Below are 70,227 nucleotides of genomic sequence, written 5' to 3'. Positions count from 1 at the left end.
CTTGTCATAAACTCAAAGTGTGGCCCGTTTGAAAGCTGACATTTTCAAGCTAGTGGGTGTAGTCTGCATAACGGGACAAGCTAACCGAGGTTTGCCTCCCTCATGCTTGTGAAGTTTCAACGCCTCGACAATGTTCATTAGTTCGCCACCAAAAAAAAAAAAAAAAAAAAAAAAGAGGAAACATGCAAAGGAATTGTGATTTATTCCTACACAATGCAGATAAAGGTGCGTTTAGGGGTCACAACTTGTTACAAGTCGACCCTTCAATGAAATATGAATCGGTCGAACACGAGGATATCCGCTATTGCATCAAACTTGTAGAGAAGCTCATCTTTTAGGGAGAGGCAACTCACCGGGGTACGATGTGTGTCTTTTAAATGGATACGAGCGCCCGGTATCTTCGGAGATAACAAAAAATATTCACGCTGAAAAATCCCTTCTGGTTCCCGGTCCTTGTCTATGGGTGCATTTACCGAAACAAATTCCCGCAAACATGGGAAAACGCGTTCAAGTCTTAACACGCATAAGGCGCTTTGGGGTGCCGAGTGTCGAGTCAGCCGGAATAAGACACCACGACTTCCGGGTTCAACTTTAAAAATAAAAGCTTCAAGAAAGCGTGGGGCGGAAAATTACACCGAGGACATCAGTAGACAACAGTAACTACACTAAGATAAAGTCATGCAAAAATAAGTGCGTTAATAACAGGCTGCCTTGAGTGGCAGTTTCACTCCAACCGTGAACTTTAATTACATAGTTCCTGCCTTTTATTTTTAAGAGATTTGCCTGACTTCCGGCCTTGCCTCCAATTTCTAACTCAAACTTGACACAGCTAATGTAGAGATGTTCAATATGGCTGTCAGCAGCCGAGGTGTGGATGGGAGGTATGCGTGGGGCATGCACCGTGCCATGAGGCGCTAGAAAAGATGATTTTTTTTTTTTTAACAAATGTGACTCAACATGTAGGCTGCTCTGCAGTGGATGCAGCAGTTACATGCACCAGTGAATCTGATACAGCAAAGCATTATTTACAGAGCTACTCTAGTTGAAAAGGCTAGATTTGTAGTAGAGCTCCCCACTGAGGAAGAAAGCGTCTTTACAGTATTGGAGAAGTTTCCACGCGTACAACCCAAATACACAGATGCCCATTCATGAATATTAAGCAATGCAACATTAGCTACGTTACACATGTCCACATTCCCATTTGCATACCATGTTTTATTTTTCAATAAACGTGCTGCAATATAGACAGTGGAATTTGTGGCTTCCCCACTTTTGATTAGATATATTTTGATTTACTGTTAATGCACTTTATTGCAGAAAGAATGATTATTGGTTAATAGACGTCGGTCATGCATCACTAGTGCCTCCTAGTGGTTTTAAGGGGCACATGCAATTTAAGGCTGTAAAAGTTGGTTCAAGCCGAACCTCAGTAAAAAGTAGTCCGAATTTTTCATTTGTCATGTAATTTTCACTGTCAAATTAATGTTATTATTATTGCATATTTGTCCCTGGACCGACTTTTAATAAAATGCTTACTAAATGTGTAATAGTTAAGATTAATTAAGTCCTGTATTTGTAAATAACAAATATGAGAACAGGAGGCTGCACTGAACTGGGACCACCTGATTGGCTGAGTGTAGGCGGAGCTGTTGGCTTGTGGAAAACGTGCAGGTAAGAGCACAGTTAATCTGGAGGAACATTTTTAAAATTCTCAGTGCAGTGACTTAATAAGACGCACGAAGGCAGCGCAGCTCTGTCGGTACGCATTCCTTTACCTTTACAGTTAGTTACGAAGACGTTTGCACGCCAAACTATTGTTCATCAGAAAGCTAATTGCTTGCATATGGGCAACGAAAAAGTGCGCACCCCTGCATGATGCACTTCCTGTTAATTCTTAGTCAGTACATTTATGTTGACAATTCAACATAGTACTTTTTGTGAAATGTATATCAAATAAGGGTTTTATTGAAAAATGCACATGGGTGAGATGAAACCTGATCATATGAAGTAATATCTATTCCCCAAAGGTGTGATTTCTGTTTTGCATTTGTTGTATTTAACCAGGTTTATAAATTATGATGCTGAAACAGGGTTTTGGAAGGATTTGTAAAATAAGATGACATTAGTGAACTGTCATTCTGTCAAAAGTGTTATTCTAAATGGATACACGACTTTCTGTATATCCACGGTGCAAACACTCTTTCTATCATGTGTATGCTTTTCGTTTCTTTTTCTCTGCAGATGTACAGTTTGTCCGTCAGACTTTCTGTTCTCCTTTCTCTGGACAGATACTTGTGACTGTGCCGAAAAAGCGAAAGTGAGCTTGTCCGTTTTCTTTGGAAAACACTTGAAATCTGTTGACTCCTTTGTTTCCATGAGCTCCGGACATCCCCTGGTGCTGCCTCGGTTAACTCGGCTGTTAGAAGTGTCACATTGTGTTGCATGTGGGACTCGCCGTGATCTTTATTTAGCCTGGCATATCACCACGTCACAAGATCTTAGTCCATATGACTAAGGGCATGCTGCTCTATTGTCAAGTCAGTGAAAGGAGCCACTGTCAGGGGACGGGTAATTGGAAGGGGAATTGGACAAATTTGCTTTGATTGTTCTACCAGAAGTCATCAGGTGTGTGTGAAAGAGGCCCAATTCAGTTTTGATGCATGCATGTTTACAATTCAGAGCTATTTGGATCAGAATTTAACTTGAAATCATGTTGACAAGGATGAAAAATACACACGCACACAAAAACTGTAGGAGAATAATACCTGTAATGTATTTGATTGAATATCTACCAATATGCGTTGTGAGTTTTAACACTTAATAGATGCTTGCACAGGTAGGTCACAGGCTTATCCGTCATAAATCAACACAAACATTGAGGAGCAAACTGATAAACTGCTGCCTGCTTTAATAGCAAGATAAAATTAGTGTCTGTGATTTTGTTAACACCACAGATGAGACAAGTTTGTGTTTTGGTACACAGAGGCGTGTTGTTGTGTGTTATGCAATTGCAGAACTGCCGTCAGTGGTGGCCTGTGCACGCCTTCCTTCCTCCCCTCCCTCTCCGTGTACCGCTGACCAAATTAAATGGACAGAGCATCAGCCTCTGTTCTTATTATTCCTGCTGTGTTCACATGTTCACTCATGATTCACTCTCATAGCCGATCCGCCGCTTGTTGCTGAGTTTTAGCACTTGTGCTCTTTCAGAGGTTCATGTGAAGAGGAAAGTCTGCTGAGCTTTCGTGTCCTTGGGGCGAGGATGGGACAACAGATGTCTGTGCAGGAAGACGTGGATGAAACGCCGGAGGTGCTGTCCACAATCAGCGGTAAGGAGCCCTGCAGTATCTGTCATGCTGTCACCGCACAGGTTGTCCTTTGTGTGTAAATCATATCTCACGTCTCATCTACTCATCTACTTCCTGGTTGAGGATTTATTATAAAAATCTATAAAAGGGTTTGGCTGAAATGTGGTTTCCATATACTTAATTACATTTGAATGATAATCTCCAAGTACCACCATTAACTGGAGGAAATTTGACATTTACAATCTGGTTTATAATACTTTGAATATTGGGGTCACTAATACTCAGCATTAATGAACTCTTAACAGCAGGTGCTTGAGTCAGAAAACTGGGACATCAACTTGCACAGAGATTACAACTGGCCCCAGTGTCTTCTCTACCAAATATGTCACTCGTGAATGGCAGATACATTTGAGCTCGACCAAGTCCACGTCCATGTTCGTGCAGCACGAACACCGTTTCATTTGATTAGTCAGATGTGTCAAAATTAATACAAGTCACATGCTGCATTTTTTTTAAAGGGGGAACAAAATTCAGTTTCAGTAAAACAAGGAGTAATTTGAACTGGTGAGACTATATTCCAGAAGTAATAGCAGACCTGAAGACCAAAATACAAACAAAGCAATTTTACAGAATACAATGTCATGTATGTATATTTAATAAGCTGGGTAAGGTTACTGAACAAAAGCTGATCAAAAACTTGCAACATAGTGAAATAATGCAAATGCATGACTTGATTTATTGTCACCCATCACTTATATTTGGTTGCACAGTCTGTGCATGTGTATTTACAGTAGAAGCGTCTAGCACTTTCCTGCGCCTGGTTTCTGAAACTCTGAAACTGCTCTTCTCTTTTGAGCGCGCAACAGTCCTTTTGGTCGACTTTTTCTGCTCTTCTTTTGCGCCATCGGAGTTGTGCTTTGGTTCGTCCCGTTGAAAGACCCAAGCCCGTTTTCTGCCCATGGAGCAGTTCTCGTTTCAGTGTGCAGTTAAAGGTAAAGGCTGAAACCAACTCTACGCGTCAGATGTGTTTCGTTTTTAGTGTATTTAGTTCTCTTCCTCTTTTCTCGTTTCTGTTCAGCAGCACTTCTTCACGGTTTTAAGACTGTGAAAGATCTTCATAACATTGTAAACTGTTGAAACAGAGATTGGATTTTTTTTTAGATAATAAAATGATAGTTTCTGATAGCCGTCCTTTCTTCGCCATCATGGAAGTATTAGGCTACTTTTATGTTGTAAACCCAGTATTCATTGGTTAAATCGCTCTAAAAAATAAGCACAGGTTAATCCTATTTGTTTTATCCAAGGAACTAATTTTAATGCATCAAAAGGACGTCAGTAATTGTTTACTTGTAACTAAATATAATGTTCTTGAGGCGTTGCACGGAAGGAAGGGTTGTCATAATTAATTTTAGACCTGCAACCTGTTGCATGCTAGTTCCCTTGTTCCTTTGCTGTTGAGCTCTTTGCAAGAAGTGACCAACTTAAAACAGATATAGTACTGGTATAAATAGATTGTAACAGAATTTAATAATACAACAATACACCAGTACACAGAGAAGACCAGGATAATTCAGTTTGTTGTTAGTGTGATTAGTTTTGTAGCCAATATCAGAATCGGAGGGCACAAGTTTTGATCTTTCGGGCATCTACTTGGCCCATTAATGAATCTAATTGTGCGCAATTGTGCTGCCACATAATGAAAAGCGCATGACCATCATTGCCTGCTACTTTTGAAGACAAAGTCGGGAATCTCTGTGCGATTGTGTGATGATAAATCAAGTGAAACCAAGGTAATGCGATAATCCGAGGGAGGTGGAGACCTATACGGATGGAGCCAGGGTAATTTGGGTTTTGGTCTTATCAGCAGCAGTGCTCCAAAAAAGTCCAAAACGACTGGTGGCACAGTCAGAAGCTCCCTTTGTGTGAGCTCCGTCCTTCTTAGAAATCATAAGCTTCCTAAAATATACAAATCAATTTAAATTGGATTGTCCAGAACTCACAATGCCACATTCATCTCACTGTTTTTGAGCCATTATAATTACAAATTTTAGTCACATTGTCAACATTTGCATTTGGGAGGGGGTAACAATATATCACCACAATAAAGTTTCATAATTCTCAACATGCCACAGAGCAAATTTAAAGGCACAGTTGGATTTCTCTGAATTGGGCTTACGTGAGGTACACATTCATGGTCGGCATGTTTCCAGCAGTATAAGATGGTCCGCACGGATCAACTGTGAAGACACAGAGAGCACGGAAATTAAGCAATAAACTGGTCAGGACAAGGTCCGCAGCAAAACATATTACAGCCACATAAAAGAAAAATATATTAGTTTATTTAGAATGAATGCCATTCAAGGCCACCAGACTCCACTGAAAATCATTTCACCTCAAAAGAAACAAGAAACACTGGAATTGCTGGTCTACTGCGACTTTGGTGGTCATCACATCCGATCAGGACTAACACGCACACACACCAAAGTCACACCGAGGCTGTGTTCTAGGTGGTAAAATGACTGTTTTTGTCAATGGAGTCTGGTGGCTTTGGAGCCAGTCGGAAGAGGCTGTCTGACAGCAAGGTAAAGCTGGGATAATATCACCACATTCTTGGTTTGTTTATATGAGCAGGCAGCTGTTAGAGGGGTGGAAATCATCTCACATCTACGCGCTCATTGTTGGCAGTCCCTTGTTTCCTTTTCATATTGTAAAAAGTGACACGCGCAATGCATCTATACTTTTAGCTTACATTTATCAACCAGATGTACAGTAGGCACACACAAACACACGCTTCTCCGCAAGTTGGTGTGATTATCTGCAGCGGAGGGGGTCGCAGCTCTCCCTCCACCCCTCTTTTCCTGTGATAAACCCAGAGCCGACATTATCACACATTCGCAAGATCGTTTGAGGAGAGGGAGGCAGGGGAGGAAAGACGATGACTCTGGTGGAGTCAATTCAAGAGGCCCGAGACTCGTTCTTTCATCTGCTTCACGATCTGTCTGTATCAATCAATCAGCTGACCCGACAAACTCACCGGAGCCTTCGACCGACCCGCAGGAGAGGTTAGCTGTGTATTTTACTCTCATTCCGTTATTGGACGTGTACAGTAGGTTGTTCAGAGTGTGCTCAGGGTCCGGTCTGGTATTTAAATCAATGTGACAGGATGACAGGATTTCCTATCGGCTCAGGGAGATTCCCCCTGCTGTTTTTTCCCCCCTCATCATTCAAACATAATAGCACAACCTTGCGATTTAGTTTCCTGCTGATGCTGCAGTGTGTGCATGTGTTCCGACTTGGAATTTGATCACAGAGGCAAACGTACACGCACTTTATTTTATAGTCAGTAAAGTTGTCGGGAATGTGTTTTAGGGTGGGAGGTGCAATGTAAAAGTAAAAAACTAAAGTAAAAGATAAATGACTTTGCTCCAAATTTGTGGTAAATTAATACATTGCAGTCAATATACACGACATATTTGATGTATTTTATGTATTATTTCTCAACTTTTGACAGAAAATACCACATTTAAATCACTTATAATTTCAAAAGTTAGATATTTCTAAGAAAACGTTCATGATATGTAAACCTGTGCACTTGTAAGCTGCAAAAAAAGCAAAAATGATTCTTCGATAGTAGTAAATCCACTTAATTTTAAATCTAATATACCAGGTATGTCCATTTATGAACGTATAATTCGTTTTGTATGCGTGGTATACGTTTCTCAATGCATTATGTTAAAATAACTTCTCGAATAAATACCAGGAATGTCCTTTGCACTCTGACTTCTACTTAAACAAGCAACATGTCAAAATGTTGTAGTATTGTTCTAAGCTCGGCGGGCCAGCTGGGGCACTAGCTGCCACTTTAAAGTCCGTCCTATTACCTTGAACGTAGGACTCTTTAGCGTTTAACCTTGGTAACTGATTACCTGCTATTGCCCTCGTGAGTGGCAGCTGATTGACAGTACAACAGAAGAAATATCTGCTCCCTATGGTTGCAGGCAGACAAGCGCAGAGTCAAAGAAAGTGATTAGAAAAGGCGAGCAGTCTGGTAGATTGGGTGCTCATCATGTCCGCAACCCTTTGCTGTGGCCGTCGACCAGCAGAAAGGAAACAGAATGATAAATTCACCCAGACTATAAGACAAGGTGAGTGTTAACTCAACGTACTCTGCTTTACTGCTTCTCTACTTCTAAGAACCAGGCACACTTTCTCTTGTCTGGACTTTATAAATGGGGGTCATTTCTGGGTTAAAGTCGGAGAGTAAACTGTTGAAATGGCACACATGCAAGTCACACGCCACGGCCTAATCAATATTTGCTCATGTGAAGTTGCTCGCAAGAAAACCAGGCGGGTCGGAGGATTAATCTTGTGGACGCTTGGTGGGAGGTTATTTTTTGTGTTTTCCGTCCAAACAACACCTTAAGACATTTCGGGTTATAGAGGCTGAGTGTCGTACTGATAGATTGCCTCAGATTTTATGGACCAGGCTAAATCAATGCTGACGAACCGTGCTGTTAAATGCAAGCTGCAAAAAACTGGAAATATCAGTGTAGTCGTGGTAATATAACTTGGATCAAATACTTCTCATTTTAGAACTTTTATTTTGAAATGATTTAAATGTACAGATTGAGATCACATACATATTGTCACCTATTTAAGCCATCACACACATTTACCTAGAAACTAGTTGCGGCCAGATTGTATATATAGGGTAGCAGCAAAGATGTCCTAAACATGAGCGCAAACTGTCATAGGTATTTCAGCGTATTCTCAGACGTAGCAGGAGGGAGGGGCAGAAGGAACAGGAGTGGTGTACGCACACAAGAAGACAGGTGCGTGTGTGTTTGTGTGCGAGAGAGGCAGGCAGGGAGGGTTCGGGCGGGACACACTGGAGAGCAGGATGAGGCACGCGATACTGTTCTCTCTACCTGTGGAGATGAGCACGATAAGGGGGGAAGAGGAGCGCGCACAGGCGATGGAGGAACACGGACGAGAGCGCTTTGTCAGTATCTCACTGGAGGAGATGGGGAGCTACTACAGATACACCCGGTGCTGTCAGCAGCTGCAGAGTGAGTTTTGCAGAGACGTGTGAGATTTAAGTGGTGCCACTGGCTCCACTTGATTTGCTTTGAGTAGACAGTACATATGCGCTGTGTTCAGGGAGCAGTAAGCTCATGTCAAACGTTGCAATTAATGTAAAATATACAAATCACACCTGTTTTCTGGTAAGTGTTTCATTTTCTCTGCTTGGAAGTCACACGGCCAGTCACACCGAGTTTTGTCATGTGTACTTTTGGGTTCAACAGCACGCATGACAAGCACGGTCAAAATGAAAATAAAAATTCGCTGGCATTTCCCGTTTGTTGACCTCGCTACTCAACATCAGCAGGGTATTCATGGATACATTTAGCTTCGCTTGACCCTACTCTGGGTTCAAGAGGAGCTGTGCGCTTGCTTATCCACAGCTGTCCATCTTCCCAGCTGCTTAAAATACAGCCCGGCTCGTTCTTTATTATATTTATCACAATAAACGTGTCACGGATTCAGAAGCTGCACAAGAAAGCATGCTGACTTGTATTTCTCCCTCTGTTTCTGCCTCCATTAGAGAGCAAAGTGCATGTCGGAAAAAAGAGTATTGCAGTATAGTACTATATCCTTATTTACTCAGGGTGGTTCAATAAAAGTTGGCATTATTACCTGGCGGACTGTGTGTGTGTGTGTGACAGAGGAAGGAGAAGAGGTGTGTGCTTAGGATTTGTCTGCTACTGATGACACAGGCTTCCTCTAAGGGAGTTGTGCAGCGTTCGATTGATGGTTTTTAGATCTTGGTGCCTGTCAGGGATGGTTAACGTCTATTTTGGTCCTTTTCCTGTGGGCTTTGTTCTGAATTTAGGACACGGTGTGCGTATTTTTAGTAAGAACTATTTTAGAAATGCTGTGTCACAAAGACGGTGCTGTGTTTTTCCTCATTACCGTCTCCATGATATTCTCATTCTTTTCCAGTTTGGTGCATCAACACATCCTGTTAATTTAGAGCGTCGCGTCACAGCTCAACTTAATTTTATCTTTTTAAGTGTAGCGATCAGTTAAAAAGGAGTTGTGAATAAAATGTTCTAATGATGCATCACCGGCATCTAATGACTTTATGAGGGTCAGCAGTCTTGATGGTGACTTCCTGTGGCGTTCCCCTGAAGGACGATCCATCAAGACAAATTTCTGTCTTCCCCTTATGTGGTAAACCTTCCTCTTTCACGAGAAGTCTCATGATTTAGATTTCTTTTTATTATTTCCCATTATATTCCTCTCAGTCTTTGTTTCAGTGTTGTTTTTGAAATCTGATTAACTGCTGAGATCATATCCTTGGTCGTTATCAAGTAGTTTCTTTTTTTCCTAACTTTCAAGTTCCCTGGTTCATTCTGACAAAACCCCACATTTCCTCTTATTCCTGAAACCTAAAGTAAATGTTTTGTAAACTTTTCTTGAGTAAAAAGTTTTCCTATAATGCCAGCAGCGCATTTTTTTCTGACCTTCGGGTCACAGTGATGTAAGGACTGGACTGCGAAGGAGTGTAACATAGCTTATACAGTTAAATTTAAGATGTTCTGACTTCCTCTGATACTGATCCTGTGATTTAATTCAATGCATTCCTAACAGTTTAAGTTAAAAAAGCATAAATGAGGTTACAGTTACTTGCAGGGTGCTTTAGAGATCAGAAAATGCCGTTTTTCAATTGGCCGTATACAAGCTCTGATTTTAAACCTCACTGCAGTCCCCATTGACTCACATTCATCTGCTCTTCAGGTCCAGGATGTCAAAACTGCATCCTGGGAGTGATGAATTTATTCTGTTGTTTTACTAGAACGTGACGGATCAGTGACTGAGTGTCAATAAGGTCTCGGTACTCGGAGTTAAGGAAGCCGAGTGAGAATTGAGTATTATAAAACCATAAAAATGGTGTGGTATAACATATTAACTGATGGCACTTGAAATAAAAATGATAATAAAAAAGCGCAGCGGTCATAAATGATCATATAAATGATTATATTATTCTACATTTGTCTACTACCATCTGTTATATGTGGAAAAAAACTCACAAGATAGCTTTCCGACTTGTAGAATTCATGGGTTAATTAATCATTATTCTCAATATCCTATTCACACTCTTTAGAAACTTAACTACCATCATTGGGTATAAAGTGACAGAGGTTTCGTCCCATTTTCTCTGTTGGGAACAAAATAAACATAAAAAAGGACCATGTAACAGCAAATAAATATAAAAATTTGTATCTGCAACTACAAGAATCTAATTTCAGCCCTCTGTTAGAGTGTTAAAAATTAGCTTTTGACGTCCAACTCAACTGTAAAAGAGGTTCCTTTTTCCTGCATGGGTACCTTGTCTAACACCACGAATAAAAAAACAACTAGAATATGTCCTACCTAATATCACTAAAGACAGTTCCCGCTCGGTTCAAAACGTGATAAATAACTAATTTAATCGGAATGGGAATGAAGTGCTGTTTTTAAAGGGCCCCCTTTGTCTGAGTTTTTATACCAACTGTTATTGGTTAATGCAGATTCACAAGAGTCACACTCTGCAGTTTATTCTTTTTTTTTTTCTCCATATGCTGTATATAGCCTGGTCAGATCGGGGCAGGGGCAGCTTGACGTAATGGATGTTGCGTGGAGCGGTGGTTTAGTGGAGTTGATAAAAAATAATAGCAATCATGCACCAAATTAGGACATTTTGGCAGTCAGGGGACACTGCTCATGTTGCCTGGCGAGAGAGAGGAGTCTCATTTACTTCTCTCTGTCCCTGCTTTCTCTTAAGTGTAGCTGACATGACAAGCGCCAGTCTGTCATGTATGTTGAGAAGACGACAAAAAATCGGCCAAATCACTCCCAGCTACTGTATCTCCTCATCTATAGACTGTGGTTTAGGAGTGAAGGGACTGTGATGAAGGAAAAGGGCGCCAAATCCTTGGTTCTTTGCTTTTTCCTTCCCAGTTCCTATATTTTTTTTTACTGTCATTCATTAAACCGTTCATACAACTGGCTTTAAAGGACTGATTCTATGCTTTAAATTCAAGTACAGTCTTCATTGAAACTGTCCACATCTTCACACCTCTGTCTTCCTGCCAGCCTCCGCTGCTTGTTCTGGGCCTATGAGTCATTTCTCGATTGGCGTCTTCCTGTTTACGCCCCGGCCCGGCCAATGGTGTTTGATCCCGGGGCGGAAGGAGTCAATAGTGTGTCTCAAATGAATAATTCAGCTTTGAGTTATTCTAGCTCTAGTCTGCGCCACATCCCTCACGTGGACGCAAGCGGGTTTCCTTTACATCCTCCACACTGAAGTCTGCTCCGCTTCCCATGTCGACGCGCAGATGCACAGTTGCACAGCGTCCGTGTTGATTTCGGGTTTCTGTGTTGGCTTCGCACGTGTCGCTCTGCGCTAACAAACACCCACGTTCCTTCTTATATCTTTAACTTGTTTACTTGTCCTCTTCCTTCCTCATTTTAAGTCAAGAAAGAAAAGGGAAGTTCTGAAAATGACCATTTGAGCTGCCGGCCCTTTCAAAAGAGAAGTTTAATCATGTGATTAAAAAACATCATGTGCCCATCTCAGGGACTGAGGTATAAAAATGTATGAATGACATTTAGCTTTGTAATGCAAACAAAACACTTAGACCTGAATGCTTAGTTTATATTAATTAAATAATGAATTTCTTTGAATGAAAAGAACCAAACTGAACTTGAAATTGGATTCTTCATCCACTAAAATGTCATAAGCCAAATCAGTAGGAAAAAAAGTAGACAGTATATTAATTCTGCTTACAATTTAGAGTTTTGGTGCAACTTTTTCATCTTAAATGTAAAAGTTACGGCTGGAAGTATACATCTGAGATCAGCGGGTGAGCTGCTGGAAAGGCGTATAAATCACCAGAGACAGGAAACGATCCATTAACAAACCTCTGCCTTTTCCTGTCCCGCAGCCAACGTGCTCTATCATCTAAATCAGACAGGCCTGTGTTTTCAAACGGCTTCTAATTGTGAAGGACCTTTGACCACTATTACCGCGCAGATCTTTTTACATCCTGTTGTCTCCCCTGCATCACTTTATTTCACTGATAATCTGATCACAGACCACCAGAGACGGAGAGATTCGTCTAATGCTAAATCTGGCACTGGCATTAGTTTTCATCAAGCAAAAACAGGACATTTCCATATAGCAAGTCGTTACCATATCTGTCAAGCGGCATAAATGTCTGTAATTAACTATATGTTGAGACTGCAAAGATGATTAGATGGGAATTCAAAAGACCCCTGACGCAAGCTGAGGGAGATGTTTTCTTTGTGTATGTGCGCGTGGGCATGGATTATCTCCTTTATGATGGCCAGCAGATGAATCTGGTTCTCTTTGACCTTAAAACATCTCAAGGTCCTTTCTTAAAGGGTCTACTGGAAATAAGATGAGGATTGAATTGAACGATAGGAAGAGATTTAACTTTGCAAGGAAAATATAGCGTATATGCATTAGGATCAGGGTGGTTTTATCAAGGACTGGTAACTATATACAGGGACATGAGACGTTGCTGTATTCCTTGTTGATGTGAGCGAAGAGCCGGGAAGATGTTCAATAAACAAGTGGCAGTTTTAAAATGTGTGTTTAGCTCAGAGGGGGTGGATTTTTATGAATCGAAACCCCGGAGTTGTCTATTCACATTTCCACCGGCCCTGCTTGTCACTGCTTCTGTGTGTGTGTGTGTGTGTGTGGCACACTGGGTCCCCCTGCTGTCTCAACTCGCATTGTGTGTGTGTTTGTGGGTTTGTGTGTTCGAGAGAGGCAGAAGAAAACAGGGAGAGGGAGGCATCCAATCCCCTCTGGCACTAAGAACAAGCTTGTTTTTGTGTTATTTACTGTGCTCGCACTAGAAAATTTCACTTCACTTTTCGTCGAGCTTGGTGCGTTCAAATGGTCATGGGAATTTAGGATTTTGGAAGTTTTTGACAGTTTTGAGGTGTTTTTAAGGCTTTTCAAATGAGTAATGGAGTAGTGTCATGTGTATCATGATGTGGCAGACTTTTAAAAACTGATACGTATCGGCCAACTGTCTGCTAATGGCGGTGTAGCTATGCTGAAGACAGATTATACACGGGGATAATTATCCTGAACATGAATCATTACTATGTATTGGTACTGGAAGAGAGGACTGTTCATTCCCCCCTCTTTCTCTATTTATCTGTGGAAACTGTGAAATGTGACACTGGAGGCGGGTCATCTGAAACTCCGCCTCTTCCAGGGATGGCACACATCGGATAGTGTGTGTGTGTGTGAGTGTGAGTGTGTGGGGGCTGTGCTGTGCGGTGACAGCTCAGTAAGCGGCTGAGGTCCACGGCGGCTGTGGCGGAATGGGCTGCCTGTACTTCCACCGGGATGTTCTCTGACAGAATATGAGGCTGCGTGGGTGTGTGTGTTTTAACAGTGTGTGTGTGTGTGTGTGAGAGTGTGTGTGCATGAGGGGGGCATACGTGTGCCGGCAGAACCATGGCTCTGAACCGAGTGTCTCAACTCTGCCACGATATCACCAGGTTGTGGCTGCAGCTGAAGATGATGACAGGTAGAGTGTCTGTCTGTGTGTCTGTGTGTGTTGGGTGGATGCATTTCTTGTGTTTGCAGAGACTGATAACGTTGTGAGGATTCTGCAGATGTCTTCCTGCTCCTATGTTTACTCAGCGCAGACACAGCATTGTGCAAGTTCGTTACGTGTTTGATCCATGCACTCTTAGCATGGTCTATCATGTGCTGTCCTTGAGGTGGAGCATGTGCTAAGGCAGAACTAAAGTATACTTAGTAGATTTTGTGTGCGCGTAGGAGCTGCAGTGGTTGTTGCTTGAAATTAAAGAACAGTGCAGGACTTGTGTAACTCTTCATATGATCCTGTAAATGAGAAATGGCCAGGATTAAAGACTTTAATAGGAGGGAGACTGAGTCAAAACATCCAGGGTGATTGAAATAAATGTCTACGGACCAGACCCATCCTCTACACGGCTGTTAATAAGGGGTAGTTTCAGGCCACTAGCTTCATGTACAGTGGATATGCTGAGCAAAGTATAACCTAGAGCCTTTCTCCTACATGCCTTTTACTAATGGCTGGCTTCTGCTACAGTATGTTAACACAGTGGTGAGCAGAGAGGGCTTTGACAACTCTGAAATGTCCCTTTAAAAATTTGCATGCCATTGATCAGACTTATCATGAATAATCTTCACAGTTTCGAAAATCTCTTTATAAACAAGAGTCTCCATGACTTACTTGATTGTGTTATCTCCATTGATTTTGTCTCAAAGATGTTTTCCTGCTGAAGGCGTTACTATCCATCAGACGGGTTACATAATCAGATCTAAAGTGGACAGTGCCTTTTGTCCCGAGGTCCTGGCCCTTAGTGTGTGTGTGTTGAAGTGAGGTGTGCGCTAATGCGTCCGCGCTACAGTACGCCGCGGAGCACGCTGACAGCATGTTAATCACATTCGTTCCATTATTTGCAGCGGGTTTCCTCCTGTCAGTTGGGAGCAACGTTGGGACAAAACGCTTTTGAGTGTTTGAATGTCAACATCTCCTCCCCCTTATTTCCAATCTCCGTCGCGAGTTTGTGTTGGTCGGATCGCTTATTCTGCTTTTCTGTTTGCTCTTGTATCAAGCAATAGGAGTGTGTGTGTGAACATTGAGGTGTGTTTTTGTTTTGTGGTTGCTGCGCAGAGAGCGAGCGAGCTTGTTTGCTCTGCGGGCAGATGGACAGAGGTTATCTCATGCGACACACATGCGAGGTATCGGCTTTTCCTTGTGTTGCTTTTTTTTGCCAAGTCAAGATTAGAAGTTGACAAGTCTCGGCCGCGCTCCCTTAAGGCAACCTGGGACATGTTTTCTTTTGTGTGAAAGCCAGTGAGTGAAGAAGGAAGCATTAATCTTAAGCTAATAAATTGTCTGTTTGTATTGGATTTTAGCAGTGACAGTAGTAATGTACTGTATCTACCTATTTATTTAGGCCCATTCACACAGAACACAATATAGAGATTAAATAGGATGAGACTTTAACGATACCTGAGGGGGAGTCGGGTGATGCAACAATTAAAATCCATCTTGGTCGGTTTTGGCTGCAAATCAGCGTTTCACTTTATGAGGTAACACAAGATTTGAAAAAGGAGTTAATGCAGAGGCTCAGACTGGATCCTTCACATCCTGTAATGGAAATCAAAGACATTAAATCCACTATATCAATCTTCTGCCGGGAAAACACCCACATCTTTCAAACACTACGTCCCAAAATTTGGAGTGCTTTGACATTAAAAATGGAAATAATCTGCCTTAAGCACAGTTTAAGTCAAAAAGCAGTAAAGATAGTTTGAAACGTAGCGCGCTGAAAAGCTGCATACCCATCCCTTGGGTGCAACAGATCAAATCTTGCTTTTCAACGCGCCCTAGTACGCTTTGAAAAGGAGGATTACTTTCTGTTGAGGACTGCTGACCTTTTGATCATGACCTACTCACATTTCTGCGCTCGCCAAGATCGCGCTACTGGGAATACCGTCAAAGTCAACTATTAGAATTGAGGCGCTTTTGTCAAGGTTTCATTCGACACCTGTTGTCACATGCATGCACAAGGTTGAGGCGCTGGAGAAATAAGTCCTACTTCCAGTGCATAATGTAATTTGTGTAAAAATAAGTAGTGTCAGCTGAAGGCTTCTTTTAGGGCAAGTCAGAACATAGTTGTGTTGGATTCTTGTCTTAGTGGCTGCCTCTCTCTCCTTCTTTCTTTCTTTGTATGTCATTTCCTTTTTTTCCCTCCCCACTCTGCCCTTCTTAGTTTTCATGCTCTTTGTTCTGTGTAGTGTGTAATGACTGGTAACTATGGCTAGAGGCGACCAAAAAGAGCTTCTGTTATATCAACTGAGCTATTACTGTTTTTTTTTTTCTTTCTCTGTGATGGTTGAGAGAGAGAGCGAGAGGAGGAAGGGAGGAGGACCTGGATTTAAACCCGCAAGATTGGCAGTACAAGCTTTGTAGTTTAGTGAGTTGCACCGCAGATCGCTCCACAGCTCTTTGGGAGTTACTCCATTCAGAAATTCCCGTGAGAGAGCTCAGGTCTGAGAGCGTTTGAGCGCCGCTTAAAGAATTTGACTACAGTCAAATCTTGTGGGTGCAGAAAAGTCACATCGGCAACCAGGTCGCATTAAGGATTGACTCTGGTGCCACATCCTAGCACTGAAATATAGTGAATGCATAGTCTGGTAGTTTTAACAGTGTGTGTGTTTGGCATGTAACCCTTTGAAAACCACAACTCAAGGTCTCAGTATAGAGCTGCACTGGTGCTATGCATAGCTTTGTTGATGCACATCTACTGTAGGCTGGTCCTGTATGTATTTGTACTGTTGCTGGTCCGTTCCCATAATCCCTCGCTCTGCATAGACGAACACCAGCCCATTAAACAACCAATGCATAAAAATAATGTTAATGTTTAAACACGTATTGTACAACTGCAGAAGCCGCTTCTTATTGCTTTATAGCTGACAATAACTGGCTTCTAATTGCACTCATGCAATTTCGAAAACTTGCAACTGCTCCGCACACAGTTTGCTTTGGCTGCCGAATGGGAGCCGAGCCCGAGAAGGCTTGCGCGTCTGTGTGTGTGTGTGTGTTGTGACGGCAGCGCAGACTGTAGACGGAGGGGACAGTAGCGCGTTGTTTTGCTGAGACGATGATGATGATGGCACCATCTATTCAGTGGATCGGGGCTCGCTGCCAGTGACAGAGTCGAGCGTGAAGCCATTGTTTGGCACTTCTAACTGTAAGCTGCAAGGAGGCAGAGGGCATCACCTTCTAAGACATGCAGCACATGTAGGATGAAACTTTGATATTAGTCAGATTCAACTGAGAAAATTATTTGAGATATATGAAATGGTTGCTCCTCTGTTTCTACTATTGCACAACTGATAAAATTTAGTATGAGCAGCATGCAGAGGTTGGGATCATTTCTATTAAATTAAGTGCAAATGAATCTGGTCTCTCCTAAGTGACTCCTCAGTTTCCACACTGATAGCTGCAGCTTTAGCAGACAAAGAGGAACACAGACAGCCCTGAATTCATGTGCACATCAGTAATACTTTAATATTTGTCTATCTGCTGATGTTTCTTGAGCCACACTAATTCAAGCTTAGCGTGTGGGGACTACACACACACATAGACACACACATTCCAGGCCACCGTTGGCCCTCTGACCCAGTTGTTGTTCGGCGCGGTGCACGTGTGCATGCCAGCCTATGTATGCCTGTATGTGTGTGTTTGTGCCCCACAGCAGCGACAGATGGAGCGTCGGTAAACCCCGACTGTAATGCCAGATAATAAAGCCCGGATTCCCTCGCTAGTGGTGCGGACACACAGCTGCACGATGGCCACTTGCTTCTCTGCGTGCAAACGCAGACAGTCGCAACTGGCCGCCGCTCTTCCGGCATTTGATACCCGCGCAGCAACTTTTAACTCTCCAGCACGCCCTCACACACCTCGACCCTCCAACCCAGTGCTGCCTTTAAGTCTGCATTCCAAGTTGGTCCATTTGGTGCATACCAGACCAACATATGACATGCTGACATTTGAGTAATGCCTAGGTGCTGCACGTCTGCTTCAATTCAGTCGTCCTTTAGGTTTTGCATAAGTTAAATTCTCTACATTTATTTTTATGACATGCATGAGACTTTTCCATGTCCTGCACTCTACCACGTTGTGTGTAAATGTTTCTTTATGTGTACATGAGGTCATTTTGTGTGTCGTGCACCTCCGCGTCCAGCTGTGCCACGCTTGTTTTTGTTTGCATGGCCCTCAGACAGGCTCCGATGTGTCCACTTGCGTGCGTGTTTACGTGTGCGCATGTGGGCGAGTGGACATCCGACAGCTCTCCAGCTTCCCGCGGCTTTGAACTTTGACCGGCCACCAGCGCTGGCGAACATTAACAAGCAGGGAACAGCTGGCTGCCGGCTTTGAACCGACATTGTGTGTTTAGCAATGAAAACCTGCAGGAACATGACTTCAGAACAAAGGAGGAGGATGTGCGTGTCTGTGTCTGAGTGTGACGGCGGCAGATTGCATTAACAGCAGCGGTATGCCTTTAGAAGACGTAACTGATGGGTCGCTGAGGACTGATAGAACCGAAGTAGCTTGTGTCACAGATGGAGCTTTTGCAAATAGTATTGTCATAACAGTGGTAGTGGAAATCAAATGCACAAACACAGAGGTAGGGATCAACACCATCAAGCAACCAACACACCTTAATACATAAATGTCAGCTGATAAATTCTTTTACTTCGGGTTCTGCTTTAACAGGAAAGTGGGCAGCAAAACATATTGTGTTAAGAAATATCTTGCACCTGCTGCTTTAAAATCCAGTAATTACAACTTGTCTGATCAAGTGACTGCATGTGATCTAGCATGTGGCAACGGAAACACCCAGTCTTACGAAGAAACGTAGAAAACATGCCCCTTTACAGTATATGCCATCGTGTTAGTTCGCCGGTTATAAAGTGGCATTGCTCCTGACCCCCGCAACACATCCACAGTATCAGCTACCACCAGGCCAACGCATTAAATATGTAGGCATGTGTAAAGAAACCCTGTCCTCCATTTCATCTTACTGAGACGAGAGCACCTCCACTCTCTTCCCTCCTCCTCCTCCTCCTCACTATCTTTTCACCCCTCTAAATCCAGGGCTTATTCCCCTACACACGCACAAACAAGGAATCCACCCGGAGACGCTCAGGAGTGTGAAATGGTCTCGTACTGTATTCAGATCCTGAAATGATGCGTGTAAACTGTCAAAATGTGTCACCGCTACATTAATCATGCCAAGACACGATTGAGAGCAGCTTGAAAGTTCATTTAAACCCAGAGAATCGTGCAGATCTTTATAAAATTTAGAGTTAAACGGTGTGACGTTTAATGTGAAGCTTGTCGGGTTATGTTTTATTTTGCCCTTCAGCTAAGCTCCTGAAAAAAAAAAAAAAAAAAAAAAGGATGAATGAAGTGGGGTGTCAGAGCCTGGGGGAAGGGCGCCAAGAGGCGGGGTGGACATTCCTCCTTGGCCCCCCATAATCACTATTTGTGTTTGACAGCATTGCCCCACTTCCACTGTGTGAGTGTGTGTGTGTGTGTTGTTTGGTGGGTAAAGGGGGTTCACTTGCAGCCTGGCCGCTATAGTTTAATTTCATTCATTCCACTGAGGACAAAGCGGGGAGTTTCGGCAGCAGTGAAAAGCTGCTGACGCCTGAATGTCTGATATATCTGCGCCGTTCACTCCTGTAGCGCACTGAGCAGTGGGATTCAGCTTGATGGAACAGTTTTCCTCTCATTTTTCCTATAATACACTTATATTGCATAAAATACAGTCGTAAAGTGATGGAGTCTCTTATAAAATAGTCTAACTGAATGTAAAGAATATGTGTTTTAAGCATTTTAAATATGTTTTCATGGCTGAGATAACGATCAGTCGCCCTATAATTGGTTACAATGCATTTTCTAAACATCTATCGGGATGTTGTGGAGCCTCAAATCTAATCAAAATATTACAGGAGAAGAAAAACACATCATTCAATGGGAAAAATAAGTCTGAGACAGACTGAGAAACTTGCTGTTTTGCCACCTCCGTGTTTCTGTCTCACCTGGACACTAGTCACCTGATGTTTACCTCACATGCAGAAAGAAAAGAAGGTGTTTACATGAGGCATTTATGTCCTGATTGGGTTATTATTAATAATTAGCAGAATGTAAGAGTCTAAAGTGAATGCAGACTCTTGTTTGTATTCTAGCTGTTTAGTTTGTAATGATCAGGTTATGACTAACCTCCCCCTACACACACACGCGCACATTTATATCCAGGGAGTCAGAGAGCGCCTTCACATGCCTGGATGTGATCCAGAGTCTGGGACTTAACCTGAGCTTAGTGCCTGACACATTGAACTGACAGCTGGCCCACTGAGCCCACACCGTAACCGCAACACATGACGGCACACCTGCTCACGCACAGTCTCCCTCATATAGATCTCACACACACGGTAATGTTGTATCGTATTCGTGTATTTATCCGTCTAGGAAAGAACATTATCACTACTGCGCTGTCCCCGCTGCGAAGACGGATGTCCAGATTTCAAAGCGCCTCCTCTCCTCTCTGTTTTTTTTGGCTGTAGTGGAAGCTAATTACAGCAGAGTTGCTGTTTTTGGTTAAATTACAGGCTGCTTGGCTTTGCTGGAAGCTCTGTGGTCTGTTAGTATAATAAGCAGACCTGTGCACACCCACTGCTAAACCCTTTACTCTTCTTTGTTTCCTCACGTTCTGGGTTTTCCTTCCAGATAATAATAGCCTATATACTCCACCTCAGCCACAATGATTGGTCCACATTTTTCCCTCTCCGTGTGGGTGCTCCTGAGTCACTGTTCTGACATCCTAATAATAATAATCCCAGAAAATGTGGAGCCTTGCCCATGACTTCACACTATGTCTGTGTGGAAATCATTATTGGTCCTGTACAGGATCGGCTACACATATTTCATGTTTTACTTTCTGGGCCAAGTGTTTCTCTGACATCCCGTAAACAGCTGCACATGCTGCTCTGTGCCAAGTGTGGACAGCACATGAGACTTACCGTATGTAGTATTAGTCACCGTCTAGCCAATGGTATGCTGACGCATTGTATATGGCATTACTGGAGATCTAAGCTCTTAATCTGGCGGGTTTCTTCATCATATGGAGCTGCTGCTGAGAACCACAGGGTTCTCAGAGCTGCAGATTATAGATTTGATATCAAATCAGTGAAAGATATATTTATGGTGGAGAATATTATTTGATGATCACGTGGTGTCTGTGGATTTCTTTGGCGTCCTATATGACCAGTACTCTTCACTCACTTAGATGGCCTCCACTCAGTATTAGAAGACACATCAGCTGCCATTAAACATGGACATGTGTACATGTCTTGATGTGGTCCTGTTTTGGGCGGTTGGCTCCTTACTAACATGTGAACAGTTTGTTTGGTTTGCACTTACATGATAATTAAAGCCTCTCGCTGCCAGTCCCACCAAACCTAGCCACACTCCGCTCACACCAGTCAGAGCGCCAGCCTTTGTCTATATGCACACAACATGACATGAAAAATTCCCAGTTTTCCTTCCACGGACGCACACGTGATCGTACACAATTAACAATCCGGTCCCTGTGCTTGGCGTGCACGGGGTCACACATGGCAACCGAATGAGACAGGAAGAGAATGCTTTTTCCTCTATCTTTCTCTCCATGTCTGAGAGGGCTAAATGAGATTACTGTAATCCAGCTTGACCAGAGAGAGGAGGAAATCCAAATGCTGTTTAGTTCATCCCCTGATAGTGTCTCTACCTCGCTTTCACCCCTCGCCTCCCTTTCTCCTTTTTTGATTTTGCTCCTCTTCATTTCTCCCCTGTCCTCACCTCATTTTAGTGCCTGTTGTTTCACTTTGTATTATGTCTAACAATGCAGCAACCGGACTAAAAAAGGTTGCAGAAGCAGCTTTAAAGACCTTAATAGACTAATTACTTCTTCACTGACTTCTTCATTTTTGTCGTCTCATCCAATGAATGCCAGACCACGTAAGGCAGCGAAATAAACTGCACATTTACCGTTCTTTCAGTTCACTTGAGGGTGCTCAGCTCCGATTTCAAAGTGGCCACCTGCCATGCTTTATGATAATGAATGAAAATGATATTGATTGCATTTCCAGTAATTATGCCTCTGTCTTTCTGTCTAGATGACATCCTGCAGGAGGATGGTCCTCTGTGCGCAGCGGAAATTGGCTCTGGACTCCAGAAACAGTTTGCCATCCTTCCAGGTTGGTTTGTTTTCTTTTCTCTCTCAACCGCCACATGCAGTTTTGAAGCTGGCCGCTGCTATTGAGCAGAGCTGCAAGCTCAAATATAACCCCGAGTTCTCTCATGTAACTGTAACCCCTGACTTTGTGATACTTTTTCAAAAGAAAAAAACAAACTAACTGCAAATGCAAACAAAAATCGAACGTGCGTAAAAGTCCCAGCGGTACCCAGAAATTTGAATTGGCTAAATAAATCCAATCATATTATGTGGGGGAGTTTAGGACCCCGGATGATTTGCTTCCAAGTGCATGGATTAGATTAGACAATTGGACAATTGGGTCACTGGTGCAAAAACATAATCAAGTGGAAAACAAAAAAAAAAAAAGGAGGAATTCTTTGAAAGGACAGAGGAAATTGGGGATATCAACACAATTCAACAGAAGACCTTTATCTCAAACGAAATTGAAGCCGAAATTAAATAATGAAATTGTCTGCAAATAAGGACACGGTACACGTAACACAGACTTGTCATGCAGATTCCAGAAAAAGTGGCGTTGCTTTGAAAGACTTATGTAAGTAGGAGTACTTTAGTCATAAAATAAAATACATATTCAGTTTTGATTTGTTCAAAGTCCTGGTGCCATCTTAAACATCTTACCTAGCGTATTTATCTGTACTTTCTCTTCTAGTATTTTTCTCAGATGCAGTTTGTGAACATAAAAATAGACAGAGCGCACAGCCCCAAACCACCACAGCAATCCTCACATGGTACCTGCCCCCCAAAACCCCAGCGACCAGTCTGAAAAGCTCATTTCAAGCCAGAAAAGAGAGAGTTCCCCCTCTCGCTGCTTTTTGGATCCCTCTGTAGGAAAAGTTTGTCAGTTGCTGATGACAAGTTGACCCAGATAGGAGACGCACAGACAATCACGACAAACCACTCGCACAGAAATGCACACAAAGCGTCATGAAACGCACACTTAGGGCCCTGTGCTGGGTTACCATGACGATAATGCCAGCCCGGCGACGGCATGTGAATAATTCAACGGCGCGATGAAGCGCTTTGCAACTTGACCCGCCGGCGGAGGAGACGGCCAAGTCTGTGCGTGTTTGTGAGTTGGGCCCTTTTGATTTTGAACTTTTTGTCCTCACTTGTAAACAACTTGTAAACAATGATATCCTAATGACTTTCCTTTGTCAAAAATTAGATCCAAAATGAATCTGCATGACTTTCCAATTCTGAATATGGGTCAGTATAATTTATGCTGTTTAATGTGCCACATCTGATCAAATAAAGCCACATTTGAACCAGTTTACTTGGCTCCAGGTTGTGATGGGTTTCATAAGTTTGTTCCTAAATGTAGGGCAGAAGTCAGTGCGAGGCGTAAACTTCCTTTCCCGCATCATCTTTCTGAGATAATCCCCGTGAATTTTAAAGAGATTACGATGGCGGTTTAGAGAGTGTTCAGAAGTCTATATATCCCATGCAGCTGTCATCAGCTCAGTAGAAAATCACCGGTGCACAGGTGTAACTCTGACCTCTGTGTCTCCAGGGGGCCGCGGGGCCAACGGCAGTCCGGTCATCGTCTTCCCAGAGTTTCCAGAATTCGGCGAGCTGGAGGACGAGGAGATCCAAAGTGTCCTCAGCTACCTCACTAGTATCCCCAGGTCAGTGTCTCACACTCGTCCCACGCTGCGTCGTCTGCAGTGTGTTGTTTGGTTTGACAGCACAATGTGAAGGTAAATAGCTCTGAGGTGTAATACCAGGTTCAGCCAACAGATGTCAGCACAACACCAAAGGCCTGGCTAGAGGAGAGAGCCACAAAAAAGAAAGGGATTTTAGAGAGAATGAAGGATTACATTTTATTGAAATAATGACAATATGAATAAGAAAATGAGTTAAAGAGGAAATGGGATAAGATTATACTTAAGTGATCCTATTCCTAGTATTTTTCATAATAAAATGCTGCAAAAACCTTACCCTTAATAAGGGTTTTAGATATGACCTACACCTCTTTTCAGCTTCCTATTCTTATGCCTACTCTATCTCCTCCTTTATTTTCTGCCCCTCCTCCCTCTCCTCTCCCCTCCCTTTCTTTCACCTTTCCTTAACCGCTGAGCGCTGCACTCCCATCACACACAAGCACAATTAAAGGGAGGAGAAAGGATGGAGATGTATGCATCTGTATGTCTATACATGTGTCATGGCGGCGTTTTTTCCTCCTCTTTTTTTTTCTCTCTTTTTTGCTTCTCATCACCTTTTCATATTACACCCACCCTCCCTCTGTGAAGCCCCCTTCCTTTCTCCCCACCAGCTATTTGCACCAAGCTGCCAATCAGCTGCGCTCTGAGCTCCGGTTGGCTGTGGGCGAGTCAGCGAGCCGAGGAGCTCGGTTTTAATTGGCCGAGGGTGGGGAGCTGGTGGTGGAGGAGCGCGGAGAGAAGGAGAAGGAGGAGGGAGATGCTCTGTAAGGATGTGAGCGGTCACCTCTCTCCATCTGCGATCTGCAAACATTGTGGATGCAGGGACTGAACACTGACATCAGCTGAATGAGGATTACTTTTGCATCCTAACAACGGGATACTGAGGATTGTTTTGTCGTGTCTTGTTTTTTTGCGAGATTTTTTTTTAAATTCATTCGTGTGGGTTGAATGGTTTTTCCAATAGAGATGGATTGAGGATTTGCTGTTGCAGCATTTACCGGGTAGCGTCTTAATTTCCTTTACAATCCCTGTGTGTGTGTATATGTGTGATGATGAAAATTGGCCACTAATGACGCCCATATGGACCGAGTCGGCGCTATTTGTATGTTGTCCTCACACTCTGTATGTGTGCTTTAATATTCATCCGTGTGTTTAAGTGTTGGGATACATGTCAGTTTGTCCAGCAGGACCTTAGCTGAAAATGCTGCATTCACACACACACACACACACACACACACACATTGACACACATTAGCTTAATGAGGCTGCTACATATGGCACTGCCTGTGGAATGAATGGCAAGATTTTCACATGCACACACGCGCACACACACATAATAATGCAGAGCCAGGGTTGCCATGGTAATCACAAGGGTCTCTCATAATCATGGTTGATGACAAACGATGACTGCATGCACACAGGCTGGTAGCTGGTAGCAAGGTTTTAGCCTCTCCTGGCATTGCATTCGGGCCTGCACTTTCCAGATTTGTTATATATATATGCCATCATCCATGAGCCAACTGATGCCAGTTAATGGAAACTACGGTGTGAATTAAAAGCTAATTAATGTGTTACTCAATCCTAATCAATAAGGGCCCCTGTAGGATGTTAGATCCACTGCCAGGCAAGGCAAACAGGTCAACGTCCCACACATAGTAGTTCAGCCTCTTGTCTGGACCTGAACACTTTCTAAACCTAGATTTAAACCCACCCTCTTCTCCTCTCATACACACAGACAGACAGACAAGAGGTTTCCGTGGTGATAACCCTGTGCTCTCCTCTCCTGCAGTGTTGCAGCATCAGGATTGGGCTTCATCCTGGTCATCGACAGACGGCAGGACCGATGGGCCGCCGTCAGGGCCACCCTGCTCCGCATCGCAGTAAGACCCTGTGTGTTTTTGTGTGTCCACTCGAGAGCGGATGGATTTCGTCGGGCCCTTCTTTTCTTGCACTCACCATTTGCTGATGAAGACTACAAATGGCTGTTTTGGGGCATATACACTACTCTGCATGTGTTAATGATTGTTTTAACACGGATCTGTTGGCGTAGCTGCTGGTGTCAGCCGTCTGTGTGTGTAATTTTGGTTTGTCCCCACTTAGGATAATTGATGTTTCGTTTTTTTGAGGTTGCACATACCTCATGTGGAGGTTTTGCTTCACTTACTCTTTCTTCATTAAATCAGCGTATGGAAATGTACAGGGAAATTAGTCAAAGCTCTTTTTCTGCTGCATGTCGAAATGAGACAGTTAAAAATAACTTATTATGTTGGAGTGGGTGGTCTCCCAACATGTGTGTGTGTATAGGCTCCAGTTGGAAAGTCTACATAGTGTTTTTTCTCATTCTGTAATTGTTTCTAACCATCAGTCTCGCATCTGTGCTCCATTAGCCTAGTAGCCTACTTCTTGGACAGTATAAAACTCACTCCTGTCTAAGATGAGGAACTGAAGAGCAAGAATTAGGAAGAAGGGCTCGAAAGACATGATTTAAATGAGAGCTTTTCTTTGCCATGCAGGATACAATAGTGAATGCAAACGTTTTAAAATGATTATGGGGATTTTCTATTATTTTATGCATTGGATTTTTGGCCTCTCTTCTAAATTCCTTGATTTCTGAATCGTCCTCTGCATATTCCAACCATGAATCTCATTAACCAGCTCGGCCAACGTGGGGCTGAAGCGTCGCCACACCCCAAACATCTGTTGTCAGGATGCTCGTCCTGTGTTTCACCGTTAAACGGGGCCGCTGTATGCTAATATATGCTAATATATGCTAATTGGACAATGATTATCATCTGGCTTAATGGTTCTTCCACGCCATTTCTGAGAAACTATCCCCACTGTGCCAGTAAGTCATAATGAGGCATTAGTAACTGAAGTCCACAAAGGCTCTTTAACCTGTACACAGAAAACATCTGCACGCACCCAGTAGTAATTCTATTATTCCAGTTCATTGGCCCTGTCCATGTCTCCTAAAGGGACATTGATGGACTGTGGGTTTTTACTAATAATGTGAGCAAAAGCAAAGGAAAGTATAATCAATATATGGTGAGCATCAATTGTTTTCCTTAATACTGGGTCGGGATGCGTTGCAAGTCGAAGTTGAAGCAGGTCAAGGTCCTGAACTAACCCACAAAAAGTACAAGATATCACACAGAACATGGCTGACATCAGCGTTATTCACCCAAAACAGGGAGTGATCCAACTCCAACTGCTTTGCTGGTTTGAGTCTTCACTCTTCTTGAACTTTTTGTCCCCCCAAATACATAGGAGCTGAGGGTTAACTCCCATCAGTGTAGAAATGTGACGAATGTTGATCTGGAGTCACGTGAATTCTGATGTGACGGTTCACACTGAGGTTACTTCCAACTTTGATCATACGTGCAAGTGTCCAAATCAGAACTTAAAGTTTTAGCATGAGCAATACAAATCAGATTTGGTGTTGTATCACCTCCTGTGTGACCAGAGCGATTTGTGCTTTGTCTTTGCTCTCTAATAAGATACAGCTAATAAGGACAAAGACTGTCTGTGTGTTTGCAGCATGTTTTCAGACTGTAGCCTGATGATTTAGAACAGTAGTAGTGATTGTCAGCGTGGTAGCAGGAGCTTCTCTGCATGATCTCTTCCCCCCCTTCAGCTCTACCGCTCATTACCTTTCTCTTTCCTCTGCTTCCATCCGTCACCTCGCACCTCTGCTCCGACTCTCTGTCTGACCCCTGGAGCCGATCTGAAAAGGAACAGTTGAACAAGGGGGATGCTGCAATGAGTGTTTTTACTTCCAGCTTTGTGTGAAACGTTGGAAAAATCTGTAATGCTTTTGTGTAGGGAGGGTGTGAACTGCGTTCACAATGAGAGGAGGCGGCATTATAACTTAACCTGGAGGCATGAAGAGCAGGTGGCGAGAGGAGTGTCTCACATGCTCTCCTCCTCACTTGGGTGGGTGTCCTCTCTGGACACGCCTGCTCTGTCCACCAGCCAATGACGCCTTGTTTTACTGGAGAATCAAGATCGTTTGTCTTCCCACGGGACGCGCTGTTCGTCAAGGCCAGTCAAGGTCGCTGGCTGTTGTTTGCTGCTGGATAAAAAAAATAAAAAATAGAGGAGTGGGCAGCGTTGTCATGTAAAGCCAGAGATTAGTGTAAAACACGTGCACAGATGCTCTCACGCTGCTATGTTGGTTGTCTCGGTATCCACAGATGGCGATGACCAGTACTTGTCTGTCTCGCATAGTGTTGTAGCTTCAGTGCATAAATCATACATCCCCATGAGTTTTTGTAGCTCCTAACACTTAAATCTTTTGCTTGCTTGTCATTTTATTCCCTATCTCACATATTTCTTTGAAGTTCCACCATCTAAATACCCGAATTTCGTTAATTACAAGCTTGAATCCACATGCAAAAACCCGTCAAATGATGATGGGACACTCTGTTGCAGCCCATCTTCGTGATTAAGTGTAATAAACATACAGTCATTCAAGCATACAAGAGCGTTGCTGCAGGGCGAAGCTGCAGACGTCTCTGTTAGGCCGCCGCTGCAAACAAGAGCGGTTTGTTGTAGTTTTGAACATCAGCTTGAAAAACAGAAAATCGGGGCGTTTTGACGTCCAAAATCAAAGGCGGAGGGGGTCTGAGCTTGCGGGGGGAGGTGGTTTATTATGGTGGCTATACAGCTCCCAAGAGAACCATGTGGATGTCATTAGAGGACATGAGTGGAGTGGGTTTTTCCCCTTGCACCCGTCCTTCCTCCCTGAAAGAATATAAATCACACTGCTCAACAGAAAATGATATTCTAATCCTTATCATTTATTAATGTGTGCTTTTTATCTGGGAGAAGTGTGTACACGTGTGTGTGCGTGCATCACTTTAATGTGTAATCCAGGGATGTTCATCTGTCAAGGGGATGCACCGAGCAGCCACGTGTATTGTCATGTTAATGCATGGCTACAAATTAAACCGAGACCTCTCAGGGTTTATTGAATTTAATGACTTCCAATTAACAGATGTATTGCTTCCTTGCTTCAGATGGTAAAATATTTACATTTCCAGCTCGTGTGCATCATGCAAGTGTGCTATAGGCTAGGGCGTAGTGTCATTTATTAGCATACAGTGTCGGCTCAAGCCGGCCTTGGAAGGAAACCAGAACGAGCGGTGAGTTTTTTCCAACCTGGCTGTCGTTCATGAACATCACAGCGGGCGGCAAGTGTGTGTGTGTGTGTGCCAAAAATAAATGACTGGAAGAGTCATCACTCTCTTTTAAATATCGTCATCCACTCTCTCGCTGTCTCTCTACGTGCATTTTCAAGAAAAGCGGTTCCCGTGGCAACGTGCGCAGGCATTTCATGACTGTGATGTATGCGTGTACGCGCCTGGTCACCCTCTGCTTGACTGCAGGCCTCCTTGTAGTCTCATTTAAAGCCATGTGCACTATTTGTTTTATAGATTATTTATTTATTGTCGGCCTCACAGTTTTTATTTTTTATTTTTTATCAGTGTTCTCACATTCTTTTTGAAATTATTTATCGTAACACTGAAATGTCATGGGCTCGCCTCTGGCCTGTGAGCGTGTCTGTGCTCGTGTCAGGCTTCATTGATTTACGATGCCTAACAGGGTAGAGCGATTCACTCGGGGACTTGGAAGGAGCCATAACCAATATAGCCTTTCAGCTGAGTGGCCTCCTGGGCTGTTGTTCTCTGTGTAAAGGCAATTCTACGTTATTAACCCATCGCTGTTTAGGTGGAGAGACTAAAACTGTGGTTACGACTGAAGTCACAGGACCAGTAAGATTATATATAGGTGGGAACAAGGGAACTACATAGGAGATTTATTAGATATTAAATCCTAGATAAACCTCTTCATGTTTGTTCAGGATTGCACTTGTGGGGACGGTGGTTATAGATGTGTATTTTTTTATGAGAAAACACATGCACTTCTAGAATTCAGGTTATTTTACAACATGTTTAAAGAAAATATGTGTTTTTTTGAAATTTCTTTGGAATGTAAATGGATGGAAGTAAATGGTAAAGTGAATGGTGCACTAAATTTAAATTAAATCTTTCTCTTTCAGGGTTCATTTCCAGGGAACTTAAACTTGGTTCTGGTGCTGCGTCCCAATACTTTGTTCCAGCGGACTCTGTCGGACTTCCTGTTCAGGTTCAACAAGGATGAGTTCAAAATGAAGGTACGACGTGTCTGTTGCATGTATTTGCATTAATTAAATTCCATAAAAGTATTTTATGCAATCAGCTGATTGTGTGTGTAACTATCAGGTGGTGATGCTGAGTTCAGTGACTGAGCTCCATGCGTACATAGACCCAGGACAACTTACCACGGAGTTGGGAGGTACACAGGAGTACTGCCATGACAGCTGGATCTCACACCGCACTGTATGTACACAAGCAAAAAAAATATAAAAATTATTCACATTTTCTGCACCACTTTTTATTGACGTGCATGTCCTCTGCAGGCCATTGAGGCTTTTGCCCTCATGGTGAAGACCACGGCTCAGACCCTGCAGGCGTTCGGCACTGAGCTCGCAGAGACGGAATTACCCAACGATGCCGAGGCCACCACCAACCTGCTGCACACGCACTCTCTGAAGAAGGATAAAATGAAGGTCAGAGATATTCTCGTTCTCTCTGTCATAGATATCTGAAATCATTTTTTTTTTTTCGTGGCAGGTTTCAAAGCTTGAGAAATCAAAGCCAGCCACACGTCTTTGTTTTCTGTGTTCTGTTTCCAGGAGGATCTGCAGGTCGCTCTGTCTCAAGGAGGACGCCTGTTGGACTGCATCAACGAGCCTCTAAAGACAGACCCGGAATACAACATGATGCATGATGAAATGGAAAACTTAGCGACTGTGCAGAGGTAGGGGAAGGGATTGATGGATATATCAATAGACAATGAAGTCGTCCCCTGAACAAAATGAATAAATCTCCTCTCTTTTCCCCCCGTCCCCTCAGGCTGCTGGGTCAGCTGGATGAAACAGAGACAGCGTTTGATGATTTCTGGGAGCGTCACCGCACCAAGCTGGAGCAGTGTCTGCAGCTCCGCCATTTTGAACTGCACTTCCGTGAAGTGAGTCCAGTCCTGGAAAATGGCTTGAATCTAAAAACGAAAAACAGATTAGTGACAGTTTGTGCGTTCCTCAGGTGCGAGCCCAGCTTGATGTCACATCAGAGCGGTTGTCGGGCTTCTCAGAGGTCAGCGTAAGCCCTGCCCATGCCGAGCACGTCCTCAAAGAACTCACCGGCCATGAGGAGAAGGCCTGTGTAAGAAATAAACACAAACGCCCACATCCCAGTTTTCTGTTTACCTTAGATTAACACTATCTTCGCTGTGTTCTGATAGGATTTGCTAGACCTTGCCTTGTCCTTGGCCAGTGAAGGCGACATGCTGATAGAAAACTCCCACTATGCCGAGGACTCCATCAGGCCAAAGTGCAGCGAGCTGAGAGGAGCGTGCGAGGAGATCAGCTCAATTCTGAGGAGCAAGAAGAGCCTCCTACTCCATGCTTTGGAGCTCCACCACTCTCTGGAGCAGGTAGAGTTTGGTTGCGTTTGTGTCAAAGAGCGCCCACGGCATCCTCAGAAGCATTTCTAAATACTTTCTCCACAGGCATCGCGGTGGTGTGAGGACGGCATCTTCCTGCTGGCTAGCCAGCCAGTGGACCGCTGTCAGTCTCAGGATGGGGCCGAAGCAGCTCTGCAAGAACTGGAGCGATACCTGGATACAGCACCACTGCACACGCTTACTGACCGCAGCGCCATCTGCTGCCAGTACGAGGCGGTGCTTAACACTCAACTCAGGGTCAGCAAGAAGTGGATTTAACAGTTCAAATAAGTATTCATTAGTTTACATCCATGGCTGTATTAGATCTTTGCTCTCCATCCTCCATCAGGACCAGATAGAGAGAGTTTTCCAGAAGCAAGGCTCTGTCCAGGAGATGTTTGAGAAGAGACGCGTCAGCCTGAAGAAACTCGCCGCTAAACAGACTAGACCAGTCCAGCCAGTAGCACCAAGACCTGAAGTCAAGTCTCCACAGTCCTCTCCCAGTAAGTCTGGATGGATGTGATTTAAAGGAAGAAAAGAACGGTGCATGGAAGATAACGGTACATTAAGAGTGCTAAAATCCTTTTCTTTCTTTCCAGTGCAAGAGAGAAAAGAGAGGAGATACTCGGCAGATAATGTTATCTGCAAAAAGGTATGCACCACCTTTGGCTACTAATACACTCTTAAAATTTGAGAATATTTCACATGTGTTATCAAAGCTAAGTGTTAGGGCTGCAAATTGTAAATGCGTGGGCGTGCTGCGTATGTTTCTAGACGGAGTCTCCAATACCCAACGGCGGCACACGACACGCTTCTCTTTCGGAAGAAGAAGAAAACCTGGCTGTACTTCGGCGGTAAGAGGTCAAAGATCATCACCGAAGCCAGAGACGGCGTTAGATTTTTGTTGTCTGGGTTCCTTCTCTAATGAGCTGCCGTCCAGACACTTCAGTAATAGCGTCTCAGTGACGGCTTCAGGTTACAGTATAATAGTGATTCTTATTAACTGAGTTTTGTTTGTGTGCATCCCAGTCATGTAATGAATGAGCTGCTGGAGACTGAGAGAGCATATGTGGAGGAGCTGCTGTGTGTGCTGGAGGTGAGTGTTTCGTTACAGTCTGCTCTCGTCTGGCTGATAAGTAACATCTCAGAGTGAATGGAGGGAAAAGAAGATTACATGTTTTATTAATTGCGCTGCAGGGCTATGCAGCAGAGATGGACAACCCCGCCATGGCTCATCTCATCCCCAACACATTGCTCAGCAAGAAGGACATCCTGTTTGGCAACATGCCTGAAATCTACCAGTTTCATAAGAGGTGCACTTCTTAAATTAAAATATGTGTGTGTTTTTTTCAGTGCTGATTTCCAGACTTTCTTTTATAACCTGAACATCTGTATTGTTTGCGTGCAGGACGTTTCTAAAGGAACTGGAAGCGTACACTGACTGCCCAGAACTAGTGGGCCGCTGCTTTTTAGAACGGGTAAGCACTTGTGACTTTTTTTTTTTTTGACAGCCTTGCATAAAAATAACTGAACTGGGGTCACTGTTCTGTTTCCATGAACAACTGACTCATTTCTCTGTAGATGAAGGACCTGCAGATCTACGAGGCCTACTGCCAGAATAAACCTCGCTCGGAGAGCTTGTGGAGACAGTGCTCCGACTGTGCCTTCTTCCAGGTTGGCCTCACAGCTCAAGACAAGAAAAAATAAAAATAAAAAAAAAATATATATATATATATATATATATATATATATTTATATACATTAACTGGTTTATGTCTCTGAACCAGGAGTGCCAGAAGAAGCTGGAACACAAACTTGGTTTGGACTCCTACCTCCTTAAACCTGTCCAGAGAATCACCAAGTACCAGCTACTGCTTAAGGTAGAAATCATTTATGTTCTGTATATACATCTGTTATCTGAGACAAAGGAAGACTCACTGTGTTCTCCACTTTAATGCTTGCAGGAGATGTTGAAGTACAGTAAAGGCTGCGATGGCTGTGGCGACCTCCAGGAAGCTCTCACCTCTATCCTGGGAATCCTGAAAGCTGTCAATGACTCCATGCACCTCATTGCCATTACAGGATACGAGGTCAGAGAAATGTTATTCTCTTTGCTCAATTATCTGAGATCTTCTGCAATCCAGATTATAATTTTACATCTGTCGTTTCCTGCTCTTAGGGTAACCTGTCGGAGCTGGGTCGCCTGCTGATGCAGGGCTCCTTCAGCGTGTGGACGGAGCATAAGAAAGGCCACGCCAAAGTCAAGGACCTAGCCAGGTTTAAGCCCATGCAGAGGCACCTGTTCCTCCACGAGAAGGCCCTGCTCTTCTGCAAGAGGAGAGAGGAGAACGGGGAGGGCTACGAGAAGGCTCCGTCTTACAGCTTCAAACACTCCCTCAGTGTAAGCTCACGTTCAAGTAAAGCGAGTTAAAGAATGTGCAGCAAAGATGATACAGATTTTTCTTTCTTCTTCCAGATGAGTGCGGTGGGTATTACGGAGAACGCAAAAGGCGACAACAAGAAGTTTGAGATTTGGTGCAACTCCAGAGAAGAGGTCTTTATAGTCCAGGTGAGATCACTCAGCCTCGTTGCTTCTATAAACCATACGTATAGCAGAGGAATAAACAGGAATTTTAAAACTGTCTTCATTTGTTTTATCCAGGCTCCAACGCCAGAGATTAAAACAACATGGGTGAACGAGATTCGCAAAGTTCTCACCCAGCAGCTCAAAGCCTGCAGAGGTATTGTGAACTCGCTCGCCTTCTCCGTCTTCCCCACCTGTCCTCTCTCTAAACTGTTTTACGTTTCAGATGCCAGCCAGCAGAAGAGCTCGGACTCTGTTTCGCCGAGCCCCGCCAGCAACACCTCCATCTCCCTCAGGTGAGGGCCGTACATTTCACGGAGGGGGTTATTCACATAAAGACATGGTCAAGAGGAGCATACTCATGCCTCCATTTATGTTCTCGTCTTAATGTCTTTTGCAGCCCCTTCCGTAGCAGTGCTCAGAAGAACCAGAAGAAGCAGGAGGAGAAGAAAGCGGAGCCCAGCCCGACCTCGGACGCCACCTCCTCTTCCTCAACGAAACATAAAGGTAGATTAATGGAGCATGCTTAAAGACAGGCATTCGTTGTAATAGTGTTCCTCTCGAGCCTCCTGAAAGCTGCGAAGTTAAGGTTTCCCTAATCTGGACTCCTCTTTTTTTATCACTTTCATCTCCACGGTTCCTCCAATTCCTCTTCCCTACTCTTTATTTCCTTTCCTCCTTCCCCCGCCTCTCATTTCAAAACATTGCTTCCAGATGAGCCGGTGACCAGTCCGACCACCGACAGGTCCTCGGTGGCTAAAAAGCGTTTTACTTTGCAGGGCTTCAGCAATCTCAAGAGTCCGAAAGGTAACATTAGGAGAGAGTTTGCAGAACAGGCTCCACTTTTAGCTCTGTTAAACTACATTTAACCCTGTGAGTAATTGTATAAGTGGCTGAGGGAATACATATGATCCTAGTTTTTATGCTGGAGACAGTCTGCCTCCTGGTGGTCAAAATGCAAAGTGCAACCACTACTGTTTGGCCACTACTATACTCGATGCACCACGTTTTTTAATAGCAAGTGAAAATATTACTGTAACTTAATTAACGTTTCATTTTTTAACATTATTTAAAATGGAACAACTGCAGTTAAATTAGCCTATTTTCAAGATACAGGGAATCTGATGATCAACATTTTCCGCCCGTTGATGATCAAAGGTCAGAGTTAGTCATGTGCAAACCTTGAGCTGGTTTTAAATGACCGTGTTAAACTCTTGCACCTCTGCGCTTGTTTTTCCTCCCTCACTCTTCTTCTTCTCCACCTTTTTTTCCTCCCCTCCTTGCCTGTGCGGCCAGGCTCAGCTCTGAGCCCTGAGCACAGCTCCAAACGCCACTTGGTCAAGAGTGACCCCACGCCGTTTGGGTTCAAAGGTATACTGCCGTCTCATTATACGGGCCGTCCGTCGTTCATTGTTCCCATCCCTCATCGACACAGTGTTTCAGTCCTGTACTGTATGTCGTAGAGTTCTCCTCGTATAGAAGGATGATACGGGAAGACTAAAGTTGATAGAAGCCAGTCATAATATATTTATCATGTTTAATGTGTAGAAGGAGTAATGTGCAACCATATTGACTATCTGCATGTCCTGGAAGGCTTTAAATCAATGATAGAAATTGCCGTAATGTTTATTTGGACAATTTAAAGTAATAAAATCTCCAAAGCTAAGGTTTTTGGCTTTCCAAAGAATGCAGATGTTCTGTGAAATATATTTCATTATGTGTGCACCGCATTATTTTAACCTTCATCCACAGATCATTGTCATCGTCATGTGTGAAGTTGTGGAGATGCTCCGTCCATTCATATTTTAAACTACTTAGCAAATGTTTGTACGTATGATTGAGGTACTAACTTTCCGACCAGTGATTTACTAACACTTTCTCCCTATCCGAGTGCATTTGTGACCACAGGGCTTTAAAGTGCACATTTTTCTCAAACATGTGTGTCACATGTTGACAGACCAGCTGTCTCACTGACGTGCTGGCCGTTTCTCCTCATCCAGAGCCGGCGCCCCACGTCACTCTGAGCAGAGTCAAATGGATGAGTACCTCTAGTCTGTTACAGAGCAAGCGGAGAGGTACTTAGCTGCTCTGAGGATCAGCCACAGTGGGTGTTTGCTGTGTTTGTGGTGGTCATGATTGATTTTAACCAGAGGTAAAGTGCGGCAAAACATATACCTTATATGTCATTTAGCTTCATATTGCACCTGACTGAATTTATCTCACTTTGGCTATTATCTAAAAGGCAATTCTGCTGTTGGTTCATGAGATTTTCAGTCGGTTCAAGACTAAATGACTGTCAAGATTCTACCTCAAATCAATCATGCTTTCTGCTTTCACTACTGGGTGTCTTGGGGTTTTGTGTGGCGTGAATATTCTGACCATAAGCAAAGCTCCCCTTCAACCATTCAGCCCAATCCGAAATAGCAGCCTTATAATGAAGCCAGGTGATTCGCATCTCTGATCAGAAATCATTGATTTATCCTTCAAATTATTCATTTTTTTGTGCTTTTCTGGGTTCTATCTATCGCCATTGATCTTCTCCAGGATTTTGAATGAGTTTGGATTGATCTTTGTGCCTTTCAGTGTGTGTAAATTCATGGATTCATGAACTGTAAAAAAAAAGGATGTAGGATGGGTCCTTTAACGTTCACTGTAAGCATCAAGTCTCACTGAATTACAGAGCCAGGAAACACTTTGCTGTCACAAGGAGTCTTGAATGTGTGTGATAAAGATTCACTCGACTCCTTTGGCTTTTCTCTGATGTGTTACCCTTCCCGTCTCTAATTCTTCTTTATGTTTCTTTACCTCTTTCACCACCACTCAGGCTGGAACAAGGCATCTCTCTCAGTGGACGCCTCTGACGAACCGGACGGGTATTCCAGCGGTGAGGACCCCATAAACTCGGACCCTGAGGATGAAGTAGGAAAGAAGCTGGTGAGCTGTTTCCCTTCATTTTTTTAGTTAGAGCATTGCAGTCTGGCTACAAACAATGACGCCAGCATGTTGGAAACCACTGGGGAAACTGAAAAAATGTATGGGACTCCTTATACCTGCCACTGATTTTGGTGACCTTTGACCCTCCAGGCTCCAGGAAAGTACACTGTGGTAGCAGACTGCGAGAAGGCGGGACCTCAAGAGCTGTCTGTCAAGAGCGGAGACATGGTTCAGCTTATCAGAGAAGGAGAGGAGGGACAGTGGTACAAATCTTCCTACTTTGTGGCCATCATTTTTATTCGTCCTCGTATTAATTTAATTGCTGCTATGTTTTTGGGTAAACTCAGAGTCTGCTTAATGCTTTGCAGGTTTGTGAAGAACCTTCGCAGCAGTAAAGAGGGCTGGGTGGCAGCTGCAAACCTCCTCAGCCTCATCTCAGAGTCCAAGTCATCACAATCACTCAGCAGCTCAGGTCAGTTACATCAACCATGTCATTGTCGTTTTTAATAAATATATATATATAATGAGTTCCCTATTGTCATCTTTCTGTGTGACAAAAATAAAGCAAGTATTGTTGTTGCGTGTTTGTCCTGCAGATGGCAGCGTCTCTGGGAACCTCAGCACTTCTTCCAGCTGCAGCGAGACCTACACCAGCTTCTCTGACATCAAACCCTGAGTCCAGACTCTATCCTACCACATAAAAAAAAAAAAAAAACATTTTCAGGTGGATTCGCAAAAAGCTTGAGCGGACCGGAGGACGGAATCAGTTTTCTTCACGCGGCCAACCTCCTCACAGTTTGTCGCGTCCAACCAAAAACAATCTCTCTGCGTATCTGCGAATGTGACAAGTGTTTTGGCTGAGTGCGATCTGACGCCCACCTTTTCTGAGTATTCACAGTCATCCGTCAGTCTCATAACAAAAGATGAATATATTAATTCCACTTAAAAGCATTATACTTTCATTTGAATCTTCAAAAAATATCAGCATGTTGGTAGAGTTTTGTTTTTTCCAGTTCATTCCTATTCAGGGATCAATTCTCAACTATGTTAAAATCAAATGATCTATCACTTCCTGTCAGGCCTTCTTTAAAAATCCAAACTTACTGATTATGTAGCATTAAAGAGGACATTTTAAAGACTATCTGCACTGAATACTGTAGGAGCCGTCATCAGCGGACAAAACTGCTGGCAGCCGAACCCCTTTGTGTCGACAGCTTTGCAGCTTAGCTACAGATTCTTGTGTGGGACGTCCAGAGACACTATCAGACAGGTATTTCACATGATACGTCGGCTTTAGTGTCAGGCATTGATCGCACACTGTGAAAACTAGCGGGTGGCTGCAATGAGAAATACGCTCTCAGCGCTGGGCAGGTCGAATGTTTTGTACGCGGGACACAAATAGGGCGGAGGGGGTTAAATCCTTGTGGTGTCAAAGGGCAGCGGCTCACGGGCTTCCCTTAAACCTAGTTTTAACTTAAAACAGCGTCACAAGGTGAATGTCACCAACAGCACTACCTGGTGGTCTTGCACTTCTCCAGCTACATGTAAATCACTCACACAGAGAGCGGCAGCTTCGACAACTTTTGCACCTCCTTTTTTCTAGAGGGATTGTATAACTCTGAACTGCTCTGGATTTACCTCTCAGGAAGAAGATGTGTGGGCAGGCAGGTATGTAGTCACACCTGCCTGCGCCGCATAGTGTCTCTGTCTATGTGTGTGTGCATTTTTGCCCGTGTGTGTGCTGCGGAACAAATTCTCAAAGCCCCAGAAAGCCTCATTTTATTTTAAATGACGAAACTGCTTTCAGTACTAGCGGCGGTGACGGCGGTGAGACAGTAGCAATAACTATAAATTCACCTTCCTGAGGTTTTTTCTTGGCCTCCAAAAGTTCCAATATAAGAACCTCCTGCTGAAACAGCTGTAGTCTACATGTTTTTGTGCTGCTGTGCTCACCTATCTTTGGTGTGCACAGCTGCAACAAAAGCATGCTTTGTCCTCTCCCTTTGCTCCCAGCCCCATTCAAGCATGTGACAGTAACCACTTCTCCACAAGTTGGGCTAACCAAGGCCCAGACCTGCTCAACGTGTTTGCACCTCCAGCTTGAGTGAAAAATCTGTTTACTTGACAACACAATGTAGCCGTCACAGTTTAAAAGTCTGACTTTTGGCGTGAATTACACAAGCAGAGATGGTAATCTAACCCCTGGTTGGTCTGGACTGATAACCAGCTCTTCCTTACACACAAGGAAACTGTGCTCCTCTGAACACTGAATGACACCTTGCCATGTTTCTACGTAAACATGTCTTTTATAAATAACCTGAGGTTTCTACTGTATCCACAAGCCGCATTGTAAAACAATCTCTTCCTTTTTCCATCTATACTGTTGAATGTGTGAACCTGTCATTGAACAGAAAAGTGCAGCGCACTGTTGCACTAAAACCAGCCCCACCTGTTTATTACTTAGGCTGGACTGTATTTGTCCGCTGGCTCGACAAAGCCACGATCAACACCACTGGTTTGTTACCGTTCGGTGTCAAACTGTGAGCTAAACCAGACAGTGGCTGGCGTCATGTGCTGATCCGTGTACAGATGTGCCCTCTATACCTCACGCTGTTTTCCTCAAGAGCATGTATATCGTGGAGAGGATTTGTGGGTCTCTTTGTCTTTGTGTGTGTCTTCACTCTTTGTGGCATGTTCTTCATGGCCCCAATTTTAAAACCTTCTCGACAAAATATTTTTTACCAGGCACTGTTGTATATTGTGAGAGTTTATTTTCTGCCCTCTTAATAAAGCTGACACGGGCACTAAACTTGTCAGTGTTTGATCACGGTCACACAATAAAGCTTTGTACTTTTGACTCTGAGGCCGGAGAGAGAGATGAGAAAGGGTTATATTTTTTAGTTTCTGTTTATGCAGCACATTGCGGCGTCTTTATTTTCCTATTGTATATCTACCGAGTATGGTGTTGATATAAGAATATTATAATGAGACATATCGGTGTATATTTGTAAATATGTAATTCTGACTTGTATGTAAAATGAAAAGCAGCTTTAATAAAGTCTGAGACGGTTTCCTCTATGAGACATTGCCTTATTTTGTGGGAATTAAAGCTATATTATTTATAACAAATTTCTACAGTTTTTACTAATTTAATTATTTGCATTTGACATAAAAACAAACGGTAAAAAGACAATAAAATAATTTATTTTTATCCGGAAGTGTAATTTGAACCACGTGCTATCTAGCCTCCAATGAGCGTTTTCCTGTTTAGACTGTCATGATTTAGTCTGGGGTGCGTTCCAATAAGTTCTCTGGCCGACCTTTAGCTCTTTTCTTGTTCATCTTTTTACGTATAGCGGCAAAGACTGTACAAAAAGTACGCATCATTGTCGTTTTAAGTGTAATTACGTTGCCTCGCAATGGTCTTGTGATTATTTGAATACATATAACGAAGTAACACTTGAGGCAAGGAGGGCAAAAGGACTTGGCGTGAGAGGATGTGAACGAGATTACGCCGCGGCTGGAAAGATACAGATGTGTCAAGTTGGCAAGCCGTACTTTCACCGGAAGTGACGCTATTTTCGCTTAAAATACAAAAAAAACATTTGTTTGAAAGCACGCGAGCGTAAGAATACAGAAATTGTGAGTTTACGCTACTAAAACAACCCCATTTTTACTACTACTAGCCATTTAAGTTTGAGCTCCACCCTCGCTTCTCATTCTGCTTAATTTTTAAAAGGATGAGCTCTTATTGTGAACGCCAACACCGGAAGTGTTCGATTTTGTTCACGCCAACTTGACAAAAGACTGGAAAGCGACCAGATGGAATTCAGCACTGGCTTCTTAACAGATTCCACACATTTTAAATTGTATCGCACACATTTTTAGCCGACTTTCCTGCTTGCAAACAGCCCTGGCGTGACCACAGACGCCTATCTGGGAGGCTCGGCTGCGCTGTGAACCGGGACAGACGCGGTGAAGACGTTTTAAAGACACCCAACCAAACATCTTCCCACTGTAAGTATCATTTCTAGCCTCTGCTGTCGAAGAGCAGTAGCTTCCAGTTAACCTAATGGTTACACGTTACTGCCCTTGACAGTCTTTGTAACTTCAGTCGTGGCTGACTCGTTGAAATGTCTCTTCTCTTGCTACACGAGACCCCCCTATTGTCCTTTTCAGCAGTTGTTCCTGAAATGGTGCAGACAACTGTGATTAGCTTTGGAAATCTGTCAAACAAAAAGGGAGTTTGGCCGCAGGCGAGAGGGGTGTAGCCTTGTTTAATCACATTGTCTGGGACTGTTAATGCGGCCTTATGAGCTATTCACTGCCACCACGCTACAAAGTCTTATTCCTCTAAACACCGCGGTTCATGGGAGCTTTTATTCTTCAGCGACACATTTACAGCGTGTGTTTTTTGTTGGCGTTTTTTCCTCCCTCCTGTGTTACTTTAGTCGACCAGCGTCAGGCTAGTATTTAATGAAAACACCTCAACTTCCGGTCGTACGTTTCAAAACAAAAGCGTCGAAAGTCTATCTAGGAATTGTTTGTATCTGCGAATAAATAAAATAATAATAAATAACGAAAAAAAAAAAAATATATATATATATATATCCATACAGCTAGAATATTAGGATCTTGGTCTGTTTACATTTTAAAATTATATATTTTTTGCCTCTTTGATTTGTGAAAGTCCATAGTACGTACAAAACATGTAATTTTAAACTGTAATATTAAGTCTGTTGACTATTGATTTGATTAATTTGTTTCTTATGCTTAGCAATTTTTGGCTTTTTTTTAGACTAAAGAAAATAATAAAATTATTAATATTCATTAATAAGTGAAGAAATAATTTCCAAAACAATTGTAAGAAGTACAAGTTTTTCCTCTCTTAGGTAAAATATTGAGACTGGAAAATGATAATGAGCCAGATTCTGAGGTGGCTTGTGAAGTTAAAAATCCTTGAAGTCTGATTTCACAGTTTTATGTTGTATTGGATTCATTCTGTTGGCAGGTTTGATTACAAAAAGTTTATATGTGGTCAAAAACCACATATTGACTGAATCCTGTTGTGGATTGATTTTATTTTGAAAGCGAAACTACAGTACATCCTGTATTCTTCTGGTTTCCTCCATTTGCCTTGATATAAAGACAGATCAGAATCATTAAGCTCCCATAATAGTAGCTGTGTGTGTTAGCAGATAGATAAATTATTAATTTACACAAATGTCTTCCGACAGTAACAACTAAGATGTGATCTGGAAGAATCTGTCTCAACCACTCTAGAAATTCAACGGACTGATTTTCTTTTGTTTTTTTTCTATAGCTTGCGTACACATGTACAACATCTATTCCACAGCCATGATAATGTTTATCAAAGCAGCTGGACATGCAGCACGTCATAGCTGCTCTGGAACAACTGGAAGCAGAGGCATAACTGAGTGTTTATGGATACAGAAGTGCATGTATACTTCAGTGAAGTGAATCTAATGCAGGCAGGCATCAGGGCTTGTAAGTGATGTCTTTTCAAAGTTAAAATAAAGGGGAGTTTTTAAATCGTTCCAAATCTTGGGAATAGCTCATTTCAGGTTGCCTTGGAGAGGACAGCGAATGTCAGTCAAGAGGAGTCGGGCTGTGATGTACCATCGTCAATTAGATACTTTGATATCTAATCAGACAATCATGCACAAACTCACGTTGGCATGTAGATATAACCCGAGGGGCTCTGCTGAAGTTTACAAGCAACGGAATGAGGAAGTGAGGTGATATAAGGTGCTTTAAACGCAGCATGGTTGTTGTAATGGTAGATTCATATCTTAACCGCGCTGCTTCTAAAATCTGTTTGATGCCGTCACGTCAATATGGACTGAAGTCACTCAGGAATGTTACCAGGACTGGTAAGGTGGCCGGTGAGTGCATTGGGCAATAAACCCCGCTGAGATGAACTTTGAGAGTTCAATAGATACTTTGTTAGTGCTGTTGTCATTTAGTAAGCTCATAGTGGGCGCAAATAATTCTTTAAATGCTTTAACGGTGTGCACAGGCTACAGACATAATTATTATCTAAACCTTTTCTTGTGATCACAACATAAGCCATGTCATCTGCAGGTTTTGAAACCGTGGTGCATTCGGATGATTTCCTCATGCTCCTGCAGCAGTTTGCAAAAGTTTAAAATCGTCTCTATTACTGCTGTCCGACTGGCATGTAGGTGTGACGGCTCTAACCATCTCTCTGGCTCCGGCCTTGGATCGCTATCTTGCGACACTGGAATGACATCGATTAGTCATCAAAGCCACCCACTGCCATGCAGTTTGCACTTGTCACAGTGTATGTTGCCAGAGTCTGACGTTGCAAAAGGCAGCGTTGCTATTTACTGAGGGCAGGGCCTTGACTAACAAGAATAATAATAATAATAATAATAATAATAACATGTTAATTATTAATTAAGTTGAGGGTAAATCAGTGCCTTACATTCCATCTCAATTTATGAGTGTGGTTTAATCTCCAGAGAAATGTCTAAAAGCATAGTTCAGCACATGTCTGGTGAAGATGAAAGGCTATTTTCTTTTTCAGCGTCTGCTCTTACATTGAGCCCACATGTCAGCGGCAAAGGTCATGCTTAGAGATAATCCAGGAAGAAAAAAAAAAAATATCTGCTTACCGCTGGAATCGCTTGGTGCCATATCTTCACGTCGAGGGAATTTTGACAGCGGTGCGGCACAAAGAAGGCGACCGGCCAAATTCCTCTTTGTCTCGACATCGTTGAGTTCGTTAATGCACTTTGATATGTCACAAGATGAGCAGCGTCTCTGTTCAATTTTAGTTTTATTATATTAGGAAGGAGGAAAATATTTGATATCGGTATTGGAGAGCCTTTTGAGCATGTGACAGAAATTGAACAATTTATCATTTTGTAATTTTTCAGGGGAATAATTAGTAGACTTTTGCATTCGTGTTCTTGTTCAGCAGTTAAAAATGATCAAAAAATACAACTTTAAGAGCATAAAAATCCCAGTTTTTACCTGAAATACTTAACAAGTTTGGTGAAGATTGAAATTATGCTTCATAATCTTATTAAATAGTCATATCTGCCCTCTGTGTATCTGTATATGTTTATTTAAAGCCCATTTAGTGCACCATGATTATAGCTGAAACATTAATATTTAAGGCCATGTTGAAGTTCTCTGGTTAAGATCCTACTTAGCAGCTAACCGTGTGTTTTCAAGCCCAGTGGGTACCGGATTAAATCCATTGCATAACATTTAGTCAGTCTTAAGTAGGCTACAAGTGAATATGAAGGCTCCACAGTAACCAGCTGCTTGAGATTTCCACGGCTGTTATTAAATGATTAAAACGGACCCTTTAAGTGTTCTCTAATAATCTGGAGCATTTAGTCGCAGCTGCTGCAACAATGCCAGACTGGAAAGTGCAGGACCGACCTGACGCAGTAGCCTGCAGTACGATTAGATTAAAAGGCAGGAAGTCTTGGACAAGCACGGGTCCCCTCTTTTGATAAATACTTCCTCATTGACTGTTTATCCTTTGACAAATATTGACTGGACAGAAGTTGTGATGTAACGCAGGAGGAAAAAAGGACTGTGTTATGGTTTAATTTTTTTCCTGGATGGATTTTTCTAAACTATAAACCTCAGTGCGGTTCTCGTCACTCACTTTAGCGGTTCAGTCAAATAGATTACATAAACCTTTACAACATTAGGACATTTGAACCACTCCCTCAGGTTGTCAGAAATATGACCACTCCTTCAAGATAAATATGTGTAAGTACAAAAACATTTAATTTATTTTCTATTTTAAGATCATATCCCATTTAGTTTAGCATCTGATGGTGTCCAACAGACTCATTTTGCGTACTCAGGAGCTTTCTGACAATATATTTTGACTAAATCTTATATTAGGAGGCATCTTGCTCCATGTGATTGCATTCGTTAAAGGTGAATCAGCAGCCTGCCTCCTGACAAAGCCTTTGTCTCTGTGTCGGAATAAAGCACCAAAACAAGTCGCTTTTTGCAGAACATAATGTTCAATCCGAGCACAGGCTTGTAGAATTAATACCGTAAAAGTAAAATCTCCAAACTGAAAGCCTGTACACAGTGAAGGCTGTGTTTGAAAAAGTCTTTGTCAGGTGAAAAACTTATGATTCCAATTCGGGCTATTTTTTATTTTTCCATTTTCCTACAGGCATTTCAACCCCTTTACTAATTTCTTTGTTTCAAAAAGGTTCATCATAAAAGACACTCACCGCCATTCTCTAATAGCTCTCCAGAGGATGACTTTATTTACGAACGTGACCATAATCAGCAGCAGCTGGTAACTTTTATGACGCCTTTTATGGCAACCTAACGTTGATCATATTTAGTCAGGATGTTGGGTTTTTTTCATATAATTAGATGTTTCCGATGGAGCAGAAACGATGTAATAAATCATCTGTACAGCTCAGAGTTGGGGTTTGCCGCTTTGTTTAAGCATCGCGTGGGAAAATCAGAGCTTGCTGCTTGTCGCGACACAGATATACATAAGTTAAAACAAAATGTGGTTTTAAACTAGGCTCTTTTTTTTTTATTGTAGACTGACTGTACATGATAAGAGCCAGCAGGGGGCGACTCCATTGATTGCCTGATTGTATAGGCAGCTATAAGAAACCTCAGGGTTTAAATCAATGGGGGACGTGGCTACGCCCATTTTCTTTATACAGCCACCGAAGACAAATTTAAATATATGTTTTTCGTGGACACTTGTCATTGGTTTATTATCAAGCACCAGGAATATTTAGATGCTAGTACCACTGGGGCAGGGGCAGGGGGTGAAACTGGATGGAGGGAGGTATGTAGCAGAGGTGGATGGAGAGGAAGGAAGGTGCGAGTAAGGGGGAGGGTAAAGCCCTTCTACATTCCCAGATGAGGATTAGCAGTCACAAGTTCTCTGGCTGTTCCTGAGCTGGCCTGGATTGTGATGGCTACTACTACTACCTCCTGGATGCTTTATAGACATTTCAGCTTTAAAACAATGCCATCTAGATTTGTAAATTTGAAGGGAAAGGCCAGGAACCAGCCAGGATGCAGACGTTGCCAGGCTGAAAGTCTTGAAAAGTTTGGTGGCAGGCGCACCAGAATACCATAGTAACCAGTGTCTGCTGGCACCGTCTCACCTGTTGATGCCCAAACAGTCTTTGACATTCTGGCAGCACCAGGGCAAAATACAACCAGAGGCCTAGTCAGATATTTTTCACTCAAGCCAAGACAAACGATACCGATCATATACAGTCCAGACACACATTGTGTATCTGTGTAGCTTCTAAGCTGATCCAGATTCAGTTAAACATATTTGCTATATTAGAAATAGATTATTTTATGCTGCCTTGACTGATTAATGGGTGGATAGAAGTGTTTTTGGATATATTGAGTAATAATTTATACAGGTTTTAGTGTTTAAACCATGCAGAGGCTGATTTTAAAACTCACTTAACTAAGAAGGCACTTTGCTTTGTCTTTGGTCGGCCAGATGAGTGAGTAAAACATGAAACGCGGCTGCAGGTGTCATTTGTATAAACTGGAGATGACACTGGAATGTGTCTCTAAGGTGGAAGAGGAATCCCGGAACACACACACACACACACACACACACACACACACATTCTTACGTCTCTATCGGCAGCCTTTTGTTGAGCTGTCATGACAAGTGGACGGAGAAAGAGCAGCGTGAAATGCAGTCAGCCCCGCCTCTAACCTCCTACTACCCCAGACTTTCCACTGAAACCACACGTGGGTCAGCCGTCAGCGGAACAGGTTTGCCGAGGGACGATCCATCGCAACCCATGTGTGTAATGCAGAGTTTTGTAAAACATTGTAGGTCATAATATAAAAAAAAAAAAAAAAAGGGATAGAGGGATATGGCAGATGCAGATACTAAGTGGTATATTTGTATTTATTAAAATTAATTTATTAAATTAAGAGGCAGATGTGCAGTTATTTGTGCAAACACAAGTTTTGCAGATTTTGGGGAAATGTGCTGACGACAGAACAGTTGCATCAGTTTTGATGCAGAAAGCTTGATTCAAATCCCAAATTATGAGAAAATAGTCGACAGGTTGAGTTAGGCTTCCGACGAAACAGGACTGACTTCTACGATGCACGGAGGGAGGAAAGAAGAATGAAGTGATCATAACTGGAGCAGCACTCGTGGGCCGATGCCAGGCTTGCAGCGTTCATGATCCTGATGAAGACCACAGCCAAACGCGCTTTGTTTGTTCTAAATCTTTCCATACAGGAGAAGTGTTGCTGGAGTTCTGACCTCTTTAAGAGCTAAAAGCTAACTAGCATAGCTCTGCAAGGTGGACTCTGACTAGTGGAGGCTGTGTGTGTAATGGATGCATTTTCCCTGCCCTCTTCATAGACACCAAAATGCCATAAAATACATAAACAATTTCATTTTTTTCTCGTCTAGTTTTGTAACTTAGGCAGAAGAAAACACTAACCTATCATATTCATGTGATTCCTGAATATATTTTAGTTGCATCCTCACTGACTGCTCCTTTGTTTTGCGTCTCCCAAGGTCCCAAGGCGTGTGTGTGTGTGCGCGTCCATCATGCCGCTGTTTGGAAAATCACACAAGAGTCCCGCGGACATCGTGAGGACCCTGAAGGAAAACCTGGCCATCTTGGTTAAGCAGGATAAGAAGACAGATAAGGTAGGGGGGCAGGCCTGTGTGCGCGGGTTAATGGCTGGGCGCTCAGGGGGCCCGAGGGTGACGGCTCTCTGTGAAATTAGAGCGCAGAGCAGACTGGACCTGTCATCTCCTGACACTTCACTGTCAAGACAGTTTACTCTGTCTCCAAAAAGTCGGTTGAGGCTCTGGCTTACAATATATTCCTCTACATGTGTCCTCTAAATGCCTTACTTACCTCCTTGTGTATGTTCCAACTCTCTGTTCTCCAGGCATCTGAGGAGGTGTCAAAGTGCTTGGTGTCCATGAAGGAGATTCTGTACGGGAGCAACGATAAGGAGCCGCACACTGAGACCGTGGCCCAGCTGGCCCAGGAGCTGTACAACAGTGGCCTCCTGATATCGCTGGTAGACAACCTGCAGGTCATAGACTTTGAGGTGAGGAGTAAGGAGATGTAATAGGAAGAAAAGCACTTATTATTCCATATCCAGCAACGAATAGATGATGAGATGTGTGTCTGTGTGTTACCAGGGGAAGAAGGATGTGTGTCAGATCTTCAACAACATCCTGAGGAGGCAGATCGGAACTAGGAGCCCCACTGTCGAATACTTCTGCTCCCACCAAGAGGTCCTCTTCATTCTGCTGAAAGGGTGAGGCAAACACGTACCGCACAGCAGCGTCCGAAAAATCGAACGCCTCCCAAGGAGGCGACGCAACAATACCGTCTTCTCTGTGCGTTTGAAAGGTACGAGACGCCCCAGGTGGCTCTGAACTGCGGGATCATGCTGAGGGAGTGCATCCGCCACGAGCCGCTCGCCAAGATCGTTCTTCACTCGGACCATTTCCACAGTTTCTTCAACTACGTGGAGATGTCCACCTTCGACATCGCCTCAGACGCCTTCGCCACCTTCAAGGTAACTCCAATGTTTCTGTGTCCGGCTGTCAAGTCGTACCAGAAACACGTTTTAATCGTGTACGTACTTGGTTTCATTTTAAAATAATACAATAATTGCCTAACGTGGAGCTAAAGTCACGTCATGGCCTTCAGCAAATAGCTTGCCAGGTGTTAGACATTTAAACATTTAACTGGGTAGAACAGTAACTGCTCTGTGATTGTTCTATTGTTGGTCATATTAACCGAGAGACATATTTTACCGTCTTTGTTCACAGGATCTCCTGACAAGACACAAAGTGCTCGTGGCTGAATACCTGGAACAGAACTACGACGCTGTGAGTGATCACAACACTTGTGTAACACTGTGGCTCTTCCCCAGAGAAGATTAGTCTGGGGAAACATGCGAGTTTACCAACACTGTCCATAGCCTTAAATGACTTGATCCGGCATCGGTCAGGGCACTGCTCAAAGACCCAGTCATGTCACACGCAAACCCTTGTGAGGGACTATTCAATAAGCCGGAAAAGATGGCAGATAGGTAGGAAGTAAAGACAAATGCACTAAAGGTTCCAGGAGTCCGTGGAAAAACCTGCTAATGTCACAACATCTCCAGATACAAAGCTGGGCTCTATGCTGTCAGGCGTCCTAGGCAGAGGGGCCCCTTTCACTGGCAGGGACCCCTAGGGGTCTCGGCCTGAAGTAATCCACACATAACTTCACTGTGAAACCGGTCTGGATATAGACTTGAGGTAATCCAAGATTTAGCTGACGTACATGGCTTTGATTAGATTTTGGTGGCCACCCCAGGAGACCTTACATCAACTTAGTGTCAACAGTGAACCTTTTAATAGGGTTATTCAGGGTCTGTAATCTGCATTCAGGGTGTGGTATTTAGCCTTATGGTAGTTAAGTTACAAAGAAAGCTGCTCAATCTTTTATCTGGTATCCGTTTGCGAATTTGTAGAAAGTGGAGGAAATTGCGTTGACTACATATTTGCCATGTCCAGCTTGTACAAAGCTTAAATTTTGTATTTTCTCCGTTTCTTTCTTCACTGCAGGTGTTTGGAGACTATGAGAAGCTTCTGCACTCTGAGAACTACGTCACCAAGCGGCAGTCCCTAAAGGTTTGGCTCTGACTCATACACAGCAGACTGATTCACACCGATTCTAAAAAACAAAAAAACTATTTTTACCTCATCGGTCCAAACAATGTCTCCTGCAGCTCCTGGGCGAGCTTCTATTGGACAGGCATAACTTCACGGTGATGACGCGCTACATCAGCAAACCGGAGAATCTCAAGCTGATGATGAATCTGCTAAGAGACAAGAGTCCCAACATCCAGTTTGAGGCCTTCCACGTCTTCAAGGTAAAATTACTGTTCTCACAGCAAATACACATCCTGTCTGATGGTGAATGTTCCCTCGTGAAATGTCATCGACTCCTCGTCCGCTTTCTTCAGGTGTTCGTAGCAAACCCCAACAAGACGCAGCCCATCGTCGACATCCTGCTCAAGAACCAGACCAAACTAATCGAGTTCCTGAGCAACTTCCAGAAGGATCGCACGGACGACGAGCAGTTCAACGACGAGAAGACCTACCTAATCAAACAGATCAGGGATCTGAAGAAACCGGCCTCTTAGAGAAGTACCCCTCCCCTCCCTCTACCCCAACTTTTTATCAATAGGAAGACATAGAAAAAAAAAACACATTAACAATAATGGTTATTCTATTTAAAAAAGAAAAAAAAAAATCCTCGAGACGTTACTTGTCTTTTTTTTTCTCTTTGTTGGTTCATTACAAACTTGTGCAAGAGTAGTTCTTAATCACTGATCACTTTCTTTTGTAATTTTTTTTTTTTCCTCATGAAATAGTTTTTTGTAGCATGTAGTGCCACAACTCACGGTGTTGGAGGCAGCTGATTCGCTTCGTTGGGAGAACCAGCGGTTAAAAAGCTTCGGCCAAAACGGTCCAGTGGCCGACCGTTTTTATTTTTGTCATTTTCTCAGCCGCTGCTCGCAAGTAAATGTTTAGATGAAGTAGCCGGAAGAAAAATAATGAAGAATTTCTGTTTTTTTTTTTTTTTTTTTCGTCAAATGGCAACAGGAAATCATTTTTTTTTAAATTGGACTGCCAGAGCCTGCAGGTGTGGAAGCCCATTATCACCACCGTGATGGAAAGAAGAGATCCTGTCTCAAATAACAAAAAAATAAATATGTTCTCAATATAATTTAGTACCTTTAAAATATCGACTGGGCATCAGAACAAAATCCCAAATAACAAAAACTTTTAAAATAAGCTAATGAAAGATGTTCTCAAATTAACACCTTGGAAATCAAATCAAAGCAGTGGAAGATGTTCTCAAAATGATTCAACTTGTTCTCAAAGTAACTACTTACCGTCTTAAAATCACATAACTTTCCTAATAATGACTTTCCCAAATGAATTAGTTAATATTACACACTGATTAACACTCAGTTCTCCTGTTGGTTTCTTATAATTCTGAAAACTTAAGTCATTAATCATTATACTGACTTGGATCGTCTTCTTTTATTACAGTGGTGTCAGTGGGCTTCCATCGTTTTCCGTCTCTACGATTACAAATAAGAATTCAGTACGATCTGAAACGGCAGCATAAATTCATGCCTTCACGTCGAGCTAAAAGAAGTCTTCCCCGATCTTCCTCGCCGGTCGTCGTTTTCTAATTGGCGACGCTAAACATCCAATGACGACGGGAAAGCCCGAGCGTCCACCTGCGTCACTCTAATCAGCGCAAATATGTTTCGAGAAAGAACTGGTTTCAGTCACTGTTGACCAAATGTAGTAAGCTTTGTTTAAGACTCTTCAAAATGAAGGACCTTTTTTTTAATTCAATTGTGACATGGGGCCACTATCGGTACATCATTTTGATCACTGGTTCTCTTTGCTGGTGGCTAATAGCACTTTCTGTATGATAAAAGAAAAATATGATTCATTTTTTTTTATTTTTAAAAAAAGCTGATCACTGATCTCACACTGCTTGATGGTGTTTTTTTTTTTTTTTTATATATATATATATAGTTTCATTTCTTGTCATGTACAGTTTCTGAAGTGAGTGCCATTGTGTGAGAGAACGCTGAGCATGAACAGGAGGCACTTTGCTGTGTGGAGGAGAGAGAGAGAGAGACGGGAGCGGCTGTGACGGTGGCTGTTTGTGGTTTTGTTTCACTCCTTTTCTGTCCGTGCTGTAACGCGTGTTCTGATTTGGATCCGATGTCGGTATTAGGAAGGAAAAAGATTCAGAGGTGCCTTTTTGTTTTGGTGTTGTTTTCCCTTCCTTCCACTCTTTTTTTTTTTTTTTTGTATTTTCAAAATCTTTTTAGGGGAGCTTAATTATTATGTTGATGAAAATATGCTCTGGATAGAACATATTTGTTGTGATTAAGCAGTGAACCTCTTAACTCACTATATTTGAGTTACGCTGTCATTTTAAAGGTTTTTGTTTTTGTTGCAGCGAATCAGTTGCCATAGTTTGTTGCCAAAGCAGAGCTGATTCAACGTGTCAATTGCAAACTGTTTGGAAATTGGGAAAATGAGTGATGGCGTAATGCAACTGTGAATAATCCACATGCAGTTAAAGGACCGTAAAATGTGCAAAAATCAGTGACGATAATGAAGTGCTGTTAGCTGATGTGTTAATTGATCATTTTCTAAAAACGACGCTGAGACTAAAGTTTTAAAATCTGAATTTATTTCCCAATATATGTGCATCCGCAAATCTTTGAGCTTCCACGGAAAAAAAACGTCATGATTAGAACTTTGTTCAGTCTGAAAAGTTTCAAAGGTCACATGATAAATAAAGTGAATTTAAACAGTAATAAAAACAGTAGTGGGGTAAGCTGAAAACTTGTAAATTGCCACTCTCCTTTACCTTTCATCTGGCATAAAATAACAAATGCTTTGTCTTTTGGGTGAAAACTAAAACCAATACCAGCTACTTTGGATGCATCAAGCTGTGACAGTATTATAACACAACATGAGATGCAAACACATACCGACCAGCTTCACATCGGACTTGAGCCAAACTCAAATACTACTTCCTTTATACCCGTGTTACAACTAAAACAACGAGCAACCCTGGTCTAGCGAAACTCAACATTAACCTCCCAGTGTCCTCTCTGAAAGACGCCACCGTATTTTCCACATCGATGCTATTGTACCACATTCACAACAAATAAAAGGATGGGAATGCATGCTGCGTGCGTCTGCTCATTTGTCGTGTGTTTACCGGCCTGTTGTCTAGTTACAGATGTTTCCTTAAATGCCTTTACTTTTATTTACCTTCGCCTGTCCTTAATCTAAATTCTATGATATTTATATCCGGCCCAGCAGTCTCTTTTGTTTAGTCTTTCTGTGATTTGGACTCAACCCAACATTATGTCCCACTTGCTGAGCATAGGCAACAGCGCGCCCCGTGTGGCGATGAGTGGTAATTACATGATCCTGGTGCAGATTAACTTCTGCTGGGCTTTAAATTGTCATCACAACACAAACCACAGATTTTACTCTCCACAGCCACTGACACAGACATGAGTGGACATCTGACGCTGTGGTAAGTGTATTGTTTCACTTCTTGTTGCAGATGCGATGTGCTTTGCTGCCGTTACCCCTAAATCCTCCCTAACAGCCACTAATTTTTCATTGTAAAGCAAAGTTCCTTTATAAATTTTAGACATAACATGCCATTTCAGGTCAGACAGCAGTGGCTTTTGCCTGTCCATAAGTGACAATGGTAATTATAATGAATATAGTCCTTTAACAGCATTTGAGACAGGGCTCAGCGACAAGGGAAATAAACAAAAGGGACATTGGGAGCATAGAAATGACTTGGTAATTTAAATTTAAGAACAAAATAACATACAGGGCAAGCAGAGCACGGCCTCATACAGGAAATTAAAGCTGGAACTTGACATAATTCCTCAACACTGGCTGAAAAAAACAAAAAACAAACAAGTAAAGCTGCTTCATGTAGTCAAACCAAACTCATTTCTCTTCTGAAACCGTTTGATTAGCAAAGTAAATTCCTAGTGTCTACGAATCAGGGCGTGTTTCCAAACTGCGTGAAGAAACACTGTAGAGTTATGCAGAGTCTGTAATTCTTTTAGTCCTTATTCAAGTCTTTCATTTGAGGGAGGAGCTTCCTACAGAACAGGAGCTACACCCATCATCATTATGACACATGTGCAGTATGGTTTTTTTTTATAGCCAACTGTACCTCATTTATATAAAAAGTAAAATAACGAATAAATCCACACGACGTTTATATTATATTTTGTGGTATTCCCATTTCCTTGTCTTTAGTGCCTTCAGTTTCCCAAGTGTTTTCCGTACCTCTCTTATCTCGGATCCGTCCATCCTTTCTGCGTGGTGTCCCTTAGAGGTCATGATAAAAGATACCGAAAAGTAAATTTGATCCTGCCGCCGGTTTGATATTCAGGGAAGTAAAATAGCAAATCTGCGGCACATGAGCTAAAACGTGATTCCGTGTTTTGTTTTTTGGTTTATGTTTTTTTTTTTTTTTTTTGTCCATCAGTCCGTGCGAGCCTCAGCTGATGGGAGGCGTTTCGTGGGACCTGTTGGTGCACAGCTTCTTGTTTCTGCGGCTCTCGTGTTCAGTCTGCCTGCTGTGTTTCCCGACGTAACCATCTGGAACAAACGACACTGCGGTTAAAGACGCTTGCTTTGCGTTTTCTGGTAAACAGAGCCCAAATCAGACCAGGAATCATGTCTAGTTTGATAAGAATGAACTTACTGGCAAGGCGAGGAGAAGGCAGCAAGAAAGGAGAAGGACTCTTTTGCCACTGAGGACAGAAAAACATCTTGATGATGGCGAAATCTTAAAGCTGCACGAGTTCTTCAAACCAGTAACAGGACGTACAAATATCTCCTTATCTAACTGAATAATAAATTAAAATAAATTCGTTCTCAACTGATTCTCAAACTCACTATGAACTTGCTGACGTCCTTCAGGCCGCCGAATCTCAGGTAGGAAATGTCTCCCTTGTCCTTGCCCTTGTCCTGGTCGGAGGTGTAGATGTGGGTGATGCCGGCTCCTCTGATCAGAGGGACGCACTCGTCACACGGACACTTGGTTACAAACAACATGGTGGGCTCCTCGGGTTTGATGTCTCGCGTCCTGAAAGCAACAGGAGGAAGGACTCATTTTAAGCTCTTTATGACTTTCCACATCACCGGCTGATGAACTGGGCTCGTCCTGACCTGAAGGTGAGGGCGTTTTGTTCTGCATGGATGATGTATCTGTATTTGCGTCTCTGGCGGTCCTCCTGTTTGTTGTCCATCTGGGGGTACTCGGCGTACTGTGAGCCGGCTGGGTAAGCGTTGTACCCGCAACCCACCAGGTGCAGGCGACCAGTTCCGTTACAGCAAGCCTGTGATAAGAGAAGGGTTCAAAAATACTCCAGTTAGGTAACACGGTTAAAATATGCCACAATTATGTACTTGAATTGGTCCTACACCTGCAAAAAAGTTACAAGATTAATTTTCTATTGCAGCCAAGAATTTATTTTTGACACTGAAACGGATGCATTTAAGGCTAATATTATTAGTGTAACACTCACACAGAGCGCCAACTCCTACCTGAATCAGTAGAGTGGAACACTTTGAATTAATTAGCAAAAGCAAAAAAAAGGTGAGCTCACCGACGATCCTTTGGCCCAGATGACAACGCCCACGCCCACCTTAGGGTCCTCTGGAATGATAATGACACATTTGGATGTAAGGAGCTGGAGAAAAATGGCAAGATCTGACTGGAGCACTGTTTAAAATGTCTGTGACCTTTAAGAATGTCACTCGGGAAGATGCTTCGAGGCTTTAAAGACGAGCTGCCTCCTCATTCACAGATATCTAAAGGGGATTTTGCTCATTGATGATTCTTCTTTGTTAATTTGCAATACTGCTATACCATAACCTTTAAGGTATACAACTCTATAAGCTACAGCCTTTTAGCTGCTGTTCACTCTGACCTGAAACAGGATATGGTGTTATATGCCATACCATTGTCAAATTCTGTAAATGCACTTATGACAATAAAACCAGACGGACCCGTCCGATGAGCCAGCAGCCTGGCCTGGATCATGCAGTGACGAGCCACTTCTTGGGAAACTTCATGACAAGGAGGCTGCGAGGTCAGCGGCTGTTCCCTGCGTCACAGAAACAACGGGATCAAAGATTAAGGTGCACCTTTTCAAATGAATAAAAAAAAAAAAAACTAAGTGACCGTTTCTAACCTGTAGAAGCCGTAGTGTTGTTGTGGCACCCCAGCAGCCACTGCAGCTAGAAGCGCCAGCAGCTCCCTCATGTTGTGTCTCAGGTTGGAGAAGTAGGGCTCCATGCAGAAATTCTCCAAGCCCATCTGGGTCAGAATCCCCTGGTGCTGCTGAGATGTGCCGATCAGGAAGTGTGTGGTGAAATTCTTCAAGTGTCTTAGTCGTTCTCTGGTAAATATGAAAATTGTCACAAGTTACATTTTTTTTTTAACTGCAATCTCATTTTGCATGACAACAAATTACAAAAAGTTGTATTTGTAGCTAACCTGTTGTAGAGTTCATCTATGTCCAGCCCCGGGTCATCATCAGTCATTCGCTCCATGAAATCACACTCTCTGGACGTCTTGTCCACGAACTGCAGCAGGCCGGGCGCCAGCGGCTGCAGCAGCACGCAGATGTGGGGACGGCTGTTGGACTTCAGCTTCTCCGTTGCCACGGCGTCCAGCGCGGCTTCCTCTGTGATGGAGCGCGGCGGACTGTCGGGGTGGGAGTTCGAATGGTTGCTGCCGCCGCTGGGGGTGGACGCGAGCATGCTGATCTCGGGGTCCCCGGGCCAGAAGGAGATCTGACTGACTCCAGCTGGAGAAGAGGGACAGGAGGTGGAGGGGGAGGAGTCAGAAACACAATTAGAAACACAATCAGAAACACAATGCCAAAGTTCAGCCTATTGTTGGCTTACTTTAACACCTAATAAAAGTCAGGATAAAATGATGTTGCCACAGTTTGGCAACACCTGCTCAACTATAACTGCTTAACTACAGCCACAATAAAAAAAATCATTAGAGTGATGACAAGGAAGCAGGACAGTGTTGAAATGTGAAGTGTTGAATTTCTCTGGTCATACAAAGCGGCTGCTTATCCAAGGTATACAGAATAAAAACTAAATGTATGTCAGAGGTGCGAGGCAATAACAAGGCACAGGGCCACCACCTGGAGTAGCCTCAGCTCTTCACATGTTCTAACCTGTTCTTGTTTGTGTTGGAGAGCATTATCTTAGCGAACTAAAATTGGCTTCAGTACAGAAACCACTTCCTCAGTACTGGTGGTTATTGGTTCCTGGTTCCAAAAACAATTACACTAACAATTTTCCAGGAGCAGCATATCTGTCATGTGTGAGCTGACACGTCGTCAGAGTGATTCATGAGGGTGGCTAATCTAAGCTGTGACAGTACACAGGCTCCAAACTATGACAATTATCTTAATTAACTGGATATTATATTACTGGTGTAGGAACAGAGATGATTTAATGAACCATTTTTAAACGGCACTTTACAAATTAGTAACATAAATATATGACAATAAATCTTTTGCATGATATCTAATTCAAACCAATTGTGATTCCTCCTTCGGGCCCTAATACAGTTAAACGTATGCGATTATGGTAGTTTTATTGTATCATTCATGTTCGTTTTGTTTTGTTTCTTGTTGAGTTGTATTTGTTTGTATGAAGAACTTGGGGATGAGCCAAGTAAACCAGTCAAACCATCCCACAACTACATCTGTAATGTAGGCTTGGCTTAAATAATTACTGCCAATGGTTCACGCTTTGTCCTTCTACCTTTAAACAAAAGGGTTTTAGTGTGGTTGAACTGAAGCAGATGTCACTCAGCTCTTTGGCATTATGAGCAGAGAGATCTCCACAGTGGTGATGCGTCAGTGATGCAGTAAGAGCTTTAGCTTTCAGGTCTTTCAGTCTCACTGCTAACTACGTCAATCACTGCCTCTCTTTCCTCACCGTTGATGATCATCTTGAGGCAAGTCGCACAGGGTCTCCTGGAGAAGTACAGCTCACAGTCAGCAAGGAGGGGGCCGTGTTGGATTATGGCTGCCTGTCCTGCGTGGAGCTCAGCTCCCGAACAGTGGAGTCCCACCACCTTACTGTCCCGCACCACCACCAGACCCACCCGACGGATCTGAAACAAAGTCCATTCAACACTTCAGTATGCACAAGTGCTACTACAGAGCTAGAAAATTTAAACAGAACTTTGTGTATTTCATTCTAGATGTTGCATCTCCATTACAGACCTGATTATGATCATCCTCATCAGGTTGTTCTTGGGGAAATAATTCCATCCACAAACTCAGCAGGGTGAACAGGTTTACCTTAGATAACCTGGGGCCATGACCTGGAGCAGGGACAAAAAATGAAGAGGTGAACTAAGAGTAAGGTTCTTTCTTCAAAGCAAAGGCTTAAGGCTACTTCCAAGTTTTAAAATTGCAGTAAAATAAAAATAAAAAAAACAGCCGCAAAAGCAGACTGTCCCATTTATTAAATTATTCTGATTCAGCCCAATCCCTGATCATGCACCCATTATTATCCCTTCTTAGCTGCCAACTGGCCACTCCAAAATATGTTACTTTAGTTGGTCTGGTTTCGCAGCTCGGCTTGTGCTCAGGTCTGTGGGCCGGGCCCCCTTTCAGTGTTTACTAAAAGGAAAAGTAGATAATTTAATTTTAACCTGATGTTATTGGACTTGACTCATTTTCTATAAAAACAGACAACAAACAAAAAAAATTATCTACATTTTCGAAGAGAGAGAAGCTCAAGGCCAAGATGAAGAGAGATGAAGACACAATATTAACCCATCAACTGCAGGAAATACATATGCAGAATATGATAAATACACCAATCAGGCATGACATTATAATAATAATAATAATAATACATTTTATTTAGAGGCGCCTTTCAGGACACTCAAGGTCACCGTACAAAATTGTTAAAATAAAACACAATTAAAGTACACACAAACATAGATATAGAACATATAGTTACATAAAAATGACAGCAGATAGAAGTGAGACTGTGGAATGGAGTAGGCCTGTCTGAATAAATAAGTTTTAAGCTGAGATTTGAAGGCGGTGACTGAGTCTGAATTTGTTAAGAGGCAGGGGGCTGAATGGGAGAAGGCTCTGGACCCTATGGTGGTCAAGCGAGCAGGTGGGAGGATGAGTTGTAGTGATGAGGATGACCTATGAGTGCGGGCAGGAACGTTTGTGTGGAGCAGGTTAGTGAGGTACTGAGGGGCGGGGATGTTTAAGGCCCTGAAGGTGAGAAGTAGGATTTTGTAGGTTATATGGAATTTGACAGGAAGCCAGTGGAGTTGCTGCAGGACCGGTGTTATGTGACTTATGGAGGGGGGTTCTAGTGATGATTCGTGCAGCGTAGTTTTGAACCAGTTGTAGTTTATGGATGGATTTGTCCGGTAAACCAAATAAAAGGGAGTTGCAGTAGTCCAGACAGCGTCAGCGTTTGAAATGATTCCCAATAATGTCTGTGTCCTTCTGTGACACTTTTCTTTATGAATCGCGCGCAAAGCAGTATGGGAACACCCAGGCTAGTTAACGTTCATAAAACGTCGTATAAGTGCAGATAACCCGTATCAACCATGGCTGTGACAGATAAACTCTCATATATCTCAAATCAACTGTTTTTATGGCCTGACAGGACAAAACCACATGTAGCTAAAACATTCCTACGTGAACTCTTCCTCTATCTGACCCACCTTGTGTTTTGCAGTCAGTCTGGCAGCTGCTGTCTCTGGTTTCTGGACGCGGCCCGGACTGGCCCGGTTCGGCTCGGTTACACATCTCGCCTCCTTCCATTAATGAGTCCAAGTAGGGTTTAAAGTGTCCGGAACCACGCCTCATGTGAGACAGGAGCAACTGTCAAAATGAAAGGCGTCCAGCATAAATAAATAGCAACACGATTAAGTGTTAAGTTTGACAGAGGGACAAAAAAAAAAAAACATTTCTTGTCCATAATTTCAAAATAAAAGCCACAAAGACAAAACACTCGAGTAACTTGCAATAAAAAACTTGGAAAAGCTGCATTAATAGTCTCGGAATGATATATACGATTAATTAAAGAAATAAAAATAGATTCATTTTATTATTTATTACAAATTACGATTAAAATCCAGATACTTTTATAAATACCAAATTTTCTATATAGCTGTTGAGCAAGCTGTTCAAAGCTACCGGGTAGCTCACATAAACAATTGAAATTGAAGTGAAATACAGAGTCAACACAATAACGTTGTAGAGCTAAATATGCAGACACGCTTACATTTAATTTCACAAATTAAGGCGATACTTAAGAGTTACCAACCTCTTATTTTAGAAAACCTCCGTCCTTGTTTAATTAGACCGGCTGACCACCGGAAGCTTGACAGTTCAGGATCATTTCCGCAAATACGTCCTGACGTTGGCAAAGTGGGCGTGGCCACAAAAGCGTGCGTCGTACAGCCATTCACCGGCGTTTCTCAACTATTTGAATGACAAATCCCTTTAAATGATAAGATATGAGATACTGTTTTAAAATTTACCGGAAACTATGTGAGAGGTCTAACATAATGACAATTTCACACGAAATGAAAGTAAAAGTGTTTTGCATAAATACAAAAGTGCATCAAATGTCAACTGTCAATTCTGAAGATTCGTTTATTTTTTTGCAGAAACATTAAACCCTCATAACTAAATATAAAAACACATTCAACATAAAATGTCACAGGTATGTTGCAGCAAAATAACAGTGATACAAGTCTAAGCTAAGCATGACTGTATATATATATATTTTTTTTTTTTTAAACTTGTCCTAAATAAAAGCTTAAAAATATATATATTTATTCTTAACATGATAAGCAAAACAACCTCATTTTTTTTCCAGTTTGCATTTCCTTTTTCATACAAAACAAGAACTGTAAACCTGCACCTCATTCCACTTAATCAAAACTTATCGCGTGAGAATAAACGGAGGTCCAAGTCAAGCTTGAACCCAGTGAAGATTCCTTGAAAAGCATCTGGGTGAATTCAAGAAATCGAAACCTACCAGAGAAATAGAAACTGAGCTCATCCCTCTTGCTGCCAGATGACCAAGCCAATAAAAGTGTTTTCCTAGAACACCCAGTGACTCAGCAGAATCTAACGGCCAGAACCTGCGGGGGACTTTTTGGTCATCATACGCCCAAGAAAACGGAATATATACATAAAAAAAACAACAACTAATTTTTACAAAGCAGTTCTTCAATATTGTTTTAGCCTGCAGTGTGTTGTGCAGTTCCAGTGCAATGCATTTTCACTACATCTGCAAAAAACATTGAGGAAATGTGACAAATTATGCAGCAATTATTAAAGACATGTTTTTGGTATTAAAGGTTTGCTACTTCGTCCATTTGCCCCAACACAATTAAACAGAAGTAATAATAATAATAATAATAAAAAAGTCTAAAGTTGTGCTTGGAAAATTAAGCTTTAAAAACAAATAATATGCCTTAAAAAGCATTTCATATTAGCAATGCAAGAAAAAAAGCTGCTAATATTGTAACAGTGCCTGAAATGTTCAGCGTTGCGTTTCTAAAGCTTTTAGTGCAACAGTCTTTATAATGGTTTTCTGGTTTCAGCATGTGTTTCAGTATAATGATATTTCAGGTCAGTATAAGTCAGTTATACAAGATATCTCAACAAAACATCTCTTTCAGTTTCCTAGCGAAAAGATACAGGTGTCTTTCAGTCGTCTTGTCGACCTTCCGTTCCTTTCAGGTCTCTCTGCTTTCTCACATGACGTTTTTCCAAAAAGTAAAAGATCAATGTAAGCACTGGCCCAGAACAACAAAAATTCAAGTACACGTACAGCCTGTAAGGAATGCGGCACAACTTGACAGAAAAAGGCGTGAGTTTGTCAAGTGACTCCACAGGAATTGGCCCAAGTGCTGATTTCCGATCCACAGATAATACAGCCTAAATTTCAGTTCAGCTTTGCTGTTGTTTATGTGCCTTCATATATAAATAACCATTTCAAGAAGCGGCCTCTTCTTTTGTAATGGGATGGGTCAAGAGGAAACAGGTATTTTCGACCGCATTCACCTGGTCAGACTATATAAACTGGGAGACTGTAAGAGTACCACTCAGTTCTTGAAGGCTCCACAGCGGCTTGCTCTCCTGATGAACTCCTTGAGCATCCCTCCATCTACCTGCCAGAAGGCTTCGGTCTGAGTCACCTGAGTCAGATGGTTTATGCAAAACCTGAAACAAAACTCTTCCAAGTCCTGAAAAAAACACAAATAAGACAGGATTAGAATATAATGCAGGTTAAAGCTTAGACAATATTAAAAAGATTCTACTGCAGCAACATCCAGTATACAACCACCTCGGTGCAATATGTCAAATGATTCAAAACAGCATCACCTTCAGCTAACTGAATTGCAATTGAATTGAAACCAGAAAAATAATTAAAAAATGACCAACTACAAATCAGGAGGTACAGAACGAGCCGTAGTACCACTAATCAGGGCTGCAGAGGCTTTACTCCTCAAATGACACCAGGAAGTGCATTGCTTGCACAATCCAGCAGTGAAACAAACTGATTCAGACTTGGCAAAGGCCTTATCAGTGGAAATATTAGTTAGTGTGACAGCTCAGACAGCGTAGGACATCAGCTTTTATGAACTACGTTATGTAAAAAAGAACAACCCTTGTGTGCTCTTAGTCACAAAACTGAAACATTTCACTTTGAGAGCAAGGTGTATGCATAGCTTCAACAGAGAAGCACAGATGTGGGGCCTTGCACGTGCAAACGTTGTTGGGGAGATTATATTTATAGGTGGAAGCATGAATGCCCAAAGATCCACCGAATTACTTCATGACAAAGAGTCCACAAGTGTTTCTAACCTCTGCGTCATATCGTATGGCAGCAGACAGGAGGGTGAAGGCGTTTTCGACAGTGATTCCCCTCATGATGATCTGCTGACACAGGCGTTTCAGGCGGTTTTCACAGTACGAGGTGGCCAGGTCCAACAGGCCTGCGGGCAGCACATAAACAGAGATTCTGTAGCGACACGCGCCTCCAAGAGCACTGACTGAACGTGAGAAGTGCTGGCATGCTAACCAATGGCGTCCTCGGGTGGGAGGTCGACGGTGTCTGTGTAGAGAAACTGCAGGAAGGCTCTGTAGACGGAGTAAGAGAACTGGCCGATCTCGATCACGTCCTGCTGGTCCTCCGTCCATTGGGAGCGAAACATTGAGCGGAAATGCTCACACCTACTCGCAACAAAACATCTTTATTTACACTGTGTATAGAGGTGGGTATTGATTGTAAATGATGCTCTAGTATTGTCTGAAATGTGTCCAAAGCTCAAAGACTACTTATCTTGTGCGTTTCATCTACACAAACATACCTGATCTTGAGCACAGCTTTGTGAACGTGGATGCATTTGCCATCAACGCTGAATTTGAGGTCAGACGTTTCTGGACTGTCAAACTCTTTTTTCAGAGCCTCTGCGACTGTCAGGAAGTCATCATAATCTAGAAAGAAAAAAAAAAAAATCACAGCGTTCAGTGTTCAACTCGTTTCTCATACTTGCCGCTAAAGGATGGCCTCTCCTCTCTTACCCATAGATATGAGGCGCCACATGACGGAAGGGGTGGCGAAGCAGGCGAAGACGTCGTCGGTGTTGGTGAAGTGCGTGAGGTGTGGCAGAACGATGGACTGGCCCCGACACTGACCCCACATATACACCTGCAGGACAAGCACATTTTAATAATATCACAACAGCAAACATCTCAGTTTTCTTTAGAGACTGCATGTGACTTGTAACTGCATATATACCTGGCCACTTTGGGTCTTGGCCGCTGAAGTGTGAGTGGAATGGCATGCTGCGACCTCTACAACCCTGCAGAATGACACATGTGTTAACGTACTTTTTTTTTATTGTCAAAAATGTATAGAAACAAATAAATGTTGCACATGTGGCAGGATTTGACCTATGACCTTTGTTAATTAAAGGGAAGAACTCCTTTTGTCTACTGACAACTGCTTTAGACAAGAGAGGGAAGTTAAAGTACACAGAGAGGAAACGAGGACGGGAAACAGGATGTTTAAACTTAACAGGATGAGGGAGAAACTTGACAGTCTCCAAACACAAAGACTGAAAGTCAGCTTCAGAGACACACTCCTCTCTCTCTCCCTACTCACCTCTCTTTGTCAGCCATGATTTGAACAGGGCTGAGTTGATTGCTCTTGTTGCCAGTTCCCAGCTGACCATAAGTATTTGCTCCCCAGGCATAAAGCAAGCCTTCGTCTGTCAGTGCCAGGCAGTGTCCGTACCCCGACGCAACCTAGAAAGCAGAACTAATTACAGTGCTGTGGGTAACAATTCCCTACAGTGACCTCCAGGGTTATTGGCACCCTGAGTGAATATGTGCATGGCGGGCTGTTGCTGTTTATCCTCGTGGCATTTCATAAAAATCCTACATTTTTATGGGAGTTATTAAAAACATTAAATAAACATTTGGCACAGACAGAAGGATACAGAAGTGATCTTCAAACAGTCAACCTAACGGGCTCACACAGGAAGTTTAAAATGACTCATGAATAGACCTTACAGCAGGTCAATGATCAGAAACACACCTCAGAACCTACACTAAAATGGTTCCCTGGCTGTAGAATAAAGGATTTACCTCCAAATATGAATCATTTGTCCAGTAATTCATCGAGAATCATAGAAGACTTAAAGAAGTTCCACGATAAGAAAAACTGTTGTTACTTCAATTAAAAGTTCTTCTGAAAGGAACTGCATCTTGTGGTTTTTGTTTGTTACATACATTACTATATTTGACTAATAATACCAGTAGCATCATATCTGGTTGTTCAAGAGTCTTACCTGTTGAATACACATCCCTTGCAGTGCAGTCACCCGACAAGGCGTCAGCTGATTTCCATTGTTACCAATCCCCAGCTGTCCATTTCCATTGTAGCCCCAGCCATAAACCTGAACAAAAACCAAGCAAGCAGCTTTAACAATGTGAGGTTCAGCTGTCACTGTGGAATCGTTACGTTTTCATGCAATGCCGTCTTCACCTCTCCATTGTCGACCAGAGCCACAGAAGAGGTCTGTCCACATGTGATGCCAACTGCAATTTTGCCCTGCAGGGAGCCGGTGACTTTCCTGGGGAAGGGCTGGTTGGCTGTGGAGCCTGAACCAATCTGGCCACAGTTATTGTAGCCCCATGCAAACACCTGGAATGAGGCGGTGCGGTTGTGTCAGATAACTTCCATAGTTACAGTGTTTATCTCAAAGTAATGTGGTCACATGACCATGATTGTTTGCATAAAGTGGAAAGACTTATATTTACAGTGTGAAACATGCTGCTGTACAGTTAGCAAAATTCAAAATGGTAACAGCCTTCCCCGTTTACCTCACACAGCTTAATTAGCTTTAATGCCTTTGGGTTAAAAATAAGCTGCTTAGAGTGACACCAGCAGGGCGGGAGATGGCTGGCCAAGGTACTTGTGCGACCCGTCTAAATCTACACATAAAATACAAACATATATGCCCCAATTTCAATTTCATGGCATAATAACTATGAACAAATGTTTACCTCTCCATCATGAGTGAGAGCCATGGAGTGATGTGAGCCACACGCCACCATAGTCACTTTCTTACTGTGCAGGTTAGAAGTGATCAACACTGGGGACACTCCCTGGTTGCAGTTCCCATTCCCCAGCTGACTGTAGCCGTTGTGACCCCAGGCAAACAGCTGTCCGTCTGCAATGACACCAAGGTAAGAGAATAAGACGCAGAGTCAGTGAGTTACAGAAAGAGCCTAAAACATGTACCTTGCAGTAACACCACCCAGGAGTAGTATCACTTGATGTAATGAGATGATTCAGAAAACTAACTGATTCTTCAAGATAGCATGAGGGTTAACCTACCATCTGTAGCCAGTAGGATGTGGGGTCCACTGCCGTAACTCAGGCTGACTACCTTCTTCCCCCGCAGGAAGTCCAGTTTCTTTGGCACTATAGTGCTCACACTGTCTCCCGTCCCAAGGCAACTGCTGCAGTTCAACCCAACCGCAAATACCTGACAAATAAGAACACGGACATCAACGCAAACAGACAGACAGTGCTAAAGAGTAGAGTTTCATGTTCATCATTTATGTACAACATAGGAAAGGTTAAAAGTAATCTGAGAAAACATTGTGTTACACAAATTCAGGTATAATGACTGAGGTATGTGTTTTTGACAGTGGGCTTTTGTGCTACGCTGGCATTCCAGTAAAGGAAAATGAAAACAATGAAGCATTTCCTGTAGCACTGCATCACAAAGGTGGATTATATTACCTTCACATGACTGAAACAACTGTACGATCTCCTCAATAAGCCTTGCTGCTGTTTGAGCTCAGATGACTCAGCTGAAGTCACATGCTTAATGAATCATCAGATTTAGAATCAACCTCAAACTAAATACTTGACATGAAAGCATAAACAATGGGGCCACATCTGGCAGTCGTAAAATTATGTGAACCTTTGGCAGTATCTGGTGTGATCCCCTGTTCTTCCACACTGAACCACTTCAACTCTGAGATGTTGGGTGGTTTTCCTCACATGAACTGCTTGCTTCAGGTCCTCTAAATACATTTTTATTGGATTACGTTCAGTTCTTGCGCATGGCAGAACAGTAACTTTGTTCATCTTTATTCTTGGACGCTTGGGGCCATTTCTTTGTGTATGATCGAGTTTCTTTTGAAATTGTGTTCACACACAGATGTCCTAGCTTTTGACTTTTAAAAATTGCTTTTATAAATCTGAATGTATTGTTTCATCAGTGATGGCAAGTCAAGCACGGTGAACACAACTTAAACTGCATCTGCAATATGAGATAAAACTATTAACATTTTTAAAGAAACAATAGTATTTTGACCAAATGATGACATCCAAAAGATGTACACTGAACAAAAATATAAACGCAACACTTTTGTTTTTGCTCCCATTTTTCATGAAATGGACTCAAAGATCTAAAACAAAACCGGAACACGCTGTCGTATACGCCGAACCAGAGCATCCCAAACATGCTCAATGGGTGACATGTCCGGTGAGTATGCTGGCCATGCAAGAACTGGGATGTTTTCAGCTTCCAGGAGTTGTGTACAGATCCTTGCAACATGGGGCTGTGCATTATCATGCTGCAACATGAGGTGATGGTGGTGGATGAATGGCACAACAATGGGCCTCAGGATCTCGTCACGGTATCTCTGTGCATTCACAATGCCATCAATAAAATGCACCTGTGTTCGTCGTCCATAACATACGCCTGCCCATACCATAACCCCACCGCCACCATGGGCCACTCGATCCGCAACACTGACATCCGAAAACCGCTCACTCACACGCCGTCTGCCATCTGCCCTGAACAGTGAAAACCGGGATTCATCCGTGAAGAGAACACCTCTCCAACGTGCCAGACGCCATCGAATGTGAGCATTTGCCCACTCAAGTCGGTTATGACGACGAACTGGAGTCAGGTCGAGACCCCGATGAGGATGACGCTCCTGCAAAACTTGCAACATCTGTGGCATTGTGCTGTGTGATAAAACTGAACATTTTAGAGTGGCCTTTTATTGTGGCCAGCCTAAGACACACCTGTGCAATAATCATGCTGTCCAATCAGCATCTTGATATGCCACACTTGTGAGGTGGGATGGATTATCTCGGCAAAGGAGAAGTGCTCACTGTCACAGATTTACACAGATTTGTGAACAATATTTGAGAGAAATGGTTATTTTGTGTATATAGAAAATGTTTTAGATCTTTGAGTTCATCTCATGAAACATGGGAGCAAAAACAAAGGTGTTGCGTTTATATTTTTGTTCAGTATAGGTATACCAATGTGCTGGTACATTCATCTCTCCTAACCTCGTTTCCATGTGTGATGTAGATCGCTTCATTAGCAGAGGTGCCAAAGACGCAGGCCTGTCGGATTTCAGCTAGCTCTTCGGCGCTGAGCAGTGAGAAAATCGGCCATTTACTGACATCCATCACAGCTCCTGCGACACTCGGTCTTCTTTGTTGGGGGGGAGGAGGAGGAGGAGGAGGAGGAGTCAGGGATGATGGGTGAGAGGAGGGAGGCACAGGGGGAGGATGGCGAGGGGAAGAGAGGACCTGAGGAGGAGGTGATACCGGTGGAGGCGAGGAACAAGGAGCAGAAACATCCCTGCTGAGGACATATGGGACATTTTTTAGAATAAATACAGCAAAGAAGGAACATGTGTCACACAGCCTTTTTTGGTGAAAGGCCTTTCTCATGGGTGATGTTTACATTCTGGGGACATTTTTTGGGTACAAATGCACCAGTGTCTGGCCAGAAAGATACACACATATATATGCACACAGAGATGCACTTATAATTGCATGCAAAAATAAATGCTGAGGGTCTTAATCCTGGCATGCAGTCAAAGCAGCAAACGAGACTTATAATGGCAAGCCTTATTGCTTTACGTACTGGCTGATATTAAGACAGGAGAAACAAATTACACAACTGTCAAGGAGGCACTTTTAAATTGCTCAGTTTTTGAGTGGAGTTCGGCGTCGTTTCCTCTCCAGCGTAGACAGCCAAAACACATGGACATTATCAGGACGATAAACCTGTGTCGCCTAAAGTAAAGGCCTACTTATTAGCCAGACATAAAAAATATATGAACTGAATAAGTTCCTGCTATACTTGTAAGGCACCACGGCAAAGCTAGCTGCCACTGAAGCTTATAGTAAACGGGAAGCTAGTAGCTTAGTTAAGCGGTGTCCTGGGCTCTTCCTACCTAAAGCATCGCTCCATAACAACGAGTCAACTGAGAAAAGACACAAAGACAGCGACAACATTTCATTACAGTATTAGTGAAACAGCTAATTCACAAATTAAAAAAGCAAGTATTTAAAAAAAATTACCCGAGAAATGTTGTTCACGCCGTGTTGTCAACAGTTAAGCTGCGTCGAGAATGGCTAACTCGTCTTCTTCGTTTTCCTCATTTCCGGCTGATTGGTCTCCGAGTATGCGCGTTGCTGCCCCCTCTGGTTAAATAGTGGAACAACTGATAACTCACTGCTATGAAAAAGTTGTTAAAGTTTTCTGGCTTTTCTATCTAACATGGCTCAACCAAATTGATTGTTTCTTTCCACGTAAAACTAGAAACTACACTATACACTGACTCCTAAACAATATTGGAGAAGATACAAAACAACGTTATTCAGCTTCGTTATCTTTATTCACAAACAAATTCATATGTTTGTACAATACCAATTAAAAAGCGTACTTTTTAATGATACGTATTTGAATCATTTGGTCATTTTACTGTGACACATCATATGCACGTCCACTCACATACCTGTAGTTTTCTCTGAGGAACAGTAGGGGGAGTATTGCCACATAGATGTGGACTCAAAAGGTTTAATGTGATGATTTAGTGTTTTAATGTAGGGTCAGTGCTGTGACGTCTGAACAGACTGGACTTTACTGAAAGTGTTATAAGTAAAAGATTTGGATTAAGATTTTAATTCTAACATGACTGGTCTTTTTCGTGTATGTGTCCCAAAGTGACTTTCCCCCCCAGTATTTTCAAAAGAACATTCTACATCACAGAGGATTATATGAAATAGTAAGCCTTAAAAATCAGGACAATCATTTTCAATGTGGGTCCCACTGAGCCTTTTCTGTGGCTTGCAGGGCAGTTATATGATATTCCCTGCATGGGTGCAGGCCACGTTGGGCTTTGCTCTCTGAGCCAACAGATCAATACCTCAACAGGGTCAGTGCTAATGTCCATGACACGCATTCAGTCTACAATCAGTCTGACCTAGCCTTACCTCTTTTCTGGTTTACATGCTTTTTCTGAATCCCCACTACCTACGAGTCTCACTCTCAGATTTCCAGCTTTCCCTATCTCTCTCTTCCTCCCTCTTAGACCTTTTGTTCCTGCCTCCTTCCACCTTTTCTTCTCCCTCCTTTTCCAGCGTCATTGTTTGCTGTGTACAAACACAGACACACACATGCAGCTGTGGCTGTTTGCACACTGAGCCAAAGCTGCTCTCTGTGCACATAGGTGATATTTTGCCCCTTGATGACAGCAATCCCACGGTGCAGCCTTGAGCTTCTCAAAACAATACGAGTCGTGAACAAAGAGTGGGAAAAAGAATCTGCCAGGCATCAGTCATCCTGTGGTAATGACTACGTGTGTGTGTGTGTTCTTTGTTGTGATCCAAATGTCACAATATACATATGAGTGGACTGTTTGTGAGGACCATTATCCTGGGCTTATTTGCAGACACTGCAATGCAGCTGAGAAGGAAGCTGGTTCCAGGGAAAGTTCAGTGTTTGTCTGGAACTGGTCATTTGTGCCAGCAGAATTCAGTCTCAGAGCAGACTGTTGAAGGAGGACTGATAGTGGCATTCAGTTGATTCTAAAATTATTCCAAAAACTACATTAATGCTTAATCCATTGGATTTAAATGCCTATTATAACAGATGGCATGCAATATGGCATTCTGCGTGGATCTATGTATTGGTGCTGTGTACCCATACAACTGATGGAATATGTGGTGATGCTGCAAGAGGTATCACGT

General features: G+C 42.7%; 5 protein-coding genes across 8 annotated transcripts in view; 2 read left to right on the top strand and 3 right to left on the bottom strand.

Moving 5' to 3' along the window:
- LOC311509171 (radixin-like) overlaps positions 1-565 on the bottom strand; it is a 19,152-nt gene extending 18,587 nt beyond the window's left edge. The window contains exon 1 of one of the 2 annotated variants that reach the window (XM_084574241.1): positions 354-565. The gene's annotated coding sequence lies outside the window, so the exon portion shown is untranslated. Of the gene's footprint in view, positions 109-353 lie in introns of those variants that run through there. The other variant, XM_084574243.1, reaches the window with a different exon arrangement.
- Positions 566-13,780: 13,215 nt separating this feature from the next.
- mcf2la (mcf.2 cell line derived transforming sequence-like a) lies at positions 13,781-40,016 on the top strand. Its single transcript, XM_084574592.1, has 33 exons — positions 13,781-13,921; positions 22,120-22,200; positions 23,731-23,845; positions 25,671-25,761; positions 29,943-30,056; positions 30,145-30,261; positions 30,342-30,491; positions 30,618-30,742; positions 30,838-30,952; positions 31,027-31,146; positions 31,226-31,417; positions 31,493-31,684; positions 31,776-31,929; positions 32,026-32,078; positions 32,201-32,280; positions 32,456-32,522; positions 32,624-32,739; positions 32,835-32,904; positions 33,008-33,100; positions 33,214-33,306; positions 33,391-33,516; positions 33,606-33,827; positions 33,903-33,995; positions 34,089-34,167; positions 34,237-34,306; positions 34,411-34,517; positions 34,725-34,817; positions 35,307-35,381; positions 36,011-36,085; positions 36,835-36,944; positions 37,095-37,207; positions 37,313-37,416; positions 37,541-40,016. Exons 1-33 carry the CDS (start codon positions 13,849-13,851, stop codon positions 37,618-37,620), a joined length of 3,558 nt encoding a protein of 1,185 aa, XP_084430718.1. The 5' UTR covers positions 13,781-13,848; the 3' UTR covers positions 37,621-40,016.
- A 735-nt stretch (positions 40,017-40,751) lies between these two features.
- Positions 40,752-54,050, top strand: cab39l (calcium binding protein 39-like). The gene is made up of 9 exons (XM_084574494.1): positions 40,752-40,961; positions 47,512-47,646; positions 47,895-48,059; positions 48,154-48,272; positions 48,368-48,536; positions 48,793-48,852; positions 49,576-49,641; positions 49,740-49,883; positions 49,977-54,050. The coding sequence occupies exons 2-9, from the start codon at positions 47,545-47,547 to the stop codon at positions 50,154-50,156; spliced, it is 1,005 nt and encodes a 334-aa protein (XP_084430620.1). The 5' UTR covers positions 40,752-40,961; positions 47,512-47,544; the 3' UTR covers positions 50,157-54,050.
- A 28-nt stretch (positions 54,051-54,078) lies between these two features.
- Positions 54,079-59,538, bottom strand: cdadc1 (cytidine and dCMP deaminase domain containing 1). Of its 2 annotated transcripts, XM_084574493.1 has the most exons (12): positions 59,342-59,538; positions 58,197-58,265; positions 57,864-57,964; positions 57,574-57,751; positions 56,105-56,417; positions 55,800-56,006; positions 55,615-55,712; positions 55,212-55,261; positions 54,772-54,941; positions 54,499-54,688; positions 54,305-54,353; positions 54,079-54,198 (listed from the first exon to the last, which is right to left on the bottom strand). In XM_084574493.1, exons 3-12 carry the CDS (start codon positions 57,909-57,911, stop codon positions 54,098-54,100), a joined length of 1,404 nt encoding a protein of 467 aa, XP_084430619.1. In that variant the 5' UTR covers positions 57,912-57,964; positions 58,197-58,265; positions 59,342-59,538; the 3' UTR covers positions 54,079-54,097. The 2 variants fall into 2 exon arrangements, with proteins under 2 accessions (XP_084430619.1, XP_084430618.1); XM_084574492.1 differs by lacking the exon at positions 58,197-58,265.
- Positions 59,539-60,264: 726 nt separating this feature from the next.
- LOC311509210 (RCC1 and BTB domain-containing protein 1-like) lies at positions 60,265-69,015 on the bottom strand. 2 transcript variants are annotated; one of them, XM_084574300.1, is made up of 13 exons: positions 68,557-69,015; positions 67,531-67,831; positions 65,548-65,698; positions 65,214-65,380; positions 64,693-64,851; positions 64,496-64,603; positions 63,808-63,950; positions 63,442-63,505; positions 63,225-63,351; positions 63,011-63,137; positions 62,722-62,873; positions 62,505-62,635; positions 60,265-61,882 (listed from the first exon to the last, which is right to left on the bottom strand). In XM_084574300.1, exons 2-13 carry the CDS (start codon positions 67,651-67,653, stop codon positions 61,742-61,744), a joined length of 1,593 nt encoding a protein of 530 aa, XP_084430426.1. In that variant the 5' UTR covers positions 67,654-67,831; positions 68,557-69,015; the 3' UTR covers positions 60,265-61,741. The 2 variants fall into 2 exon arrangements, with proteins under 2 accessions (XP_084430426.1, XP_084430427.1); XM_084574301.1 differs by having other exon boundaries at positions 67,531-67,828.
- Positions 69,016-70,227: the final 1,212 nt, after the last annotated feature.

The sequence above is a fragment of the Chelon labrosus genome (assembly GCF_963514085.1).
Source record: "Chelon labrosus genome assembly, chromosome: 24".
Classification (NCBI taxonomy): domain Eukaryota; kingdom Metazoa; phylum Chordata; class Actinopteri; order Mugiliformes; family Mugilidae; genus Chelon; species Chelon labrosus.
Note: the sequence above shows the minus strand (reverse complement) of the source record. Positions and strands in the feature narration are given on the sequence as shown.

Coding starts and splice junctions, on each gene's coding strand:
- mcf2la (XM_084574592.1), top strand. CDS start 13,849: ATGGCTCTGAACCGAGTGTCTCAACTCTGCCACGATATCACCAGGTTG. Junction 30,262..30,341: donor GCTGGATCTCACACCGCACT/GTATGTACACAA, acceptor TGTCCTCTGCAG/GCCATTGAGGCTTTTGCCCT. Junction 34,168..34,236: donor GCAGCTCAAAGCCTGCAGAG/GTATTGTGAACT, acceptor TTTACGTTTCAG/ATGCCAGCCAGCAGAAGAGC.
- cab39l (XM_084574494.1), top strand. CDS start 47,545: ATGCCGCTGTTTGGAAAATCACACAAGAGTCCCGCGGACATCGTGAGG. Junction 47,647..47,894: donor AGGATAAGAAGACAGATAAG/GTAGGGGGGCAG, acceptor TCTGTTCTCCAG/GCATCTGAGGAGGTGTCAAA. Junction 48,060..48,153: donor TGCAGGTCATAGACTTTGAG/GTGAGGAGTAAG, acceptor GTGTGTTACCAG/GGGAAGAAGGATGTGTGTCA.
- cdadc1 (XM_084574492.1), bottom strand. CDS start 59,486: ATGAGGCGTGGTTCCGGACACTTTAAACCCTACTTGGACTCATTAATG. Junction 56,007..56,104: donor ATAGATGAACTCTACAACAG/GTTAGCTACAAA, acceptor CATATTTACCAG/AGAACGACTAAGACACTTGA. Junction 54,354..54,498: donor AGGACGTCAGCAAGTTCATA/GTGAGTTTGAGA, acceptor TTCTGTCCTCAG/TGGCAAAAGAGTCCTTCTCC.
- LOC311509210 (XM_084574300.1), bottom strand. CDS start 67,653: ATGGATGTCAGTAAATGGCCGATTTTCTCACTGCTCAGCGCCGAAGAG. Junction 63,138..63,224: donor GTGGCGCCTCATATCTATGG/GTAAGAGAGGAG, acceptor TTTTCTTTCTAG/ATTATGATGACTTCCTGACA. Junction 62,636..62,721: donor CCCACCCGAGGACGCCATTG/GTTAGCATGCCA, acceptor TGCTGCCCGCAG/GCCTGTTGGACCTGGCCACC.